The sequence below is a fragment of the Lithobates pipiens genome, unplaced genomic scaffold, assembly GCF_037356315.1.
Source record: "Lithobates pipiens isolate NorthernLeopardFrog02 unplaced genomic scaffold, aLitPip1_a1.2 Scaffold_16, whole genome shotgun sequence".
Classification (NCBI taxonomy): Eukaryota; Metazoa; Chordata; class Amphibia; order Anura; family Ranidae; genus Lithobates; species Lithobates pipiens.
In genome coordinates this window covers 555,711,026-555,783,114 of record NW_027507748.1, presented here as the reverse complement: position 1 = coordinate 555,783,114, position 72,089 = coordinate 555,711,026, and the positions used below count along the sequence as shown (strand labels likewise).

At 46.4% G+C, this 72,089-nt stretch overlaps 1 protein-coding gene across 1 annotated transcript; it reads right to left on the bottom strand.

Annotated features, from left to right (window-relative positions):
* Positions 1–14,975: 14,975 nt before the first annotated feature.
* On the bottom strand, positions 14,976–43,418 carry CCDC89 (coiled-coil domain containing 89). Its single transcript, XM_077483558.1, has 2 exons — positions 42,815–43,418; positions 14,976–17,196 (listed from the first exon to the last, which is right to left on the bottom strand). The coding sequence occupies exons 1-2, from the start codon at positions 43,343–43,345 to the stop codon at positions 16,774–16,776; spliced, it is 954 nt and encodes a 317-aa protein (XP_077339684.1). The 5' UTR covers positions 43,346–43,418; the 3' UTR covers positions 14,976–16,773.
* Positions 43,419–72,089: the final 28,671 nt, after the last annotated feature.

Genomic DNA, 72,089 nt, shown 5'->3' with positions numbered 1-72,089 from the left:
TGGGCACTGGCACTGCACTGGTGAGGCTGCATTGATGAGCACTGATGCCTGGGCACTGTCTGCACTGGTGAGGCTGCACTGATTAGGCTACACTGGTGCCTGGGCATTGTCTGCACTGGTGAGGTAGCACTGATGCTCACTGTCTGCACTGGTGAGGCTGCATTGATGGCCACTGATCACGCTGCACTGATGCCTGGGCACTGATAGGCTGCACACTGCACTACGCTGCATTGATCGGCACTGATAGGCTGCATTGATGCCTGGGCGCTGTCTGCACTGGTGAGGCTGCACTGATGGGCACTGTCTGCACTTGCGAGGCTGCACTGATGGGCACTGATCAGGCTATACTAGTGAGGCTGCATTGATGGGCACTGGTGAGGCTGCATTAATGGGTACTGGTGATGGTGAGCGGATTCAGTGGTTTATTCACTTCAGCCCTGGAAGGATGTACTAACTTCCTGACCAGGCCATTTTTTGCGATATGGCACTGCGTCGCTTTAACTGACAATTGCACATTCGTGTGACACTGTACCCAAATAAAATGTATGTCCTTTTTTACCACAAATAGAGATTTCTTTTGGAGCTATAAACAAAAAAAGAGAGACAATTTTGAAAAATATTTTTAACTTTTTACAATAATAAATATCCAAAATAAATAAATAAATTGTCTTCATTAGTTTAGGCCAGTGGTCCTCAAACTGTAGCCTGGGGGCCAGATGCGGCCCTTTGCTTGCCTCTACTTTGCCCTTGGGACATTATTCCTCCAACTGGCACCAATGATGGGGCATACTTCCTCCCACTGACACCATGGATGGGGCACTATTCCTCCTGCAAAGACCAATGGTGGGGCACTATTCCTCCCACTGACACCATTAATGGGGCACCCTTCCTCCCTCTGACACCATTGATGGGGCACTATTCCTCTCATTGATACCAATCATGGGCCACTGTTCCTCCTGCTAAGACCAATAATGGGGCGCCATTCCTTCCACTGACAGCATTACTAGGGCACCCTTTCTCCCACTGACACCATCGATGGGGTTCCTCCTGCTAAGACCAATGAGGCACTATTCCTCCTGCTAAGGGGCACCATTCTTCCCATTGACACCATTGTTAGGGCACCCTTCCTCCCACTGACACCATAGATGGGGTTCCTCCTGCTAAGACCAATGATGGGGCACTATTCTTCCTGCTAAGGGGCACCATTCTTCCCACTCACACCATTAACAGGGTGCCCTTCCTCCCACTGACACCATAGATGGGGTTCTTCCTGCTAAGACCAATGAGGCACTATTCTTTCTCCTAAGGGGCACCATTCTTCCCAGCGATACCATTATTAGGGCACCCTTCCTCCCACTGACACCAAAGGTAGGGCACTGTTTCTCCTGCTAAGACCAATGATGGGGCACTATTTCTCCCATGAGAGGAGGGCTGGCAATCCTGGGACGGGTGATCTGTCTATCAAAGTTCCCCGGACAAGGGGGAGGGGCTGTATATGACGGCGCGCGATGGGGAACACACAGCTATTGAAATTAAAGCTGTGATGTTTCCGGCACTCTATTCAACCAGGCGGCAGAGGCGACTCTGCTGCGCTATACACCCCCCATGATGGACGGCACCGGGGACGGTGCTCCGCCCCCACCCAGGCCCATTTTTGGCTCCATTATTGTCAGTTTTTGGCAAATTGCCAAAAAGGGCATTTTCGCCCGATATGTTTCGGCAGCCGAAATTTTGGTGCATCCCTATCTGCTCCTAGTGATCAGGACAGGAGCAGCGATCTCTCTGTACTCCCTGTCAGTCCCCTCCCCCACACAGTTAGAAACACCTCCCTAGGTAACAGTTAACATTTAACCCCTTGATCCCCCCCTAGTTAACCCCTTCATTGCCAGTGACATTTATACAGTAATCAGTGGCTATTTTTAGCTCTGATCGCTGTATAAATGTCAATGGTCCCAAACAATTGTCAAAAGTGTCCAATCTGTCCGCCGCAATGTTGCAGTACTGCTAAATATCGATGATCACTGCCATTATTAGAAAAAAATTAAAAATAAAAATGCCATTAACATATCCCTATTTTGTAGATGCTATAACTTTTGCGCAAAGCAATCAATTTATGCTTATTGCGATTTTTTTTTTACCAAAAATATGTAGAAGAATACATATTGGCCTAAACCAGGGGTCTCCAAATTTTTGGAACAAAGGGCCAGTTTATTGACACAGGCTTTAGGGGGCCTGGACCGTGGTCAGTGTGAGTAGAAAATGTCCCCACATCACTGGGAGTAAACAATGCCCCATCATTGGTTTTCACAGGAGTAACAGTGCCCCATGATTGGTATCAGTGGGAGGAATAGTGCCCCATTATTGGTCTTAGCACGAGGAATAGTGCCCTATCGTTGGTGCCAGTGGGAGGTAGGGTGCCCTAATAGTGGTGTCAGTGGGAGGAATGGTACCCCATCATTGGTATTAGCAGGAGGAACCCCATCAATGGTGTCAGTGGGAAGAATGGTGCACCTTAGCAGGAGAAATAGTGCCCCATTATTGGTCTTAGCAGGAGGAACCCATCTATGGTGTCAGTGGGAGGAAGGGTGCCCTATTAATGGTGTCAGTGGGAAGAATGGTGCCCCTTAGCAGGAGGAATAGTGCCCCATCATTAGTCTTAGCAGGAGGAATAGTGCCCCATAATTGGTCTTAGCAGGAGGAATAGTGCCCCATCGATGGTGTCAGTGGGAGGAAGGGTGCCCTATTAATGTTGTCAGTGAGAAGAATGGTGCCCCTTAGCAGGGGGAATAGTGCCCCATCACTGGTCTTAGTAGGAGGAACCCCATAGATGGTGTCAGTGGGGGGAAGGGTGCCCTATGAATGGTGTCAGTGGGAAGAATGGTGCCCCTTAGCATGAAGAATAGTGCCCCATCATTGGTCTTAGCAGGAGGAATAGTGCCCCATCATTGGTCTTAGCAGGAGAAATAGTGCCCCATCATTGGTGGTGCCAGTGGGAGGAAGGGTGCTTTATTAATGGTGTCAGTGGGAGATAATATTCCAAGAAACACTCCCCACCAAAGGAGGGTAGTGTTGAGAAATAAATTACATTTACATGGAGATAAACAACCAATTGTGTCTAATTTGTGATAGAATGTATTCGTAATGCAGTTTAGTAAAAGTTAAATTATAAGATATGAGCAGAAAGAAAATGACTGGTCTGGGCTGTGACATCCAGAACTGCATAAATGACAGCAAAACAAAAAGGTATATACAGTCCAAGATGTTTAACTAAAATGAGATTAAAAGCATATTCTACATATGCATGAAGCCAAAAGCAGAGCTAGCCCAGGATAAAGGATTTTAATTGTGCCCCAGATTGGTCATAAGATGTTCCATTCCTTAAAGAGGGATTTCACTGTAAAAAAAAATTATTAAAAGCCAACAGCTACAAATACTGCAGCTGCTGACTTTTAATAAATGGACACTCACCTGTCCCAGGATCCAGCGATGCCGGCAGCCGAGGCCGATCGATTGCTCGGCTCTCGGCTGCTGCCGCCGCCATTCTAGGTGAGGGAATCAGGAAGTGAAACATTGCGGCTTCACTTCCTGGTTCCCTACTGCGCATGTGCGAGTCGCGCAGTGCAATAGGAATGGTCCGCGCTGTCTCTGGGACCCGTGTGTGTCCCAGCAGACAGTGCGCCAGGACAGGAAGAGGCATAGACTTGGGAGTCTATGCCCGGAAGTGGGTGCAAATACCTGTCTTAGACAGGTATCTGCATCCCCCTCCCCCCTGAAAGGTGCCAACTTCGACACCGGAGGGGGGGGAGGGTTCCGATGAGCGGAAGTTCCAAATTAGGGTACATTTTGCAGCATGTATGCATTCCTTTATTATCTGATTGAGGGCGAATAATTCTGTGCAAAAGGTAAGCAAATTGTTTCCCTGGAAGCCCAGGTTCTGAATCTAGGGAAGCAACTGTCAGCACTGAGAAGACCCTCCATACTAAAGGAGAGCTGGGAATGTTTCCGGCAGAGGCCAGCACAGAGGCAGGTGGAGACAAAGAGGTGCAGGCAACAGAAAAGAGTAGATGGGTGACAGTCAGGAGGGATAGAGGGGGAAGTGCCAGGGATGCCAATCCTGGGCAGGAGCATCCCAATAAGTACTCTCCATTGAGTGACATTGGTGAAACCAGTCAAGGACCAGCACTGCTGGAGCTGAGGGACTCTCCTAGCTGCCGGGGGAAGAACTCCTCCAGTGAGAGTGGGGGGGAAGCGAAGGGAAAGGATAGACAGTTTCTGGTGGTAGGGGACTCAATTCTTAGAAGGACAGAGAGGGAAATCTGATACAAAGACCTAAAGCGCCGAACTGTATGCGGTCTACCGGGCGCTCAGGTTCAGAACATCATGGATCTGGTGGACAGATTACTGGAAGGAGCTGGGGAAGACCCGGCTGTCATGGTGCACATTGGCACCAATGACAAAGTCAGAGGCAAGTGGAGTGTCCTAAAGAACAATTTTAGGGACTTGGGAGCTAATTTGAGGAAAAGAACCTCCAAGGTAGTATTCTCAGGAATAGTACCAGTATTTCGAGCCACACCAGAAAGGCAGAGGGAAATTAGAGTAAACAAGTGGCTGAGGAGCTGGTGTAGTAAGGAGGGGTTTGGGTTCCTGGAGGAATGGGCCAACTTCTCAGTCCGTCACCAGTACTATAGGGACGGACTGCACCTAAATGAGAAGGGTGCAGATGTGCTGGGAGTAAAGACGGCCAAAAAGTTAGAGAGGTTTTTAAACTAGGCGAAGGGGGGAGGGTCCAGAGGTTTAGATAGTCAGCGCGGAACATAGTCCAGAGGGTAGTATTGGGGTCATTAGTTGACTAAAGCACATAAACCCAAGGCAAGTATAGTAACAAGTCCTAGTTGCAATCTCAGAATACCCAATAAGAGGATAGTATGCGACTGGTCTAAACTACGTGGCATGTTCACCAATGCCAGGAGCCTGGCGGACAAGATGGGTTAACTAGAGATACTGTTGTACGAGGAGGATTTGCATTTTGTGGGAATTTCAGAGACTTGGTTCAACAGCTCTCATGATTGGCTGGCAACCATTCAAGGGTATACCCTTTATCGCAGGGATAGAGGGGGTAAAAAAGGGGGAGGAGTATGTCTGTATATCAAGAATAATGTACAAGTGAATGTGAGAGATGACATCACTAAGGAAGCTAGGGAGGAGGTGGTATCCTTATCCAAAGAGAAGAAGCCAAGGGGAAAATAATACTGGGAGTAGGCTATAGTCCCCCTAAGCTGAGGGAAGAGGGGGAGGCAGACCTCCTATCACAATTTGGATTACCATCAAGAATGGGAAGTGTTTTTATAATGGGGGATTTTAATTATCTAGACATAGACTGGGTGGAGGGAACCACACATTCGTCTAAGGCTCGCCAGTTCCTAAATGTCTTGCAGGACAATTTCATGAGTTAAGATGGTAGACACACCAACTAGAAATAAAGTGTTACTAGATCTGCTGATTTCCAACAATACAGACCTTATAAAGTCAATTTAAGAAACAGCGATCACAGGTCAATTGGCTTCAGTATAAATCACACAAATAGGAAACATAAGGGAAATGCAAAGACACTGAATTTCAAAAGCCAACTTCCCTAAACTATGAACCTTGCTAGAAGATATAAATTGTAATAAAATCTTAGGAACAAAGAACACAGAGGAGAGATGGGTTCGCTTTAAGAGCATATTAAATAAGGGCATTAGCCAGTGCATCTCATTGCGTAATAAATTTAAAAGAGCGAACAAAAGTCCTGGATGGCTTTACGCCAATGTAAAAATGCATATAAAAGCGAAAGAGAAGGCCTTCAAAAAATACATGGTTGAGGGATCATCATCAGCATTCAAACATTATAAAGAATGCAACAAAAAATGTAAGGGTGCAATCAGGGCGGCTAAGATAGAACACGAAAGACATATAGCGGAGGAGAGCAAAAAAAAAACCTCAAGAAATTCTTAAAGTATATAAACAGTAAAAAAGGGAAGACAGACCATATTGGCCCCATAAAGAATGAGGGAGGACATCTGGTTACAAAGGATGGGAAGATGGTGAAGGTTTTGAATTTATTCTTCTCCTCAGTCTTCACGAGGGAATCGGGGGGGTGGTTCAGTAACCAAAACTGCAGTGTTTATCCTGGTGACACATCATAGGAAGCACCCTGATGGCTAAACAAGGGACAGAATTAGACTTGGGAAACTTAACATTAATAAATCACCGGGACGGGATGGCTTGCACCTGAGGGTACTTAGGGAACTTGGTCAAGTTTTTTTTACTGACAGTCTACTGAGTGGAATGGTACCAGCAGATTGGAGAAAAGCCAGTGTAGCACCGTGATGTTGGATGTTCCTCTTCCTTTGCTCCGTAGGTTAATGTACCACTTGTGCATGTTGTATATCTCACCCGTTGCCGCATTGGTCTATTTTTATGGTTATCTGTTCACTGTACCATTTACATGTTTTGCTCCATGTTTCTCTGCCCTTTGAATAAAGTATAAATTTGAAAAAAAAAGAGCCCAAAATACATCCCTGGGAATTACAGACCAGTTAGCCTAACATCAATAGTATGCAAGCTCTAAGCCCTTGTACACACGGTACCGGTCCGACAACCAAATCTGTCGGAGTAATTCTGACGGATTAATTCGGGAAGAGGTCTGGAAGTGATGTTGCATACACACGGTCGGACTAAGTTGTCGGAAAATCCGATTGTACATAACGTGATGACGTTATTTCGTTACGACGGGACTACGTTCAAGCTAGTAACCAATAGCTCTGGTCTAGGAATTTGATCTGAACATGCGTGGCACTTTGTCCGTCGGGGTAGGCTACACATGATCGAAGTATGTTCGATCGGAGCATTTTCTCTGAAAATTTTACCGGCAAGTTGGAAAAGTTGGTCCATCGGATATTCTGACGGAAACAGTCCGATGGAGACCATACACAGTCGGAATATCCGACAAAATGGTCCGATGGGACACATTCCATCGGAATCTCCGACCGTGTGTACAAGGGCTTAGAGGGGATGATAAGGGACTATATACAAGATTTTAGTAATGAAAATTGTATCATTAGCAGTAATCAGCATGGATTCATGAAGAATCGTTCTTACCAAACCAATCTATTAACCTTCTATGAGGAGGTGAAAAGGAAAACCTAGTGCTGTGAAGGCACGGTAATACCCCTCTTTATAGACAGACCAGGTAATGTAGTAAAAAAAAGTATTTTATTATAAACATGCAAGAAAATGCAAGTAACAAAAAGAGATACAGTTACATGAAAAATGCGTGTGACACATATACTCTGGTTAACATTAGTATGAAACTCAGCTGTCCTGTAGACAAAGTTGTGCTAGCAAGAGCACATACTGCAAATGACGCCTGACGTGTTTTGGACCTTGTAGTCCTTCTTCGGAGGCTTATGTTTTGTATAGAAAATAATGAGTATTCTAAAATGTAGATACAATAATACATTAGTAATAGGGATGAGCCGAACACCCCCCGGTTCGGTTCGCACCAGAACTTGCGAACGACCCCCGCGTTCGGTACGAACGTTAGAACCCCATTGAAGTCTATGGGACTCGAAAGTTCGAATTGGAAAGTGCTAATTTTAACGGCTAATATGCAAGATAGTGTCCTAAAAAGGGTTTGGGGACCTGCCTCCTGCCTCAGGGGACATGGGTCACTGCAAAAAAAAGTTTTAAAAACTGCCGTTTTGGCGGGAGCACTGATTTTAATGACGATTAAAGTGAAAAAAAAAAAGTGAAATATTCCTTTAAATATGGTGCCTGGGGGGTGTCTGTAGTATGCCTGTGAAGTGCCACGTGTTTCCCGTGTTTAGAACAGTCCCTGCACAAAATGACATTAAACGGAAATAACACCATTTAAAACTGCTTGCAGTTTTAATGTTATATCTGGTTCCTGCAATATGGTTGAAAATCATTGAGAAACATGGCATGGGTAGCCCTCCCTGCCCATTACCAGCCTATTTGGGTCTTGTACGCATATTAAGGGGAACCCCGTACCCATATTAAAAAAAGGAAATGCGTGTGGCCCCCAGGCCCTGTATATTAAGAACAGCAGTATACAGGCGGTGCAAACAAGACAGGGACTGTGTAGGTTTGTTGTGTTAAGTTGAATCTGTTTGTCATTTTCAACCGGTACATTTTTAAAGTGTAGCTCCAGTCAAAAAAACTATCTTTAAGCTTTTTGGAAAACATAGGGAAGGGTTATCACCCCTGTATAATTTGTTTTGTCGTCCATCTTTTTTCATCTCACTTGCTGCTGTCTCCTTGCGCAAGTAGGAGATGTTTGTAAGTTGGATGTTTGAAAGTAGGGGCCTGCCCTATATTATAGCGGTATGTACTGGGTACAGAGCACGCAGACAGCACGCATCTCCTAACACTACTGACTGCAAGCTCTATTATTAACCACTTGTTAGCCCAATGTTTGCATAAAGTGAAAGATGAAGTTATGCTGAGTAAATAGATATCAAACATGTCACTCTTCAAAATTGCACATGCCCGTGGAATGGCGCCAAACGTCGCTACTTAAAAAATCCCCATAGGCGACGCTTTAATTTTTTTTTTACTGGTTACATGTTTTGAGTTGCAGAGGAGGTCTAGGACTAGAATTATTGCTCTCGCTCTAACATTCTCGGCGATACCTCACATGTGTGGCACATGCGAGCACATGGGGACATGGGCGCTTTAATTTTTATTTTATTTTTTTATTGTTCATTTTACTTTATTTATGTTAGTTTGACATTTTTTTCCCCAAAAATATATTTTTGATCACTTTTATTCCTATTACAAGAAATGTAAACATCCCTTGTAATAGGAATATGGGGTGACAGGTCCTCTTTACAGTGAAATCTGGGGGGTCAATATGACCCCACATCTCACCTCTAGGCTGGGAAGCCTGAAATAAAAAATAAAAAAAAGATTCTGGCTTTGATCGTACTGGCGAGTTGGTAGAAGCACCGGAGGGCGGTGAGGGGTGGGGGGCGTCTATGGCTGGGTATTTCAGGGTATCACCGAGTATGGCTGGGTATCTCTGAGTATGGCTGGGTATGGCAATTTATGGCAGGGTATTACAGAGTATTGGCGGGGTACTACAGAGTAATAGCAGGGTACTGCAGAGTATTGGGGGGTACTACAGAGTAAAGGCAGGGTACTGCAGAGTATTGGGGGGTACTACAGAGTAATGGCAGGGTACTGCAGAGTATTGGGGGGTACTACAGAGTAATGGCAGGGTACTGCAGAGTATTGGGGGTACTGCAGAGTAATGGCGGGTACTGCAGAGTAATGGCGGGTACTGCAGAGTATTGGGGTACTGCAGAGTAATGGCGGGTACTGCAGAGTAATGGCGGGTACTGCAGAGTATTGGGGGGTACTGCAGAGTAATGGGGGTTACTGCAGAGTAATGGGGGGTACTGCAGAGTAATGGCAGGGTACTGCACTGCAGAGTAATGGCAGGGTACTGCAGAGTATTGGGGGTACTGCAGAGTAATGGCGGGTACTGCATAGTATTGGGGGGTACTGCAGAGTAATGGGGGTTACTGCAGAGTAATGGGGGTTACTGCAGAGTAATGGGGGGTACTGCAGAGTAATGGCAGGGTACTGCACTGCAGAGTAATGGCAGGGTACTGCAGAGTATTGGGGGTACTGCAGAGTAATGGCGGGTACTGCAGAGTAATGGCGGGTACTGCAGAGTATTGGGGGGTACTGCAGAGTAATGGGGGTTACTGCAGAGTAATGGGGGGTACTGCAGAGTAATGGCAGGGTACTGCACTGCAGAGTAATGGCAGGGTACTGCACTGCAGAGTAATGGCGGGGTACTGCAGAGTAATGGCAGGGTACTGCAGAGTATGCACTGGTATTGCAGAGTATTGGCAGGGAATTGAGGGGTTAAATTCGGTGAGCAGCGATGTGGGCACTGCAGATGCAGCCCACATCGCTGCTGACACCGATCTCTTTCCCCTCTGCTGTACCGATCGGTACAGAGAGGGGAGGGAGGAACAGGCGTCATAACATGACGCCGGTTTGTTTCCAAGTGATCACTCCGTCATTTGACGGAGCAATCACGTGGTAAACGGCCGCTATGAGCGGCCGTTTACCGTGATCCGTGATGCGACCCGGCGGTCACGGATGCTCTCGAGTGCGCACACCTCGGGGCACGCGAGAGCAGAATTCTGGGAGGCCGTTAATTAACGGCCTCTCAGAGTTAAACAACCCCCCTGAAGCCGTTAATCGGCAATGAGCAGTTGTTAAGTGGTTAAAGCTAGATCACTAGCTATATAGGTGAGGTGAATATAGTGGTGTATACTGCAGTCAGGGCACAGACAACAACCACTACACAGCAGCAAGATATGTGTTGAAGGTACACAGAACACCCACTGCTTCAGATGCTAAGTAACACACTACACGAGGCCGCCTCAAAGGCGGCCTTATATAGTGTGGGGCGTGCACTACACATCCTGAGCTATGATTGGCCACAGGCAGGATGCCTGTGGCCAATCATGGCTCTCCTCGCTGCCGGCGCTGCGATTGGCCAAGCATGCGGGGTCACAGTGCATGCTTGGCCAATCATGGGGCAGCAATGCACTGCGCCACCGCAGTGCATTGTGGTCCGCGCGCACGTCACTAGAATTTTGACGCGAACGGCCCAAACGTTCGGAATTCGCCGAACGGCCGAACAGCCAATGTTCGAGTCAAACGTACGTTCGACTCGAACACGAAGCTCATCCCTAATTAGTAAGATAATAAGTTGGTATAACAATTCTATCTATGATAGTTGAACAAGGGGAGAGAGTGCTTTTTAGTCAAAACAAAAATGCACCTCCAATCCTATTTGATATCAATATAACAGCAAAAGAGACTATACATACAAAGATGAGCAATTCGCTGATAAAAGCAACCGGGGGGCCTAGACTGGATTCCCACGGGGTTAAAAAAAATGGGTGTGTACAAGAAGGGCGAGGGGGCAGAGAGTGAAAACTCCTGCCAGGATCCTGACCAAAAACAGATGAAGTCTGGATATACACTGCGATGATTGCTGTATATAGTTCTCTGTATGTGTGTAAGAGAAAAAAAAGAAACAGACAAAAACGAAGTCTCAGAAGGAAAGATACCTATAGAATGTTCTAAGAATGCAAATTCATAGAGATATGGATGCCATACACATGCTTGTAGTGGGACCTTCGCCCCAAGCATGGATATGCGGAGTCAAGTAAAGCAGTAAAATAGTAATGAAGTCTGTTTCATTGAAGATTAAGAACTTATATATGCTGTTCACATACCTCTGCCTTGCATCCCATACAATGTGTTGTCCTGTCACCTCCACGGCATTACTATGGATGTCTGGGGTGTGTATTAATATACCCCAAGTAGGGCCAGCTGAGATCAATTGCACATTAGTGCAAGCAAAATCAGCTGGTGGTCAGTGGACATGTCGAGGCGCCTGACCAATGGCAGGCTCGATCTGTCACACGGTTCCTTGGTGCAATGACGTGCGGTGCAAGCCCGCCTCAGGGGGGCGGGGTCGCATCCCAGGTCATCACAGCACCAATGCTCACAGTAACCCTCCATTCTGCGCCTCACAGTGAAGCGCAAGCCGGTAGGAACCTGTCATGGAGACAGGCTCCAATGGGCAGGGATGTCCCAAGCACGGACACAGACATCAGGCACAATACAATGCAAATTAAGATAGTTTGCATATAAAGATAGAACAGATGGAATATGTTCCTAAGTATCACACATGCCACAATGCATATCAGTGAACATGATGGCATGTGCTAACAGAGGACACAGAAGCCACATCTATAGGTCCGGTATGTAGACACCTTACTGGAATCCCTCCAAATATGGTTTAAAATCAAAAGTCTCATTGAGGCCAGGAAGTGAAGTGGCCTTGAGGTGGAAAATCCACCTCAATTCACTTTGTAGAAGTAATTTATTTGAATCGCCACCCCTTGGATTATCGGGGATGTGATCCAATGCAAGAAAACACACTTTAGGAGTGGAGACTCCATGTACCGCATGACTATGTCTTCCAAGGGGTAGGCCGGAATCTTTTTTGTTTATACTAATAATATGTCTATATATTCTTCGCTATAGTGCAAGTTTGGTTTTCCCAACATAGTAACAGCCACATTCACACAGCAGTAAGTACACCACACCTGCAGTGCGACAAGTTACACAATGTTTGGATTAGAATTTTTCTCCGTTAACTTCTTTCCTAGTATCCATATACTGACAATAATCACAATTTCCACATATAAACGTCCCTGTTGGTTTAATATAATTGGGTTACCTTGTTTTGTATTGACTGTGAACAAGTTTTTCCCGCAGGGAAGGAGCTCTTCTGAATGTAATTTGTGGTTGATCTGAAACTAAAGGTGTTAGTGTGGTACTCATACTCAATAAGTGCTGATATTTGTGTAGAATTTGATTAATTTGTCTGTGTTGTTGACAGAAGAAAATGAGGAGGTGAGCTGCCATCTAGATAAAGGAAGGCCCGAAGACGTGGTGTATCTGGATTTTGCAAAAGCATTTGACACAGTTTCCAATAAACGTTTACTGTACAAAATAAGGTACATAGGGTGAGTACATGGATTGAAAACTGGCTACAAGGGTGAGTTCAGAGGGTGGTGATAAATGGGGAGTACTCGGAATGGTCAGAGGTGGGTAGTGGGGTCCCCCAGGGTTCTGTGCTGGGACCAATTCTGTTTAATTTCTTCATAAACGACCTGGAGGATGGGGTAAACAGTTCAATCTCTGTATTTGCAGGCGACACTAAGCAGGGCATTGACTCCTCCACAGGATGTGGAAACCTTGCAAGAAGATCTGAACAAATTAATGGGGTGGGCACAGGGCCGTCTTTAATATTGATTGGGTCCTGGGCAAAATTTTTCTTAGGGCCCTCCTCCCCCCCATGCAATTTCGCTCTACACCTTCTCTGAGACATACAATAAATAGCAGCTAGACTTAAAATCAGTTTACTGTATCAGATCAGGCAGCGATTGGTTGCCAGAGGTTACAGCATATCATTACTGCTTACTGTCTGGTTGCTAGAGGTTACAGCACTCCTTAAGGCTCACTGATTAGTTGCTAGAGGTTACAGCACATGATTTCTGCTTGTTGATTGGTTGCTAGAGAATGCTGTACAGTAATACTGCTCACTGGTTGCTATAGGTTACAGAACATCATCTCCTCACTGTAGGGGGGCATGATATACATATGAATGCTGCCTTATATTTACATATCAATGATGTTGGCCTCAGCTATTTACATATGCATGTCACTGATATTTACATATGAATGCCGGTTATTTACATGTAAACACAGGGTCTGCAGGTGAGTCATATGTACACAATAAGTCAGAGCTGGGCAGCATTAGTAGCAGCACTTCACACAGATATTGGGACACAGCACAAGACTAAAACCTCAATGGACAAGGGAATGTAAACTGGGATAATTGGCAAGTATGAGGCAGCTGCTTTGGGCCCCACAACAATGACAGGGCCCAGGGCAGCTGCCCCTTTTGCCCTGCCTTAAAGACGGCCCTGGGTGGGCAACTACATGAGGTTTGACAGGTATCCTGTTATCACTTCCAGATGCCCCGGCCGCGGCCCATGACATCACTCCCTCCTCCTCTCCCTGTCGCTGGGCCAGTAGAAGAGAGGAGTGGGGCCTCGCACATGCGCAGTAGGGTTCCCGGAGTGAAGCCGTAAGGCTACACTGCCGGGTACCCTTACCCGCATCGGCGGCGGCAGCACCCAACAGCTGATGGAAACATCAGCTGTGGTGCCGACTCCAGGACAGGTAAGTGTCCTATTGTTAAAAGCCAGCAGCTGCAGTATGTGTAGTTGCTGGCTTTATAACTGCTTCCCGACCGCCTCACGCCGATATACGTCGGCAGATGGACACGTACAGGCAAATCACGTACCTGTACGTTGCCCTTTAAGAGGCGGTGGGGCGCACGTGGGAAGCTCCGTGAGTCAGGTCGCGGGTCCCGCGGACTCGTGCGCCGCGGGTATACTCGTGATCGTCTCACGGAGAGGAAGAACGGGGAGATGCTATAGTAAACAAGCATCTCCACGTTCTGCCTAGCAACAAGTGACACTGATCTCTGCTCCCTGTGATTGGAGCAGAGATCAGTGATGTGCACAACACAGCCATACCCCCCACAGTTAGCAACACACCCCTAGGACACACTTAACCCCTACACTGCCATCTCCTGGTTAACCCCTTCACTGCCAGTGTCATTTACACAAGAATCAATGTATTTGTATAGCACTGATTGCTGTATAAATGTCAATGGTCCCAAAAATGTGTCAAAAATGTCCAATGTGTCCGCCATAATGTCAGCCATGATAAAAATCGCTGATCGCCACCATTTAAAAAGAAATAAAAATTATTAATAAAAATGCCATAAACTATCCCCTATTTTGTAAACACTATAACTTTTGCGTAAACCAATCAATAATCGCTTATTGTGATTTTTTTTACCAAAATATGTAGAAGAATACGTATCGGCCTAAACTGAGGAAAAAAAAAGTTTTTTTTCAAAATTGTCACACTTTTTTGTTTATAGCGCAAAAAATAAAAACCGCAGGGGTGATCAAATACCACCAAAAAAAAGCTCTATTTGTGGGGAAAAAAGGAAGTCAAATTTTTTGGGAGCCACGTCGCACGACTGCGCAATTGTCAGATCGACGCAGTGCCGAATCACAAAAAGTGCTCTGGTCAGGAAGAGGGCAAATTCTTACGGGGCTGCCGTGGTTAATTTTTTGGGGGCAGAACACCGCTTTAATAAAACATGTGGCCAATAATTAAAATTAGAAGAAAAGAGGTTTAACCTTAAACTATGTAGAGGGTTCTTTACTGTAAAAGTGGCAAGGATGTGGAATTCCCTTCCACAGGCGGTGGTCTCAGCGGGGGGGGGGGGGGGGGGCATCGATAGTTTAAAAAAAATATTAGATAAGCACCTGAACGACCACAACATACAGGGAGATACAATGCAATACTGACATATAATCACACACATTGGTTGGACTTGATGGACTTGTGTCTTTTTTCAGCCTCACCCACTATGTAACTGCTATGTAATGTTTGGTTGTGAATTCTGGAGTGAGCCTGCCCTGCATTAATAGCCCCAAGAAGTGTATGTTTGAGCTTAGCCAAAGATAGAATGGTTGGATCATTCCGATTCATCTGACATCTGAGCCTCATACTTAAAGCAAGTGGCCTTCCTTCGTTATACAAAGGGGTTAATTTACTAAAACTGTAGAGTGAAAGATCTGGTGCAGCTCTGCATAGAAACCAATTGGCTTCCAGGTTTTTCTGTCAAAGCTTTATTGCACAAGCTGAAGTTAGAAGCTGATTGGTTACTGTACCCAGCTGCACCAGATTTTGCCCCACCCCCAGTTTTAGTAAATCAACCACAAAATGTCTCCATTAAAACATTATTATTATGTAAAAGTTGTCAGATCAACTAAGGCTGGGGTCTCAAACTGGTGGCCCTCCAGCTGTTGCGAAACTACAAGTCCCATGAGGCATTGCAAGGCTGATAGTTACAGCCACAGGCAGAGGCATGATGGGACTTGTAGTTTTGCAACAGCTGGAGGGCAGTTTGAGACCCCCGAACTAAGGCCTTGTTCACAATGGCTGTAAAAAATACTGCTTATACAGGCATTTGGTGTTTTTTTCTTTCAGCCTGTAGAACAGGGATATGCAATTAGCGGACCTCCAGTTGTTGCAAAACTACAAGTCCCATCATGCCTCTGACGCTGTCAGTCATGCTATGCCTCATGGGACTTGCAGTTCTGCAACAGCTGGAGGTCCGCTAATTGCATATCTCTGCTGTACAAGAACCTTGATGTTAGCCTACGTGTCTATGCACATTTCGGAGTTTACAGGCATATTTAAAAGAAGCGTTTACAGGCTAAAAATAGGCTTTCGAGCATAAAAAACACTTCACAAGCATAAATCCACGTAAATGCGTTGTTTAGGCGCAGTCGGCTATTTCAAGTATAAATTGATTATAATGAAAAAAGAGGCAGAGGGGAGTGTTTTGGAAAAAATGCACATAAGCGCATGTGCAGTACAAGCTGTTATGAGCGTTTTTTATGCCTCTTTTTCTTACAGAGGTTCTGGCATGTTTTCAGTTGCCTAATGTGCATGAACCCTAAAATAGCAAAAGTATAAAAAGTACTAGTCATTGACAAACAAAAATATGTAAATACAAATTCTGGAATACCTTTTATATTGAAAATCTAAATGTTTATTTTAGAAAATCTTGGCACAATTCTGTAGATATAAAAAGATTCAATTCATGTAAAACATGTGTACAAAAATATTGTTTTACAGTTCTAATGATTGTGTACTTGTAGTAGAGCTGGGAGATTTTCACAAAAAAAAAAAATCTGCGATTTAAAAAAAAAACTTGATTCGCGATTTGAATTGAGTTTTTTTTTTTGATGGACACCACGCCGGTCCTGAGGAGCTGTGGGCAGGAGTTTTTTTTAAAGCGAGGCCGCGGCTTCGGCCTAGTCCGTGGTGTCTGGCCTTGGCCTTGACTAGGCCAAAGCCACGGAGAGAGGACGCGCTGGTCGTGGTGAAAAAAAAATAAAAAATTCTAAAAAAAAAAAATCGATTTTGCTGAAATTTTGAATCGATTTGACCTCTCAACTCGATTCAAGATTTAAATAGATTTTTTCCCCAGCCCTAACCTGTAGTATCCTCTTAGCCAATCAAGTGTCGTAGTTTGCCATTCAGCTCTCTCTCCTTTGCTAACAAGTCTCCACTGTGCTTTTTGTAGGCTTCAAACTCTCTCTTCAACTGCTCGACCTGCTTCTCACTGTCGCCAAGTCTTGAATTCAGTTCCTGCACTCTGGAATCGGCATCCACAGCAGTTACATCTCTCTCATAGCGTTCTTCTGCTTTGCGTCGTGCCTTCGCTGCCACTTGTAGATGATTACTTAGATCTGATAGGTCTTTCTGGCGCTCCTGTAAAGTACGTCCTCTCTCCATGCACAATTGTAGAAGCTCTGTCTTCTCCTTATTCAGCTCCTCCATTTTTCTTTCAGCTTCCATTTGTTCAGTTTTCCTCATCTCTATTGAACTGGACAATTCCTTTTGTACTTGTCGACACATTTCTTCAGATTCCTACAAGAAAGATGCATCAGATATGATATTACTTTTTCTGTGTATCACATTGTGGATTTGATACAAAACTACAGTATATGTCATAGATCAGGGGTAGGCAACCACTGGCACTGGTGCCACAAGTGGCACACGAAGCCTCTTTTGCCGGCACTTGACTCCCTCCCCCCATCAGCAGAGCAGTGCAGGGAAGTGTCAGTGAGACACAAATGCATTTTCAGAATTCCCCATTCAGCACCTGCACTGAGGTGGAGGCACTGTGCCCCCACACATTGTAAAAGATGGGAAACAATGTTTGGTCCTCTAACTTTTCTGTAGCTGCGATTGTCAGCTTTTGTGATGGGGAAGAGATTGGGTGCAGTTCTGGTGGGGGGGTCCCAGTTTCCAGGAGGAGGAGGACTGTCTTTGCCACTGCTAAAGCCAATCACAGTCCTGCTAGCCTCGCCCACCATCTGGAGGCAGATGATGGTTGCCACTACCAATCTGAAAGAAGTGATTTCACTGTGATTGAGAAACCCACAATCAGATGACAGTTTGTGGAATTACTGTTGAGCTTCTGGGAACTTTGTTGAAATTTTTCCTGAACCTTTTCATCACTTACTACTTACCCCTGCACTCTGTGTCCCCTTAAGCCACAGCCAGTATTCAGCACGATGAAAATCACACCCAACCACTTTTTCTCAACTTATGATCCTGCACACAGGTCCACTGCTTTCAGAAAATACGCCTATACCCCTGACCTAAGCTCATCATTGCGCATCCATTCCAGATGCTTTGATGTGAGATTACATACAAGCACGTGGGCTGGATGCGAGAGTTGGATCAGCAGGATGAGTGTGCCAGGACAGGTAGATATTTCTCATCTCTGCTTCCTTTCACCACTCTGCATATCATAGATGAGAAGAGGGTACAGCGGTGGGGAAAATGAGCAGGAATGTTTCAGAGGTGGGACAGATGTGCAGGGAGGTACAGTGGTGGAAGAGATGATAAGGGGGTTCAGCAGTAGGACAGATGAGCAAGGGGGTTCAGTGGTGGGACAGAAGTACATGGGGATACAGTGGTGGAGCAGATGTGCAGAGAGGTACAGTGGTGGTGCAGATGAGAAAATGGGTACATTGATGGGGCAGATGAGCAGGGGGTTTACAGTGGTGGGACAGAAGAGCAAGGGGTACAGTGGTGGGGCAGATGTGCAGGAGGTACAGTGGTGGGAGGGATGAGAAGGAGGTTCAGCATTGGGACAGAAAAGCAGGGGGTACAGTGAAGGGGCAGGTGAGCAGGGGGTTACAGTGGTGGGACAGATGAGTGGGGGTGTTGAGTGTTGGCCCAGATGAGAAGGGGGTTACAGTGGTGGGAAAGATGTGTAGGTGGGTTCAGTGTTGGGGCAGATGATAAGGGGGTTCAGTGGTGGGACAGAAGTGCATGGGGATACAGTGGTGGAACAGATGTGCAGAGAGGTACAGTGGTGGTGCAGATGAGAAAATGGGTACATTGATGGGGCAGATGAGCAGGGGGGTTACAGTGGTGGGACAGAAGAGCAAGGGGTACAGTGGTGGGGCAGATGTGCAGGAGGTACAGTGGTGGGAGGGATGAGAAGGAGGTTCAGCGTTGGGACAGAAAAGCAGGGGGGTACAGTGAAGGGGCAGGTGAGCAGGGGGTTACAGTGGTGGGACAGATGAGTGTGGGGGTTGAGTGTTGGGCCAGATGAGAAGGGGGTTACAGTGGTGGGAAAGATGAGTAGGTGGGTTCAGTGTTGGGGCAGATGATAAGGGGGTTCAGTGGTGGGACAGAAGAGCAGGGGGTCACAGCAGTGGGGCATATGTGAAAGGAGGTGCGTTGGTGGGACAGATTAGCAGGGGGTTACAGTGGTTTGGCAGAAGAGCAGAGGGGTACGGAGGTGGGGCTCATGTGCAGAGGGCTGCAGAGGAGAAAGGAGGTAAATCTGTGGTACACATGAGAAGAGGGTTACAGTGGTGGGGCAGATGAGCATAGGGGTAGGGCGGTGGAGCAGATGTGCAGGGAGGTACAGTGGTGGACAGATGAGAAAGTGGGAACATTGGCGGGGAAGATGAGCAGGGTGGTACAGTAGTGGGGCAGATGTACAGGGGGTTACATTGGTGGGGCAGATGAGCAGGGGGTTACATTGGTAGGACAGAAGAGCAGGGTGGTACAGTGGTGGGGCAGATGAGAAATATAGCCCCAGACCACACCTTGAAAAACAAGTCAACAATGGCAGCTCCTATTTTAACTACCACCCACCTGTGCTTTAGCCAAAAGACGGCTACAGCGCGGGCTCATAATGCTGGGAGGGCATCTATGGATGTCCACCTGTAATCGCACTTCCTGTTCATCCCCTGCAGCACACATCGGCAGGGATTTGTGATCGCTGTGTCCTTGTCCCTAGTCTGCTTGTCTTCAGCAAACTGTTTGTGGGCTTTTTTGTACATCATCTTTTAGAAGAGGCTTCCTTCTGGGATGACAGCCATGCAGACCAATTTGATGCAGTGTGCGGCGTATGGTCTGAACACTGACAGGCTGACCCCACACCCCTTCAATCTCTGCAGCAATGCTGGCAACACTCTTACGTCTATTTCCCAAAGACAACCTCTGAATATGACGCTGAGCATGTGTACTCAACTTCTTTGATCAACCTCAGCTCAGTTTCAGGGTCTTGGCAAACTTCTTATTGCCTAGGCCATCTTTATGTAGAGCAACAATTCTTTTTTTCAGATCCTCAGAGAGTTCTTTGCCATGAGGTGCCATGTTGAAATTCCAGTGACCAGTATGAGAGAGTGAGAGTGGTAACAACAAATTTAACACACCTGCTCCCCATTCACACCTGAGACCTTGTAACACTAATGAGTCACATGACACCGGGGAAGGAAAATGGCTAATTGGGCCCAATTTGGACATGTTCACTCACACACATTAGACATTAAAGTGGTTGTATGGTCAATTTTTTAACTTTTACCTACAGGAAAGCCTATAATAAGGCTTACCTGTAGGTAAAAAAAATATCTCCCAAACCTGTACGGTTTAGGAGATATTCCCCTCGGTATGCGCCGCTGACTGCAGCGGCGCATGCGCACAAGGGGGTTCTCGGCGTGAAAATCCGGCAGTGCTTGTCCGGCCGGACTGAAATCATGCGCGCGGGAGTGACGATATCGCGGCTCCGGCCACTCACAGCGCCGGAGCCGCGATACCCGGAAGAGACGCCGAGGGAGCATGTCAGCTCCCTCGGCGTGGATCGGGCCAGATGTCGGGGCCTCGTTCTAAGGTAAGTATTTCATAATGAGCTAGTATGCGGTGCATACTAGCTCATTATGCCTTTTGCTTTGCAGGTTTAAAAAAAATAAAAAATAATTTGCGGGTTTACTACCGCTTTAATGGCTGTGTGTTGAGTTATTTTGAGGGGACAGCAAATTTACACTGTTATTACTCATTACTTTACATTGTAGCGAAGTGTCATTTCTTCAGTGTTGTCACATGAAAAGATAGAATAAAATATTTACAAAAATGTGAGGGGTGTACTCAATACTGTGTGTATATATATATATATATATATATGAGGTGTTTTTAGAAAAGAGTAAATAGGAGCTGATATTTTATTTCTTCCTCAAAACATCTATTATGGTAATTATTTGAACGTTACATAAAAAGTGACAACCTGTCAATCTTTCCATTATATTCCGAGGGCTTAGACTCTAAGGGACCTCAGTTGTATCTCTGGTGAATAGGGAACAGGAAACAACTGAAAACACATATGAGCACTAATTGCAGCTGACAGAATATGGAAAATCTAATGAGCTTATATATCATGGAGTGCACTGCAGGCATGGCAACTAAGTCATATCTAGACTTATATCACCATATCAGTTCGTCTGCATTTCCAGATTTTAATAATTTATTTGCTTTAAGTACAAGGCATTTACGAGGCAAACACATAATAGATGTCCATGTAATAAATCTGATAAAAATAAAATAAAACAAGATAAGATTCTTATTCTTTCCAAATGCGGACAGTGGCCACCCTGGAGGTGTGTGAACTGGCTCCATTGTGAGCTAGGCACACTTTCCTGTCATGCAAATTGGATGCGGAGGAAACCCACGTGCAATTTGCATAAGTATGAACCCAGCCTAAAAAGCCCAGCTAAATCACTTGCAGTATCATTGGGGTATGATTGTGTGTCTGGATGCAGGGATGAGAAACTGACAGATCGCTTCCTCTGTACAGAGCTCTGTGTTGTTTACCAACACAGAGCTCTTTGCTCTGATTGCACACAGCTGATCAGCAGGTCCTGTCTGTGAATCATTAGCTGGGACTTGCTGACAGGCTCCCATTGTGTACATTCATAGCAGGAGCTGGGCAGGGGGGGGGTGAGCCTGCATGTGCGCACCCTAAACCCAGAAGTAAGCAGCAACATACGGGTACGCTGCTTTGCTACAGAAGCTGCTCGCCCGCAGTACACAGTGGATGGGCTGTTGCCAAATGGTTCAAAATGAATGGGCTGCTTTAACGCAACCTGCATTAATGCATGTAGCCAGGTGCTGAGGCACAGCAATATGGGGAAGGGAACATTGCCTTTTATTTTTCTTTCCCTTTACTGAGATTCTGATGTTAAGCTGCACCAGTCTCCTATGGTCAGCGGGGGGGGAGCTAAAGCCAAGCAAGTCAATAAACTTCTATGCAGATTGCTGAGAACCCTGTGAGTCATAGTTTGGGACGGCAGCGATACCACGGGACTTTGTTAAACTGCCTGGGACAGTTCTTCCGTGTGCCGCCGAGAAGAGAGAGAGCAGAGCAACTCTATCCAAGTATTCCCCTGCCAGCGGGGATGCGAGCCTGAGAAGTGAGGACACCTGGGTTCAGCGCAACACTGCACACACCACAGATCCTGCACTGATACACCAGCGAGGCTGAAGTGTCCACTCACCCTCTGCCTCACACCACTGATCAGTGGAGGCTTTTAGGGAGAGACTGAGGGGGCTCCTTTCTTCAGCAATTGTCCACAACAGCATCCTGGGAACTGGTGAGAGGGCTATCCATACATTATTGACACTGCTAGTAGAGACTGAGCCACTGAGAGCAGGGCACCAAGTGCATCCAACCCATACCACATCCAATACCACACTTCTACCAAACCTATACTGCACCCATACCAACCTTATACTGCAGTCATACTTAACTGTCACTGCATCTAAACCACATCTACTTTGCATCTGTGGTGACTATACGATACCTATATAGCATACAGGTTAACTGGGACTGTAATTAAGTGCAAAGACTTTCCTAAAAGGGCCCCAACAATAGCTGGCAGAAGAACATCTCAAAGGACTACCCCTCCCATAATAATTATTCTGCAAGCCCCCTTTGCTCCCCTGCCCATTCCACTACCAACCTCAATTTCTTTTGAACAGTGCATACCCAGGTGGTCTGGTACTAGCATTGCTGCCATAAATGTGCTCTGGCACTATAGTTCCAGCACTCGGTAGATTAAATTTTACTACTGCTCACTGCTGCACTTGAGGTGGCCTTTAGTGATGGCCGAACGGTTCGCCCGGCGGTCGTTTCGCGGCGAATTTCCGACTTTCGCCGTCCGCGGGTTCGAACGCCTTTTTCCGTCGTTCGCCCCGGCGGACTTACGTGTTTAATGTATACAAGAACTTTAACCTTTCGTGACACGTTTATCATGTGTTACAGGACAACCAATTGAGACATGACAGCTCATGGACACTTGGACATTCCCCCTAACCTATAAATACACCCGATCCGGTGGCCATTTTACATTCTTTCTTCTGTCACTGTAGGGAAAGGATCCTGTGTGGAGTAGGGACAGAGAAAACGCTAGCTATTTGGTACACAAAAGTTCTTTTCAGGACTGGTATAGGTGTTAGGTCAGCAGCCTGAGTTTCTTTTGTCAGTTTAGATAAAGGGACAGAGCGCTGTATGCTGCTATTTTAGGGACAGCTCAGCCAGATTAGTCTTTCTTCTTCATCATCATCATCATCATCATTAGCTGTTACTATCAGGTCCACAAAAGAGCTGTTCCAGCTAATCGTTCCAGCCTACTCTTTTTTGCCAATTTGTATAGGGACAGGCAGGAAGCAGTGTGTCAGGCAGTGAGGATAATTTTAAAGACTTGCTGTTACTATTAGTTCCACAAAGGTTCTTTTCAGGACTGGTATCAGTGGTACGGTAATAGGCTTGTACACGTATAATATTCTTTCTTCCAAATATAGAAAGAATATTATACTTGACTGCTGCCCTTCTGCTGCAGTCTGCTAATCATTCACAACTCACTTGTTCCACAAAGCTCTTTATCAGGACTGGTAACTTGGTCTGTCTAGGGTGCTACGGTACATAGGCTTGGGTGCGGTACAGTCTGCTGTTCTGTAAGGACCGCTATCGGTCCACAATACATAGGGTTGCCGTGCACTACTGCTGACCGCTGCCCTATACTGCAGCAGTCCTTCAGCGGTATAGGGACTGACGCACAGTCTGCTAAACACTAATACACAACCTGCTTGGTCCACAAAAGTTCTTATAAGGACTGGTAACTTGGTATAGGGTGCTACGGTACATAGGCCTGAGTGCAGTACAGTCTGCTGTTCTGTAAGGACCGCTATCGGTCCACAATACATAGGGTTGCCGTGCACTACTGCTGACCGCTGCCCTATACTGCAGCAGTCCTTCATTGGTATAGGGACTGACGTACAGTCTGCTAATCACTAACACACAACCTGCTTGGTCCACAAAAGTTCTTATAAGGACTGGTAACTTGGTATAGGGTGCTACGGTACATAGGCCTGAGTGCAGTACAGTCTGCTGTTCTGTAAGGACCGCTATCGGTCCACAATACATAGGGTTGCCGTGCACTACTGCTGACCGCTGCCCTATACTGCAGCAGTCCTTCATTGGTATAGGGACTGACGTACAGTCTGCTAATCACTAACACACAACCTGCTTGGTCCACAAAAGTTCTTATAAGGACTGGTAACTTGGTATAGGGTGCTACGGTACATAGGCCTGAGTGCGTTACAGTCTGCTGTTCTGTAAGGACCGCTATCGGTCCACAATACATAGGGTTGCCGTGCACTACTGCTGACCGCTGCCCTATACTGCAGCAGTCCTTCAGCGGTATAGGGACTGACGCACAGTCTGCTAAACACTAACACACAACCTGCTTGGTCCACAAAAGTTTTTATAAGGACTGGTAACTTGGTATAGGGTGCTACGGTACATAGGCCTGAGTGCAGTACAGTCTGCTGTTCTGTAAGGACCGCTATCGGTCCACAATACATAGGGTTGCCGTGCACTACTGCTGACCGCTGCCCTATACTGCAGCAGTCCTTCATTGGTATAGGGACTGACGTACAGTCTGCTAATCACTAACACACAACCTGCTTGGTCCACAAAAGTTCTTATAAGGACTGGTAACTTGGTATAGGGTGCTACGGTACATAGGCCTGAGTGCGTTACAGTCTGCTGTTCTGTAAGGACCGCTATCGGTCCACAATACATAGGGTTGCCGTGCACTACTGCTGACCGCTGCCCTATACTGCAGCAGTCCTTCATTGGTATAGGGACTGACGTACAGTCTGCTAATCACTAACACACAACCTGCTTGGTCCACAAAAGTTCTTATAAGGACTGGTAACTTGGTATAGGGTGCTACGGTACATAGGCCTGAGTGCGTTACAGTCTGCTGTTCTGTAAGGACCGCTATCGGTCCACAATACATAGGGTTGCCGTGCACTACTGCTGACCGCTGCCCTATACTGCAGCAGTCCTTCATTGGTATAGGGACTGACGTACAGTCTGCTAATCACTAACACACAACCTGCTTGGTCCACAAAAGTTCTTATAAGGACTGGTAACTTGGTATAGGGTGCTACGGTACATAGGCCTGAGTGCGTTACAGTCTGCTGTTCTGTAAGGACCGCTATCGGTCCACAATACATAGGGTTGCCGTGCACTACTGCTGACCGCTGCCCTATACTGCAGCAGTCCTTCAGCGGTATAGGGACTGACGCACAGTCTGCTAAACACTAACACACAACCTGCTTGGTCCACAAAAGTTTTTATAAGGACTGGTAACTTGGTATAGGGTGCTACGGTACATAGGCCTGAGTGCGTTACAGTCTGCTGTTCTGTAAGGACCGCTATCGGTCCACAATACATAGGGTTGCCGTGCACTACTGCTGACCGCTGCCCTATACTGCAGCAGTCCTTCATTGGTATAGGGACTGACGTACAGTCTGCTAATCACTAACACACAACCTGCTTGGTCCACAAAAGTTCTTATAAGGACTGGTAACTTGGTATAGGGTGCTACGGTACATAGGCCTGAGTGCGTTACAGTCTGCTGTTCTGTAAGGACCGCTATCGGTCCACAATACATAGGGTTGCCGTGCACTACTGCTGACCGCTGCCCTATACTGCAGCAGTCCTTCAGCGGTATAGGGACTGACGCACAGTCTGCTAAACACTAACACACAACCTGCTTGGTCCACAAAAGTTTTTATAAGGACTGGTAACTTGGTATAGGGTGCTACGGTACATAGGCCTGAGTGCAGTACAGTCTGCTGTTCTGTAAGGACCGCTATCGGTCCACAATACATAGGGTTGCCGTGCACTACTGCTGACCGCTGCCCTATACTGCAGCAGTCCTTCATTGGTATAGGGACTGACGTACAGTCTGCTAATCACTAACACACAACCTGCTTGGTCCACAAAAGTTCTTATAAGGACTGGTAACTTGGTATAGGGTGCTACGGTACATAGGCCTGAGTGCGTTACAGTCTGCTGTTCTGTAAGGACCGCTATCGGTCCACAATACATAGGGTTGCCGTGCACTACTGCTGACCGCTGCCCTATACTGCAGCAGTCCTTCATTGGTATAGGGACTGACGTACAGTCTGCTAATCACTAACACACAACCTGCTTGGTCCACAAAAGTTCTTATAAGGACTGGTAACTTGGTATAGGGTGCTACGGTACATAGGCCTGAGTGCGTTACAGTCTGCTGTTCTGTAAGGACCGCTATCGGTCCACAATACATAGGGTTGCCGTGCACTACTGCTGACCGCTGCCCTATACTGCAGCAGTCCTTCATTGGTATAGGGACTGACGTACAGTCTGCTAATCACTAACACACAACCTGCTTGTTCCACAAAAGTTCTTATAAGGACTGGTAACTTGGTATAGGGTGCTACGGTACATAGGCTTGAGTGCGGTACAGTCTGCTGTTCTGTAAGGACCGCTATCGGTCCACAATAGATAGGGTTGACGTGCACCACTGCTGACCGCTGCCCTATACTGCAGCAGTCCTTCAGCGGTATAGGGACTGACGTACAGTCTGCTAAACACTAATACACAACCTGCTTGGTCCACAAAAGTTCTTATAAGGACTGGTAACTTGGTATAGGGTGCTACGGTACATAGGCCTGAGTGCAGTACAGTCTGCTGTTCTGTAAGGACCGCTATCGGTCCACAATACATAGGGTTGCCGTGCACTACTGCTGACCGCTGCCCTATACTGCAGCAGTCCTTCATTGGTATAGGGACTGACGTACAGTCTGCTAATCACTAACACACAACCTGCTTGGTCCACAAAAGTTCTTATAAGGACTGGTAACTTGGTATAGGGTGCTACGGTACATAGGCCTGAGTGCGTTACAGTCTGCTGTTCTGTAAGGACCGCTATCGGTCCACAATACATAGGGTTGCCGTGCACTACTGCTGACCGCTGCCCTATACTGCAGCAGTCCTTCATTGGTATAGGGACTGACGTACAGTCTGCTAATCACTAACACACAACCTGCTTGGTCCACAAAAGTTCTTATAAGGACTGGTAACTTGGTATAGGGTGCTACGGTACATAGGCCTGAGTGCGTTACAGTCTGCTGTTCTGTAAGGACCGCTATCGGTCCACAATACATAGGGTTGCCGTGCACTACTGCTGACCGCTGCCCTATACTGCAGCAGTCCTTCATTGGTATAGGGACTGACGTACAGTCTGCTAATCACTAACACACAACCTGCTTGTTCCACAAAAGTTCTTATAAGGACTGGTAACTTGGTATAGGGTGCTACGGTACATAGGCTTGAGTGCGGTACAGTCTGCTGTTCTGTAAGGACCGCTATCGGTCCACAATAGATAGGGTTGACGTGCACCACTGCTGACCGCTGCCCTATACTGCAGCAGTCCTTCAGCGGTATAGGGACTGACGTACAGTCTGCTAAACACTAATACACAACCTGCTTGGTCCACAAAAGTTCTTATAAGGACTGGTAACTTGGTATAGGGTGCTACGGTACATAGGCCTGAGTGCAGTACAGTCTGCTGTTCTGTAAGGACCGCTATCGGTCCACAATACATAGGGTTGCCGTGCACTACTGCTGACCGCTGCCCTATACTGCAGCAGTCCTTCATTGGTATAGGGACTGACGTACAGTCTGCTAATCACTAACACACAACCTGCTTGGTCCACAAAAGTTCTTATAAGGACTGGTAACTTGGTATAGGGTGCTACGGTACATAGGCCTGAGTGCGTTACAGTCTGCTGTTCTGTAAGGACCGCTATCGGTCCACAATACATAGGGTTGCCGTGCACTACTGCTGACCGCTGCCCTATACTGCAGCAGTCCTTCAGCGGTATAGGGACTGACGCACAGTCTGCTAAACACTAACACACAACCTGCTTGGTCCACAAAAGTTTTTATAAGGACTGGTAACTTGGTATAGGGTGCTACGGTACATAGGCCTGAGTGCGTTACAGTCTGCTGTTCTGTAAGGACCGCTATCGGTCCACAATACATAGGGTTGCCGTGCACTACTGCTGACCGCTGCCCTATACTGCAGCAGTCCTTCATTGGTATAGGGACTGACGTACAGTCTGCTAATCACTAACACACAACCTGCTTGGTCCACAAAAGTTCTTATAAGGACTGGTAACTTGGTATAGGGTGCTACGGTACATAGGCCTGAGTGCGTTACAGTCTGCTGTTCTGTAAGGACCGCTATCGGTCCACAATACATAGGGTTGCCGTGCACTACTGCTGACCGCTGCCCTATACTGCAGCAGTCCTTCAGCGGTATAGGGACTGACGCACAGTCTGCTAAACACTAACACACAACCTGCTTGGTCCACAAAAGTTTTTATAAGGACTGGTAACTTGGTATAGGGTGCTACGGTACATAGGCTTGAGTGCGGTACAGTCTGCTGTTCTGTAAGGACCGCTATCGGTCCACAATAGATAGGGTTGACGTGCACCACTGCTGACCGCTGCCCTATACTGCAGCAGTCCTTCAGCGGTATAGGGACTGACGTACAGTCTGCTAATCACTAACACACAACCTGCTTGTTCCACAAAAGTTCTTATAAGGACTGGTAACTTGGTATAGGGTGCTACGGTACATAGGCTTGAGTGCGGTACAGTCTGCTGTTCTGTAAGGACCGCTATCGGTCCACAATAGATAGGGTTGACGTGCACCACTGCTGACCGCTGCCCTATACTGCAGCAGTCCTTCAGCGGTATAGGGACTGACGTACAGTCTGCTAAACACTAATACACAACCTGCTTGGTCCACAAAAGTTCTTATAAGGACTGGTAACTTGGTATAGGGTGCTACGGTACATAGGCCTGAGTGCGTTACAGTCTGCTGTTCTGTAAGGACCGCTATCGGTCCACAATACATAGGGTTGCCGTGCACTACTGCTGACCGCTGCCCTATACTGCAGCAGTCCTTCATTGGTATAGGGACTGACGTACAGTCTGCTAATCACTAACACACAACCTGCTTGGTCCACAAAAGTTCTTATAAGGACTGGTAACTTGGTATAGGGTGCTACGGTACATAGGCCTGAGTGCGTTACAGTCTGCTGTTCTGTAAGGACCGCTATCGGTCCACAATACATAGGGTTGCCGTGCACTACTGCTGACCGCTGCCCTATACTGCAGCAGTCCTTCATTGGTATAGGGACTGACGTACAGTCTGCTAATCACTAACACACAACCTGCTTGTTCCACAAAAGTTCTTATAAGGACTGGTAACTTGGTATAGGGTGCTACGGTACATAGGCTTGAGTGCGGTACAGTCTGCTGTTCTGTAAGGACCGCTATCGGTCCACAATAGATAGGGTTGACGTGCACCACTGCTGACCGCTGCCCTATACTGCAGCAGTCCTTCAGCGGTATAGGGACTGACGTACAGTCTGCTAAACACTAATACACAACCTGCTTGGTCCACAAAAGTTCTTATAAGGACTGGTAACTTGGTATAGGGTGCTACGGTACATAGGCTTGAGTGCGGTACAGTCTGCTGTTCTGTAAGGACCGCTATCGGTCCACAATAGATAGGGTTGACGTGCACCACTGCTGACCGCTGCCCTATACTGCAGCAGTCCTTCAGCGGTATAGGGACTGACGTACAGTCTGCTAAACACTAATACACAACCTGCTTGGTCCACAAAAGTTCTTATAAGGACTGGTAACTTGGTATAGGGTGCTACGGTACATAGGCTTGAGTGCGGTACAGTCTGCTGTTCTGTAAGGACCGCTATCGGTCCACAATAGATAGGGTTGACGTGCACCACTGCTGACCGCTCACCTATACTGCAGCAGTCCTTCAGCGGTATAGGGACTGACGTACAGTCTGCTAATCACTAACACACAACCTGCTTGTTCCACAAAAGTTCTTATAAGGACTGGTAACTTGGTATAGGGTGCTACGGTACATAGGCTTGAGTGCGGTACAGTCTGCTGTTCTGTAAGGACCGCTATCGGTCCACAATAGATAGGGTTGACGTGCACCACTGCTGACCGCTGCCCTATACTGCAGCAGTCCTTCAGCGGTATAGGGACTGACGTACAGTCTGCTAAACACTAATACACAACCTGCTTGGTCCACAAAAGTTCTTATAAGGACTGGTAACTTGGTATAGGGTGCTACGGTACATAGGCTTGAGTGCGGTACAGTCTGCTGTTCTGTAAGGACCGCTATCGGTCCACAATAGATAGGGTTGACGTGCACCACTGCTGACCGCTGCCCTATACTGCAGCAGTCCTTCAGCGGTATAGGGACTGACGTACAGTCTGCTAAACACTAATACACAACCTGCTTGGTCCACAAAAGTTCTTATAAGGACTGGTAACTTGGTATAGGGTGCTACGGTACATAGGCTTGAGTGCGGTACAGTCTGCTGTTCTGTAAGGACCGCTATAGGTCCACAATAGATAGGGTTGACGTGCACCACTGCTGACCGCTCACCTATACTGCAGCAGTCCTTCAGCGGTATAGGGACTAAGAGTTTTGTCACAGGGTCATTTAAAAAATGACATGCAGAGGAAGAGGCAGGCCCTTCCGCAGGGGTGGTAGGGGTAGGGCAGGAGCAACAGGCTTGAGCCAAAGTGGGAAGTTGCAGAAGGTGCGTTCAATTACTTTAAAGGATGCACCAGACTTGGTTGAGTGGCTCGCTCAGCCTTACTCTTCTGCACCCTCCTCATCCTCTCGATCTGCACCCTCTTCTTCACTCTCTGCTATGTGCACCCCCAAAGACACTACCACCAACAACACGACCACCACCACCACCACCACATACCTTCCGCTTGAGTCACTGGAATTATTTTCCGATCCATATCAAGAGGACATTTCTGATGCGCAGCCACTCTTGGTATTGGATCAGGAAGAGGAGGTAGCAACAAGCGCTACTCAGCAGTCTGACGCCAGTACCCAGATCAGCCCAAGGAGGAGGTTGGTCCCCGGTGTTGCTGCCTACTCTACTTATAGCGGTGGGGAAGGTGACGTTGATGATGACGTGTCTAGTGATGTCACGTGGGTGCCCACAAGAGAGGAAGAGGAGGGGAGTTCAGAGGGAGATATGGACCAGCAGATAGGGAGGAGAAGCAGCAATGACTTACATTGCACAGCAGGGACAAAGCAGACTGCAAATGTATCAGGAGCGAGTCATCGACCATGTACGGTCACATCTGGCGCTCCCAGGACACCGGCACATGGCTCCGCAGTGTGGGCTTTTTTTAACGTGTCCGCTGCTGACAATAGCGTTGCCATCTGCAATCTTTGCAGTCAACGCGTTAGTCGCGGTAAGCCCAATACTCACCTAGGGACGACCGCCTTAAGAAGGCACATGAGCAGCCATCACCGAGCCCAGTGGGAGCAACGGAACACACAAAGCCACACTGCAGGCTCTCACCGTCCAGCCTCGTCTTCTACTTCTCCTTCTCCTCTCTCCTCACAATTGTCCTCCACTCCACCTTCCATCACGCCAAGCTCACATTTTTCTGCAAAAAGGCAGGCTTCCGTGGGCCTAATGTTTGAGCGTAAAAAAATGATGACGCCGGATAACCCTCTTGCCCAACGGTTGGCGGCTGGCTTGTCAGAACTCATAGCCCGCCAACTACTGCCATATAAACTGGTGGACTCGGAGGCCTTTCGCAAATTTGTGGCCATTGGAACACCACAATGGAAGGTCCCAGGAAGGAAGTATTTCTCAGAGAAGGGCATCCCAGAGCTATATGGCCATGTTCAGCGGCAAGTGAATGTATCTCTGGCACACAGTGTCGGTGCCAAGATACATCTGACCACAGACACGTGGTCTAGCAAACACGGGCAGGGAAGGTATATCAGTTTTACTGCCCACTGGGTGAACCTTCTGACGGCCGTCAAGCATGTAACCCGTGGCACCCGTGTAGATTTGGTTTTACCGCCACGGATTGCATGCAGGCCTGACTCTTCTTCTCCTCCTCCTACTCCATCCTCCTCCCTCTCCTCCTCAGCTGCCTCCTCCTTTTCCGCTGCTAGCGTCTCTTCCACTGCACCGCCCAAGCTCCCCAGAACCTATTCCACATGCCAGGTGAGACGTTGCCATGCCGTGCTGCGTCTGTTGTGCCTGGAAGCAAAGAGCCACACTGGCCCGGCACTCCTTTCAGCTTTGCGTTCACAGGCAGATGAGTGGCTAACACCGCTCAATTTGACAGTTGGTAAAGTGGTGTGTGACAACGGTGCCAATCTGCTTAGCGCATTGAAACAGGGCAAAATCACGCACGTGCCGTGCATGGCACACGTCTTAAACTTGGTCGTGCAGCGATTCCTTGTCAAATACCCTGGGGTCCAGGACATCTTGCGGCAGGCAAGGAAAATCTCGGCCCATTTCAGAAGATCTTACACGGCCATGGCTCGCCTTGCTGACATTCAGCGGCGACACCATCTGCCGGTCAGACGTCTTATTTGCGATTGCCCGACGCGATGGAACTCAACCTTCTATATGCTTGATAGGCTGCTCCAGCAGAAACGTGCAGTTAACGTCTACCTGTATGAACTCTGCGAAAGAAACGGTTCTGGGGAGCTGGGTTTTTTTTCACCGCGCCAGTGGCTGCTCATGCGCGACACATGCAGACTTCTGCGGCCATTTGAGGAGATCACCAAACTGGTCAGTCGCAGCCATGGCGCCATCAGTGACATGGTACCTTATGCCTTCTTTCTGGAGCGTGCATTGCGTCGTGTCATTGATCAGGCTGTGGAGGAGCAGGAGCGGGAAGATGAGGAAGTCGCAATGCTGGATGAATTCCCAGGGGGGGCTACTCTATCTGAGACAAGTCAACAACAGGAGTCTGATGAGGAGTCAGAGGAGGATGGTGCCGGGGCGGATGAGCAGGAGCAAGAAGAGCATGCTTTAAACCTTTCTGGGATCCCTGTTGTGCGAGGATGGGGAGAGGAGAATGAAGAGGACGACATTATCCTGGATGATGAGCAGGAGCCAGGCCACCACACCGCTTCCACTTTAGTGCAAATGGGGGCCTTCATGCTCCAGTGTTTTAATAGGGACCCCCGTATAAAAAGCATGAGGGTCAAGGACCAGTACTGGGTGGCAACGTACTTAGACCCCCGGTACAAACACAAAATGGCGGAAATGTTACCGCCGTCGCAGAGGGCTGTCAGAATGCAGCACTTCCAGGCCTTGCTTCGAGAAATGCTGCATTCTGCTTTTGCGTGCGCTGGCAGAGGAGCAATTCCCACTCCCAGAGAAGGATTTGCGGGTACCAATCCAACAGCGCCTGCAAGAAGAGGCCGGTTTGAAGATGTGTTGGTGACTTCGGATATGAGGTCATTCTTTCAGCCGACCCATCGACAGGTGTCATCCGGATCCAGCATCAGGGAACGCCTAGACCGTCAGGTGTCCGACTACATTGGGTTAACGGCCGATGTGGACGCTCTGAGGAGTGATGAACCCCTAGACTACTGGGTGGGCAGGCTTGACCTCTGGCCAGAGCTTGCCCAATTTGCAATCGAACTGTTGGCTTGCCCCTCATCCAGTGTCCTGTCCGAAAGGACGTTCAGCGCAGCAGGGGGGATTGTGACCGATAAGCGTACTCGCCTAGCTCACCACAGTGTTAACTACCTCACATTTCTAAAAATGAATGAGGCATGGATCTCGGAGGAATTCAACACATGTGATCAGTAGACCATGTATATGTCTATAAACAATTTTTGGAATCAAGCACACAGACCTTCTTAATTCATTTGGCTCACTTCCCTGACCCAAAAAAGCACACCGTACTATATGCCCCTACCCTCCTCTTTGAAGAGGTTGAGCGGTGTCATATTTCTACTGGGGCTGCTTATTATGAGGGGTTCCCACCATCCCTGTGCTGTGCTGACTTCCTCCTGGGTGTTCTTATTATGAGGGGCTCCCACCATCCCTGTGCTGTGCTGACTTCCTCCTGGGGGTTCTTATTATGAGGGGATCACACCATCCCTGTGCTGTGCTGACTTCCTCCTGGGGCTGCTTACGGTGCTGCTGTCAGCGCTGTATGTCACGGAGCTGCTGTCAGCGCTGTATGTCACGGAGCTGCTGTCAGCGCTGTATGTCACGGAGCTGCTGTCAGCGCTGTATGTCACGGAGCTGCTGTCAGCGCTGTATGTCACGGAGCTGCTGTCAGCGCTGTATGTCACGGAGCTGCTGTCAGCGCTGTATGTCACGGAGCTGCTGTCAGCGCTGTATGTCACGGAGCTGCTGTCAGCGCTGTATGTCACGGAGCTGCTGTCAGCGCTGTATGTCACGGAGCTGCTGTCAGCGCTGTATGTCACGGTGCTGCTGTCAGCGCTGTATGTCACGGAGCTGCTGTCAGCGCTGTATGTCACGGAGCTGCTGTCAGTGCTGTATGTCACGGAGCTGCTGTCAGCGCTGTATGTCACGGAGCTGCTGTCAGCGCTGTATGTCACGGAGCTGCTGTCAGCGCTGTATGTCACGGTGCTGCTGTCAGCGCTGTATGTCACGGAGCTGCTGTCAGCGCTGTATGTCACGGAGCTGCTGTCAGCGCTGTATGTCACGGAGCTGCTGTCAGCGCTGTATGTCACGGAGCTGCTGTCAGCGCTGTATGTCACGGAGCTGCTGTCAGCGCTGTATGTCACGGTGCTGATGTCAGTGCTCTGTATTACGGTGCTGCTGTCAGTGCTCTGTATCTCCTGCACCCTCTTGTTTGCCTACCCTGGTCCCTGACCTTCCCTCTCCTCCATTGCCTTCATTAGCTCCATAGTCCTGAATTGTCAGAACAATTTCCCAAATAAAAAAAAAATGCTTGTAGTTATCGATCCCAAATTCACCTCATACATGTATTATGCTATTGTCCAGGTGGTGGGACTACGTGCTACCCCCTAATAATTACCCCGTGGCCGCAAATTCGACCTAAAGGTTTGCGAAATTCGCCTCCCTTTGAAGTCAATGGAGCCCGCGGCGAACGGTCGTTTTCGCGAACGTTTGTGTCCGTTCGCGTTTCGCGTTCGCGAAACGTCCCGTCGGAAGTTCGTCCATCACTAGTGGCCTTGCTAATTTTTATGCTGATCTGGACCCCGAATGTCATCTTACACCTAGTCCTTACTGTTAATCATGTTGTATGCGATATTGTGCTGTTACCATTGTTAATCTATGTTATGCTTGCCTAGTTACAATATATTAAGTTTGCCTTTACTAACTGGTTTGGTGTCTTATTTCTTTGACATAGCTACTAATTACTACTATTGAATTACTTTCAATAATTTCCTGTGATATTATATGTTTATACACTCAACCTGGTTTGTTAGAAGGGCTGAGGTTCTTGAGTAGGTCGAGGCATTCTATCCTGCGGCTCTTGCGAAGGTAGCACTACATGCACAAAATACCAGACGTTATAGGCAGATTCAGGCAGTTGGGGTGCATTGCCAATGTGAACTAATGTGCATTGAATTACAGCAATTTTTTTATTTTGAGTGGGCTGTTATGCCCTACAACATGGGGTGTCACACTCATCTGTGCCTCATTCCAGTATTGGCTCTTTCCCTCTGTATTAGGATGCTGGCATGCAGCCAATCAGAAGCCAGGAACCACCTTAAAAGGTTAGCACATGTGTCTTCTAGACCGTTTCTGCGTCCCTCTGTGATCCCCATTTCTGCTTCCAAGCATACTCTCTGCATATCTGTGACTCCATGTGTTTCCAGCATTCCAAGTTCCTAGTATCCCTTGTGTTCCTTGTTCACATGTGACTCCTAGAGTATTCTGTGACTCTAGTACCCTGTGTTACTGTGTGCCCAGCACCCAAGTGCTTTCAGGGATTCTCCTGTGATTCCAGAACCCCAGAGATTCCCTGTGCTCCTGTGATCCCAGTACTTCCATAGACCTACTGCATTTCTGTGATCCCAGCACCTCAATGACACTCCATGTGTTCCTGTGATCCCAAACCCCTGGTTCTCCTAGAGAATCTCCTGTGCCCCTAAAATCCCAGCACCTCAAGTGCTCCCTGTCTTCCTGTGATCCCAGCACCCCTGTGACTCTCCATGTGTTCCTGTGATCCCAGCACCACGGTGCTCCCAGAGATTCACTTGTTTTTTTGTGATCCCAACAACTCAGTGGTTTTATAGACTCATTTGTGTTTCTGTGACTCTAGTACCCCTGTGCTCCTTCAGATTCTCTGAGTACCTGCTTCTTGCTCTGTCGCTGCATGTTCAGGTGGGTCAGAGGGCCGCAACCTGGGAGCCATCCTGCAACAAAGCCCATCACATCTTGCAGGGTGCTCTACCAAAAAATGGCTTCAGCCCTTCACTTTAGCCCTTCTTAGAGCTAAACATACAGGCACCTAAAATCGAGTTTCTACCAAGTCCTTGGAGTATTCTGTCTTTCCTGTATCTGATGTCATCCTGCATCACGTCAGCCTCTAGCATCATTCTGTATCACTGTTGTCTTCTTCCACTCTGTAAACCAAGCTTCCAGTGTCTTCTTGGTGACCCGTGGGGAATCGATACTTCTCAGATATATTCCCCATTTTTCTGGTTAGCCTGTTCCTAGTGGTTATGGACTCCTGGCTGCAACATGGACCTGCACCATCTTCTTGCCATAGTGAACCACAATAAACAGAGAATTCACATCTGTGTGTTGTGGTGCAGTAAAACGCATCACACCCTATTGCATGTGAGATAATTCATAGCAATAGTCTTCCCCAGCCATCCTTAGAAGGGATTTATCTTTATTTTGGAGAGACTTCCTCTTATGCCGCGTATGTGACCGCGTGAATGCTCCATCTGACTTTTGCTGGCGGAATTTCGGCCAGCAAAATATTGAGAGCATATACTCAATTTTTCCAACGGAAAAAGTTTCGATCGGAAATTCCTATCGTCTGTAGCAATTTTGACACGCAAAATTGCTATGCATGCTCGGAAACAATTCAACGCATGCTCGGAAGCATTGGACTTCATTTTCTCGGCTTGTCGTAGTGTTGTACGTCACCATGTTCTTGACTGTCGGAATTTGGTGTGACTGTGTGTAGGCAACACAAGCTTGAGCGGAATTCCGGCGCCTCCAGCACTAAATGTATGTAAGGGGTGTGGGGTGTACTGGAGGGTCTATTGATGTTGGTGGGGATATGTTTTTGTGTGAGGGCCTATTGTTGCTGGTGGTGGGATATATTGTTGCTGGGGTCTTATGTCGCTGGTAGGAATCTATTATTGAGGGAGAGGTCTATTGTTGCTGTATGCTGATTGGTCTATTGATGTTGGCAGCTGGGAGATCTGTTGTTGCTGCTGGGGGGTCTAATGTTGCTGGGGGTGGTATTTTGTTGTGGGTGGTCCATTGATGCTGTGTGTGTGTGTGTGTGTGTGTGGAGGGGGGTCTATTGTTGCTAGGGTGGGGGTCTATTGTTGCTGGGGTGGGGTTCATTGTTACTGTGGGATCTATTATTGCTGGGGTGGAGTCCATTTTTCTAGGGGAGTCTATTGTTGTGTTAGTGATCTATTGTTGCTAGAGATCTTATTGTTGCTGAGGGGACCTATTGTTGCTGGGGGTGGGGTCCATTGTTGCCAGGGTTGGGTCCATTGTTGCTGGGGAGAGTCTATTGTTGTGTGAAGGATCTATTGTTGTTGGGATGGGTTCTATTGTTACTGGGGGATATATTGTTGCTGGCTCCAGGGGATCTATTTGACTGCTTTTCTTGTTATTAGAAAAGAGCAAATTCCATACAAATTATTTAGCACCACAAAATGATACTTGGGGCAGTACTAGGAGGTGGGTAGGGAGTGGGGCCAAGGGATGGTGCTGAGAGGAGCGCAGGGTGTGTAGACAAGGGGGAACTCAGAAGAGGGGAGTTCCTGCACCTATTCTCTGAGAAAAAAAAGCCCTGCCTATAGGTAAGCCTTTAATAAGGCTTACCTGTAGGTACAGTAAATATCTGGTAAACGTGCACTGTTTAGGAGATATTTACTTTAGCAGCGCCAGTGATGTCACTAGCATAAGCACACTGCGTTCTCAATGGACAGTGTGCCATCCATAGCAAGACCCGCGTATGCGTGGGAGTGACATAATCGTGGCTCGCCCAGTCAAATGGACACAGCCCAAAAACCCGGAAGGGAGAAGATAGAAGCCTCAGGGGAGCCATGACAGCACTCTGCTAGAGGGCTATGTTTTCAGGTAAGTCTTTTATAATGTGCTTGTATGGGATGCATACAAGCACAGTATGCTAAGAATATTTTGGGCGATTAGCTGTGTAAGGCCCCTTTTATGCAGCTGTTACGATCAGGTATGCCTGCTAGTTTTTCAGGCGGACAAGATCGGAAGTTCTATGCAGTCCTATAGAGAGGTGGGTGTAAATGGACTTGGGTCCGTTTACACTTGCCTACTTCCAGGTCCGAACTAGGAAAAGGAAAATGGAAGAGGACTGTGTCCTTTTCTGTTGTAGTGGCCCTAATCAGAGGTAGCTGGATGTAAATGGACAGCAGAATCCATTTAAACTGAGCCACCCATAGAGCAGAATGGGGTCTGTCCATGTCTGCTCTAAAGAAACTGAGCAGAGAGATTGGCGATCATCAGGGGCGTTGCTAGGTGGCAAAAGGACCAGGGACTTCAGCCCAGAGTCCAAGCCGGAAACGGGGGGGGGGGGGGGGAGGTTGTATGGGACGCAGGTTGTTTTTGGCTGGGCCGTGACACTGACAGTAGTGACTTACATACACTAACCTACCTACACTGATGGAAGTGACCTACCTACCTGACCTACCTACACTGACGATAGTGACCTACCTACACTCACCTGCCTGGCCTGACCTACATACACTGCACATATGCATACACTAACGGTAATGACCTACCTACACTGACTTGCCTGACCTACCTACGCTGACATTTACATACACTGACATTTACATACACTGACCTACCTACACTGACATTAACACACACTGACCTACCTACACTAACATTAGCACACACTGACCTACCTACAACTGACATTAACATACACTGACCTGTCTGAGCCGTGGTGTCACAGCAGCCAGTCCTCAGAGGAGGACCTAAGGAGGAGAGGCGACAAGCCTGCCCGAGCGCCAAGCGGGGATGTGGCGCGGCAGCCTCTTTGTAATTCCCGCCTTCTGGAGCCAACAGTGCCTATGATAGACGTCACACGTCCCACGGTCCCAGTATTGGACCAGTGGGACGTCCATCATAGACGTGCAGGCTCCAGAAGGCGGGACCTTCTCTGGCACTCGGCCACGCTCGGCGGCACTTGGAATCAGATTGGTCCCGGCGCTCTCGCCTATCTTGCAGAGCTGACACTCGGGGTCATAGGGGGACACATTCGGGGGTTCAGCCCCCCCAGCCACCCCCTCCCGACGCCCCTGCCGGCAATGCCTTCACATGCGCTTCTCAGTCTTCTAAAGGTCCACCAGTCAGTAGAGGAGTTGGTTTGTCAGTAGGCCAGTGAGGAGCAAGTATGCACATAAGGTGGCCCTAAAATGTTTACTTTCAGGAGGCAAAAGACTGGAGAGGTGTTGGCACTCATATTACAGTAAATGCACCTATCTTTCACCATGCTGGGATCCGTGGAATGGCAGTGTGGGTTGTATTTTGCCAGAGGACCTAGAGAAAAAGGATAACTGTACATTGAATTATTTAAGACTAAAACTCTAGTTTATGTGTGGGGCTTTTATATTGTGCAAATGAAAAAAGTTAAGATTTAATTTTATGGTCTAATGGAATCATGGGCACTAATCTGTTTCACTGCTTGTACCTATGGAAATGCAGATTGTGCAAACAAAAAAGGTTTCAGAAGGGGAGCTATAATTCAGTGTAGGCCTTTTGATTCATTTAGTCCCCTTTCACCATAACCTTCAAGTTTTGGGCTTTTATTGATCCTTGATTAACGTTGGATCGGATTCAGAGCTAATCCTCCAGGCTCCAGCTTAGTTATTAATTATGCTTACCAAGCCAATTTGGATGAGGATCTGAGTCAGTCTGCTGCAGGTTCTGAGTGCAACCGTCCTGCCGCCTTTCGCGCTCCTTCTCTCACTATTTTATAATTACTAACCCCCACCATTCCCCACGGCACCACACTGCGCATGAGCGTGAAGGAGTGTCAGCGGCGCCGCAGAGCGCATAAGCGAGAAGGAGCGTAGGCGGTGCCGCACTGTGCATGAGCGATAAGCGTTCGCGGCGCCGCGCATGAGTGAGACGGAGCGTCGGCGACGACGCACTGCGCATGAGCGAGAAGGAGCGAGCGTCGGCCGGTGGGACGTGTGATGTCGATACAGTCACATGTGGTCACACGTCCCGCCGGCCAACGCCGCAAGGGCGAACGTGTGCGTCGGCCCCGCATGCAAGCAAACAGCAATCGTCTTACACATGTGAGGTATCGCCGTGAACGTCAGATCATGGGCAGTAATTCTAGCACTAGACCTCCTCTGTAGAGATAAAGTGGTAACCTGTAAAGGCCTTGTTTGTTTGATGACACTGCATGTGCAATTTTAAAGAGTGACATGTTTGGTATCGATTTACTTGGCATTACATCATCTTTTATATTTAACAAAAAAAATTGGGTTATGTATTGTGTGTTTTTTTTTTTTTTGCATCAAAATTAGAGCTGCGTGATTCTGTATAAAATGAGAATCACAATTTTTTTGCTTAGAATAAAGATCACGATTCTCTCAGAGTAACATCATCTTTCACATTATTCAAAGAAATTGGGCTAACTTTACTGTTTATTGTATTTTTTTATTCTTTGAAGTGTGTGTTTCGCAAAAAAATGCGTTTGAAAGACCGCTGCACAAATACAGTGTAACATAAAATATATCAACAACCGCCATTTTATTCTCTAGGGTCTCTACTAAAAAAAAAATGATATATATATATATATATATATATATATATATATATATATATATATATATATATAATGTTTGGGGGTTCTTAGCAAAAAGTAACTGTTAACTTGCTAGCAACAAATGTCAGGAAAAGGTTTGGTCTTTTAAGTGGTTAAACTGCCCTCATCTACCGACCGAAGTTCATTACTTTCATCTAAAATAACTGAGAGATACAATCTATGTCTTCTCTTCATAAACCCTCAGCTCAGTTTTTTTTTTTTTGGACAGCTCGTCTCTGCACTGTTTACATAGAATCATGGAAACAACTGATTAGCAATATGACATGTCAATGGTCCCAAAATATTGTCAAAAGTGTCTGAACTGTCCGTCTGCAATGTTGCAGTCACAATAGAAAAATAAAAAAAAATAAAAAAAATTGCAGATCACCGCCATTACTAATTAAAAAAAATAATAATAAAAATGCCATAAATCTATCCTATTTTGTAGACACTTTTGTGCAAACCAATCAATAAACGCTTGTGATTTTTTTTTTACCAAAAATATGTAGAATAATTTTTATTATAGCAAAATGTAAACAATATTTCTTTTTTTTTTTGTCAGTATTTTTTTGTTTATAGCGCAAAAAATAAAAACCACAGAGGTGATCAGATACCACCAAAAGAAAGCTCTATTTGTGGGAAAAAAAGGACGTAAATTTTGTTTGGGTGCCACATCGCACGACCACGCAATTGTCAGTTAACCACTTCCCATTCAGGCCAATTCTGACATTTCTCTCCTACATGTAAAATTCATCATTTTTTTGCTAGAAAATTACATAGAACCCCCAAACAAAGACCCTAGAGAATAGAATGGCGGTTGTTGCAACTTTTTATCTCGCACGGTATTTGTGCAGCACTTTTGTGAACGCGTTTTTTTCAGAAAAAAAAAAGTTTCATGCTTAAAAAAAAAAAACAGTAAAGTTAGCCCAATTTTTGCATAATGTGATAGCTGAAGATACGCTGAGTAAATAGATACCTAACATGTCACGCTTCAAAATTGCACGCGCTCGTGGAATGGCGCTAAACTTTGGTATTTAAAAATCCCCATAGGTGACACTTTAAAAAATTTTACTGGTTACACGTTTTGCGTTACAGAGGAGGTCTAGGGCTAGAATTATTGCTCTCGCTCTAACGTTAGCGGCGATACCTCACATGTGTGGTTTGCACACCGTTTTCATATGTGGGCGGGACTTACGTATGCGTTCGCTTCTGCGTACGAGCTCACGGGGACAGGGGCACTTTAATTTTTTTTTTATTGTTAATTTTACTTTTATTTTTTTAGTTTGACAATTAAAAAAAAAATAAAAAATGTATTACTTTTATTCCTATTACAAGGAATGTAACCATCCCTTGTAATAGAAATATGGCATGATCGGACCTATTTACAGTGAGATATGGGGTCAATAAGCCTAAAATAAAAAAAAATAAAAAACGATCCTGGCTTCCTAGCCAAATTGGCGCCCTTATTTTGAATGCAGAGGCCAGGCGTGACGTCATAACATCACGCCCGGCCTCCGAACGATCATAGAGACTCCGGGGATGATCTGGTCCGCCGGAAATCTCTATGGTATTATCCGGGGGCCGGCGGATCCTGTTACTGACTCACCGATGGAAGCGGTAAGTCGGTAGAAGCACCGGAGGGCGGCGGGAGGGGGGGCGTCCCCTCCTGCCTCCCATAATAACGATCATGCGGCGGAACAGCCGCTATGATGGTTGTTATGGTGCAGGGAATCGCCGGCTGAAAGCGCCGATATCTGAATGATGTCTGTGGCCTCAGGCATCATTCAGATATAACCACCGAAATCCGAGGCCGTCCCTGAAGTGGTTAAAGCGACGCAGTGCCGAATCGCAAAAAGTGCTCTGCTCAGGAAGGGGGTAAATCCTTCCCGGGGCTGAAGTGGTTAATAAGAATCTCCTGCTCTAACTACCCCTGTCAGTACACAGATGTACCTTCACCCTCCCGGCCAGTAGGTGGAGGTGTTGGCTCTTGTCTTGGATTTCTTCTTGCAGTGCAGCGAGTCTCTGATACAGAGAGTCCACTTCCTGTCTGTGGCGCTCCCCCTGCTGGTCGACGTGTGCATTGGCCGCCTGCAGCTGTTCCCGCAGCTCGTGTACGATGCGCTCTCTCTCCAGCAGCTCGGGGTGGCGCTGTTCTCTCAGCCGCTCGCACTCGGCCCGCAGCTCCTCGTTCTGCCGCTTGTAGGTGTCTTTGTAGCGGATGATCTCCTGGTGGTTGTCGGCGAGGAGGTTGAAGCGTTCCTCCAGCTGGTCGGCTCTCTTCCTCTCCGCCGCCAGCAGTGTGTGCGCCTCGGCACTCTTCTTCTCCAGCTCCTCGTTCGTTGTCTCCAGGCCCCGACACCGGAGCGCTGTGTCATCGGCTCTCCGCTTCAGCAGGCAGATGAGTTGGGACTGCTCGTCCAGCCGGGACCTCAGCAGGCCGTTCTCGGCCTTCTCGTCCCAGCTCTCTTTCTCCCCCGGCATGTTTCTGCTCTGTGGTGATTACAGTAGGCCGCTAACGTTTCCATGGAGACGGTGGATGCTGTTGGCGGTGGAAGTTTGCACATGCGCAGTGCAGACTCATAGGCTAGGCAGGAGAAAACACTGTTGATGGCAATTTTCACTTACAAGAGGCAGACCACTCTGTGCCTTCCCTCATCTATGGTATTCACAAACCCCGATAAGAGAACCTGTCATAGGAGTTGCTGCCATCAAACACCGAAGGCTGCCATTGCCTGACACCCGGGGGGTGGTTTTGGGGCACAATACTGTAGGTGATGCAAAAACACAATAAATTGCCCAATTTTTATTTAAAAATAAAAGCCAAGGTTGCATTGAGTAAATGGACATCCAACATGTCAAACCTTAACCACTTCTATACTGGGCCCTTTAACCCCTTCCTGTCCAGGGCAATTTTCAGCTTTCAGCGCTGTCGCACTTTGAATGACAATTACGCGGTCATGTGACACGGTACACAAACACATTTTTATCATTTTCTTCCCACAAACAGAGCTTTCTTTTGGTGGTATTTGATCACCTCTGGGGGCTTTATTTTTTTGATAAATGAAAAAAGACCGAAATATTTTGAAAAAAAAATTTTTTTTTTCTTTGTCTCTGTTATACAATTTATTTTTCTCCTTCACTGACAGGCACTGATATGCAGCACTGATAGGTGGCACTAATGAGCATTGACAGGCAGCACTGATGGACACTAATAGATGGCACTGATGGGCAACACTGATGATGAGGTATTGACAGGTTTTATTGCTGGGCACTGATTGGCACTGTGATAGGCACTCATTGGCACTTTGGGCACTGACAGGCATTTCTGATGGGGCACTGATTGGCATGTTTTGTGGCACATCTGATGGGGCTGTGCTGTTTTAAAAGCCCCCTATGGGTCATCAGTTTAGTGTTACGAAGGAGGTCTGGTGATAGAACTGTTGATTTCATTACGGCGTGCATGGCGATGTGTATCGCAGTCAACATTTTCAGCCGTAGGCGCCCCGCCCGTTTCCGTTCATATGTGGGGGTAGGGGCCTCAATTTTATTTATTTTTTTGTGCTTGGGTGCAACTCATTTTTTACAAGTACATTTTTTATTTGATTTTTTCTATCACATAGGGGACAAAAGATGATTTTTTTTGGTGACAGGTTCTCTTTAATGAGACATCCAGGGTCTGAAAGAATTGTATGATTGCACTGCATTGTATTTTTTCCCCAGCCTTGATGGCTGGGGAAACTGTCAACAGGGACCCGGAAGTGATGTGTGACAACAACTAGAAGGGGAGGAGAGCACATGTGTGTCCTCTCTCCTCCCTTCCCCCTGCCCCCTCTACCCGGCAACAACCACTATACAGGTCTTGGGCCCGCAGATGGATAAGCAAAGCCCGGGATCCATAGCGGGGGAGGGGGGCATTTGGGCGGGAGGTTGGCTCCCCTGGGCGAACTAACATAACTGCACGTCAGTTTGCCTTTTGACCACTAGGAGGCGCTCGCCTGTGATGCTGGAGCCTATGCGTTTGCCCGGCGGTTGTGATGCCCGCCGGGCACCCGCGATTGCTTCACACAGAGACAGATCGGAGATCTGTCAATGTAAACAGATCTCTGTGTTGTCAGAAAATGATCGGTTTCCTCACCCAGTCAGTCCCCTCCACCCACAGTTAGAATCACTTGCTAGGGAACACAGTTAACCTCTTGCTCGCCCCCTAATGTTAACCCCTTCCCTGCCAGTGACATTTACACAGTAATCAGTGCATTTTTATATCACTGATCGCTGTATAAATGCCAATGGTCCCAAAAAATGTATCAAGTGTCCGATTTGCCTCTCGTAATGTCGCAGTCCTGATAAAAATCGCAGAACACCATTACTAGTAAAAATAAATGCCATAAATCTTTCCCCTATTTTGTAGATGCTATAACTTGCACAAACCAATAATTATACGCTATTGCCATTGTTATTACCAAAAATATGTAGAAGAATACATATCGGTCTAAACTGAGGGAAAAAAATTCACTTGTTAAAAAAAAAAAATTGGCGATATTTATTATAGCAAAAAGTACAAAATATTGTGTTTTGTTTTTTTTCAAAATTGACGCATTTTTTTTGTTTATAGCGCAAAAAAAAAAAAAACGCAGGGATGATCAAATACCACCAAAAGAAAGCTCTATTTGTGGGGAAAAAAAAGGACAATTTTGGGTACAGCATTGCACGACCGTGCAATTGTCAGTTAAAGCATCGCAGTGCCGTATCCCAAAAAATGGCCTGGCCAAATGAGCAAATCTTCCAGGGCTGAAGTGGTTAAATGATAATATATTGCTCACACATGTTGTGGATATATGTGGAATTACTGCAAAATACTCACCATGCCTCTTATCAAATTCCTTCAGGTGTCTACTTTCTGAAAAAGGGTCATTGGGGGGGAGGGGGGGGGGGTTTGCATTGTACTATCTTGCCATTTCAGGGCCTCCAAAACTGATAAGTAGTGAGAAAGTTAAATGAGCAATTTACACTCTTTAAAAGCCTGGAGGTGCTTATTGGATTTTGAGGTCCTGTACGCAGCTAGACTGCCAAAAAGTTTCTGACATGGTATCCCCATACTCGGGAGAAGTAGCTGAATGTTTTTTGGGGTGTAATTCCACATATACCCATGCCATGTGTGAGTAATAAATAATTTAAGTGACAACTAAAAAAAAACTAAAAAAATTTGTAATTTTCCATAAACTTTTGGCAAAAAATAAAATATTCCATGGACCCAGCATGTCTCTCAGCAAATACCTTGGGGTATCTACTTTCCAAAAAGGGGTAATTTAGTGGGTATTTGAACTGTCCTGGCATTTTACACCCAACATCAGAGGCTTATGCCACACATCACCCACTCTTCTAACCACTTGAAGACCAAGCCTTTTCTGACACTTTGTTCACATAAAAAAATTATAATACATTTTTTTTGCTAGAAAATTACTTTGAAACCTCGAACTATATATGTATGTGTGTGTGTATGTATGTATATGTGTATATATATAGAGAGAGAGAGAGAGAGAGTTTGGGGCCCTACAGAATAAAATGGTGGGTGTTGCAATTTTTTTGTCACGCAGTATTTTGCCACGAATAAGTCTTTTTATGACGAAATGTACATCGGGTGGCAGACGTGCTGTCGTCATCGTGATACAGAGTTGGTTGGACGGGCGATTGCATGCCGGCTGGCATTTTTTATGGCTGTTTTTACTGCTTTCTATGTAAGTGTATTTCTTTACTTTTATTAAATTTGTTATACGGAATTTTGCTATGGTGAGTCTTCTTTCCATTTCCCTGGGATCCCGAGTACTGCCTCTCTGCTTCATGTGCTGCTGTTGATTGTCCCGGCCTGTCTTATTCAATAAGGGAGCCTACTGTGATCATGGTCTGAGGAGGTGCTGTGGAGATTGATTATGGGCATGAAATCGCTTGTTTTTTGGTAAGCGCATAACTTGTGTGGTGGTGGTCGCGATCCTTGGTGTTTTTTGGTTGCACAGAAGTTTGAACACTTTATTTTTTATTTATTTTTTTTTTATTTTTTTTTTCATTATTACCATTTTTTATTATTATCATTAATATATATTTTTTCAAATTTTATTTTTATTGCTATTCTTTAATATTTTTTTTTTTCATGAATTCTTATGAATTTTTACTTTTTATCAATTTTAGGTATTAAGTTCTCACTGGACTATTTTTCATTTATTGGACTTTTATCACTTCACTGGGATTTTTCAAATTTCATTATTAACACTTGTTATTTATTATTCTTTTTATAAAGTATGGTATGTTTGATTTAATAGAGGGTTAGATCAACTTTTCTCACTACTGTTGCAATCAATAATTTACTCCTCAGGTGTTTATATTTATTTTATTTATAGTATTTATGTATGTGAGCAGGTTTTTCCTTTTGTTATCACACAGTATTTGCGCAGCGATTTTCCAAACACAATTTTTGTGGAAAAAATACACTTTTTGAATTTTAATGCACAAAAACACAATATATTGCATTCAACTTGAACATCAAGTTTATAGTGTGTGTGTGTGTTACTGCCATTTAAAGGGTTAAATGTAATCATGAATATGTGGCAGGCAATCTGATGCTATCTCTGATTGACGCAAATGCTATCTGGCATCACCTGTGACACTAATACTGTGATCAGAAAAAAAATCCGTACACTGTACGAATGATACTGTGACAGAGTGACCTGGTTAACTAGGGGGTGATCAGGGGTTAAATGTGCCTATCGAAGTGCTTGTGTAACTGTGTGCTGCTTTTACTCACTGTGTGCCGTTATCTTTTCTCATGCCGGTGTCCGCTGTGTACTGCGCATGCGCAATACACAGGATAAGCAGATTCCGAAAATAGCCAAAGATGAACAGCGCCTGCGCCGTAAGTCCAGGTTCTAGCCCCACCATCCAAGTGGACATATAGTTATAATAAAAAGAGCCGTGCGAAGTGTGGCGAGCGGCCCTCTAATATGTGCAGCCCTATGTCCACATGGATGGTGGGGCTTGCACCTGGACTCCTGGTGCAGGTGCAGTTCATCTTTGGAGATTTTCCACATCTCCTCCTACTCTGTACTGCGCAAGCGCAGTTAAGAGGAGACCGTTTTCGATGGCTGGACTGTATATACATAGTAAGGTTGAATAAAGACACCAGTCCACCCTGAGTGAGTGTCTACAATTGTTCCTATCCCTGTACCTTGCACACTCACATCGGTCCCTGCCCTCAAGGAGCCCATTCATATACTAGGGTAAATTTTGGACAGAAGCCAATTAACCTACCTGCGTGTCTTTGGAGTGTGGGAGGAAACCGGAGTACCCGGAGGAAGCCCATGCAGACACAGGGAGAACATGCAAACTCCAGGCAGGTAGTGTCGTGGTTGGGATTTGAACCAGCGACTCTTCTTACTGCTAGGTGAGTGTGCTAACCACTACACCACTGTGCCGCCCACATACAGCACATATGTCACAACACCGGAACCGAAAAAGGGCTCCGGGAGAGAAGAGACCATTTCCAAAACACAGGCACATACTAATCTGTGATTTATCAGAACCAATCAGCAGGTCAAGGCCAAAAATCATTTACTTTATATACTTTAGAGCATATTTGGTAGACATGTGCAGAGTAAAATATTTCGTTTTGGAATTTCGTTTTCGTCCGAAAACTTAATTTATTTAGTTACTCCCGAAATTCGTTTTTATTTATTTCGTTTTTCGTTCAAAAATTGCATTCGTCCGAAAATCCACATGAATTACAGTCGAATCTGTCTTTGAAGGCTTATGGTGTCTGTCGAATGTATAAAGAAGATTCGACGGAGCTAGTATATAGTATACTTTAGAACCCCTGTTAAAGTCTATGGGACTCCAGCATTCAAAATCTAAAGTTCTAATTGTAAAGACTAATTTGCAAGTTACTGTCCTAAAAAGTGTTTGGGGACCCGTGTCCTGCCCCAGGGGACATGTATCAATGCAAAAAAAAGTTTTAAAAACGGCCGTTTTTTCAGGAGCAGTGATTTTAATAATGATTAAAGTGAAACAATAAAAGTGTAATATTCCTTTAAATTTCGTAGGGGGGAGGTTGTCTATAGTATGCCTGTGAAGGGGCGCATGTTTCCCGTGCTTAGAACAGTCCCTGCACAAAGTGTCATTTATGCAGGAAAAAAAAGTCCTTTAAAATCACTCGCAGCTATTATGAATTGTCGGCTCCCGTAATACAGAGAACACTCATTGAAAGTCATTGATAAAAAAATAAAAAAATAAATAAATAAAAAAGCGTGGGGGTCCCCTAAATTCAATTACCAGGCCCTTCAGGTCTGGTATGGATATTAAGGGGAACCCTGCCTCAAATTTAAGAAAAAAATTGACGTGGGGTTCCCCCTAAATATCCATAACCAGACCCTTCAGGTCTGGTATGGATATTAAGGGGAACCCCGCGTCAAATTAAAAAAAAAATTGACGTGGGGTTCCCCCTAAAAATCCATACCAGACCCTTTATCCGAGCACGCAACCTGGCAGGCCGCAGGAAAAGAGGGGGGGACGAGAGAGCGGCCCCCCCCTCCCTCCTGAACCGTACCAGGCCACATGCCCTCAACATTGGGAGGATGCTTTGGGGGTCTGTGACCCCTCAAAGCACCTTGTCCCCATGTTGATGAGGACAAGGGCCTCATCTCCACAACCCTGGCCGGTGGTTGTGGAGGTCTGCGGGCGGGGGGCTTATCAGAATCTGGAAGCCCCCTTTAACAAGGGGACCCCCAGATCCCGGCCCCCCCCCGTTTGAAATGGTAAGGGGGTACAAAAGTACCCCTACCATTTCACAAAGAAAGTGTAAAAAATGGTTAAATAAAACAAACACACTTTTGAAAAATATCTTTATTAAAAATAAAAAAAAGATTCCAGCGGCGGTAATCCACTCTTGCTATCCAGCGACGGACGGTCATCTCTCCAGCGATGTCTCATGTCATCCAGCGCAGCGAATCCTCCGTCCTTCTTCTGTCTCCGTGGAGGAGACACTACAGACATTCCGGCGGCTTGACGTTTCTTATATACGGTGGGCGGGGCCACCCGTCACCTGACCCCGCCCCCCTCTGACGCAAGGGGAAACCCGGGGTTCCCCGTGACGTATGGGTGACCCCGCCCCCCTCTGATGTAACACAGGCAGGTTTCCGTTACATCAGAGGGGGGCGGGGTCACCCATACGTCACAGGGAACCCCGGGTTTCCCCTTGCGTCAGAGGGGGGCGGGGTCAGGTGACGGGTGGCCCCGCCCACCGTATATAAGAAACGTCAAGCCGCCGGAATGTCTGTAGTGTCTCCTCCACGGAGACAGAAGAAGGACGGAGGATTCGCTGCGCTGGATGACAGGAGACATCGCTGGAGAGATGACCGTCCGTCGCTGGATAGCAAGAATGGATTACCGCCGCTGGAATCTTTTTTTAATTTTTTTATTTTTAATAAAGATATTTTTCAAAAGTGTGTTTGTTTTATTTAACCATTTTTTACACTTTCTTTGTGAAATGGTAGGGGTACTTTTGTACCCCCTTACCATTTCAAACAGGGGGGGGGCCGGGATCTGGGGGTCCCCTTGTTAAAGGGGGCTTCCAGATTCTGATAAGCCCCCCGCCCGCAGACCTCCACAACCACCGGCCAGGGTTGTGGAGATGAGGCCCTTGTCCTCATCAACATGGGGACAAGGTGCTTTGAGGGGTCACAGACCCCCAAAGCATCCTCCCAATGTTGAGGGCATGTGGCCTGGTACGGTTCAGGAGGGAGGGGGGGCCGCTCTCTCGTCCCCCCCTCTTTTCCTGCGGCCTGCCAGGTTGCGTGCTCGGATAAAGGGTCTGGTATGGATTTTTAGGGGGAACCCCACGTCAATTTTTTTTTAAATTTGACGCGGGGTTCCCCTTAATATCCATACCAGACCTGAAGGGTCTGGTTATGGATATTTAGGGGGAACCCCACGTCAAATTTTTTCTTAAATTTGAGGCAGGGTTCCCCTTAATATCCATACCAGACCTGAAGGGCCTGGTAATTGAATTTGGGGGACCCTCACGCTTTTTTATTTATTTATTTATTTATTTTTTTATCAATGACTTTCAATGAGTGTTCTCTGTATTACGGGAGCCGACAATTCATTATAGCTGCGAGTGATTTTAAAGGACTTTTTTTCCTGCATAAATGACACTTTGTGCAGGGACTGTTCTAAGCACGGGAAACATGCGCCCCTTCACAGGCATACTATAGACAACCCTCCCCTACGAAATTTAAAGGAATATTACACTTTTATTGTTTCACTTTAATCATTATTAAAATCACTGCTCCCGAAAAAACGGCCGTTTTTAAAACTTTTTTTTGCATTGATACATGTCCCCTGGGGCAGGACCCGGGTCCCCAAACACTTTTTAGGACAGTAACTTGCAGAATCTTTTCTCTCTGTCAAATCTTTTTTCTCTGTCGAATATTTTCTCTATATAATCTTGGACTAATAGAGGTAAGGTTAGGCACATTCGACCACAGGTTCTATAGTCACAGACTGTTGTCAGAGTCATGTCGAATCTCCTATTCTATATCGAACTGTTGTAACAATGAAAACGAAAATAAAGCATTTATTTATGTCGGATCTTTCGTTTTTCGGATTTTGTGCTTTCGTTATCGTTTGTCAAAACGAAAACGAAAATAGCTGAAATTCGGACGAAAATGCATTCGGACGAAAACGAATGCACATGTCTAATATTTGGTACAGTTGTTGGAAGATAAAAATATTTTGGGGTAAGATAATAGAATTATATCAGAAGATGACAGGTATAAGAATAAATCTTGATATAAAGACAGTATTATTCTCCCATACATCTGAAAAATTAAAACAAAAAGAGATTGAATTTTTGTACCAAATGACTACAGTAGCTAAAACCGTAATAGCACGGAAATGGAAAAAGGAAGAAGCTCCAACAATAATAGAGTGGATATGGAAAAGAGGACAGAGAGGTAAATGGGACTGTTGCGGTGCTAATAGTAGTGAGAAAAATGATATATTTGTAAAAAAGAATATTTTATTAAATATACTAAAAACAGCATAAGGAGTACAGTAAGTTCAAAATTTTGAAACTACAGATATTGATGTCTATACAGACAGTGTTCACAATCCATCAGTTAATTTAAATGACAAATTTCTTGGCTATTCAGATGAAAAATCCCGACATGTTTCGCCTGCACCGAGGCTTCTTCAGGGGAGCCAATAATTGATGAAAGAATATTTTTTTTAAAAAACAACAGGTGAAAAAAAGGAATTTTTTTTTTTCCACTGTAAATAAAGTACAACAAAGTTAGTGGATCCGGTCATAATAAGAAAACAGCCTAAACCCTTAACGATGCCCCATTGTCTCCAAAGATTTAAAGGAAAGCCAATAATCTATGTCATTAGGTGATAAACATATCATAATACCTACCAGTCTAAAAGGAATAGCCCCGTCTATATACTATAGTGAAGACACCATCAAAATTGGAGAGCAAGCCGGTCCCCGAAACCCCCAAAGCAAGGAAGGTGACTGCAGGAGACAAATGGAACATACAAAAGGTCCAATTGCATACAAATCATCATCATGGGGCCAAAGAAGGCTCCCATAAATGTATTCATAAAAAAATGAAAAACTTCATTTCGGTGAAATGTAAATTTAAAATTAAGGGAAACCTACCTGAATTTTAACATGAGATATGTCAAGTGAGGGGAACTGAAGCTTACAAATAGAGAGGTCCTTAGGATTTTTTGGATCCAATATAGTAACCTAGGTTGTAATAGGGTAATTAGAGAATTTCTTAGAATGAAGCAGATAGATAATATCAGAATGAATGGAAAAGGCATAGAAAAAAGCAAAGAAAGAAAAATTCACTTAATGTAAAATGGCCATATGCTCAAGAAAATTAACTTTAGTCATTAAGAGATGCTTACCATAAGCATAAAGAAAAAGCAGATTCAATTGTTGCTACGCTTAACAAATAGCGGCATAGGATCACCATATGGCAAACGACTGCAGAGATGAACCAATCAAACAACAGGTGCAGCAGCTAAGAGAATTGATCTAAAATGTAAAGAACAAACCAGGACAATTCCTGAAGGATGATGAAGGTAAAAGTAAATAAAGCTAGAGGTTGGAGAAGCAGCATGAGCTGTGTGGACAGATCATGTGTTTCTCAGAGAACTAACCTTAACGGCGGTATCGTTATAGTCACACTCTGCAGGGCCGACACACCTGCACTGTGGGTGTGCCTTTTATCTCCCTCAACATCCGGCGTCACGTAGGTGACGCCGGGTGTGAGCGGACAATAAATGCGGGACTGCGCATGCGTCCCGAACATGTGAGCCTACAATCCCCACAATGCATTGCGGCGGCTTCTCCGTAACCACGGAGACTAAAGCGCCGTTTCAAGCAGTGGCGGGGATCGTTGGAGAGACAGTTGCAGGGTTCAAAGGAGCCCTCCACAACACTGTCAATCAAGGGACACAGCGGGTGCATGTGCTGGTGATACAGCCCGCATATTAATAGGTCTAGCTTCCACATAGCTTGACCCGTGCGTCCGTACAGGCACCAATGCGGAGATAAAGGGAACAGGCAAGCTCTTCAAAAAGGGTTCTCCACTGCAGAAGCGGATACGAAAGTAGCATTGGAGGAATAGCAATGATAATGTAACAGAGCCATTTGTAGCTGAACTGCAGTTCAGATAGCTCTTCACTGAGATTTTAGGTATATTAGTTAATTTTTGAGACAAGTGGGCAAAATGAAAAGAGAAAGGCTGTGCTTATCGGCCGACTTCACGGAGGTACACAAACTAGTAAAGGAAACAGAATAAAAATAAAAAAATGTGCCTGGACATCCTTAACAATAGGGATTGGTATCGTCCAATATCTAAACTCATTATTGAAAATTCCACCACAAAGTACTATCAACTTATCTTTCGAGCTTATCGACATGGCATCATTGATCTTAACAGGTGGAAGTATTTAAACATAAAAAATCCACAAATCCCTACATTCTATTCATTACCCAAATTGCACAAATCTTTGGTTAATCCCCCAGGTCGACCCATTGTATCAGGGTGTCAGTGTTTAACTGAAAACGCTAGTGCTCTAGTCGACAAACATTTATTTCCGCATGTACTATCCTTGCCATCCTACGTAAAGGATACCATTGATCTATTACGAATCCTTGACGGCAAGCAACTTCCCCCAGAGACATGGTTGGTTGCCCTGGATGTCGAGTGTCTTTACAACTCCATTCCGCATTCCATGGGCATCCAAGTCATGCATTCTTTTCTTAAGGAACGGGGATCCACCTCTGAGATAACTACGATAATTTTGTGCTCCAACTATTGGAATTCATCCTTACACATAACAATTTTATGTTTGATCGTTCCCACTACCTCCAGGTGCAGGGCGTAGCTATGGGCACCAAGTGTGCCCCTACCTACGCCAATCTGTACCTGGGGGGGTGGGAACGACAAATCTTTTCAAGTGACCACTCCCGGGACTGGAGTCAGTTCATTTTAGGTTGGCATCGATATATTGATGACATTTTGATTTTATGGACAGGCACCCATCTCTTAATGACTAAAGTTAATTTTCTTGAGCATATGGCCATTTTACATTAAGTGAATTTTTCTTTCTTTGCTTTTTTCTATGCCTTTTCCATTCATTCTGATATTATCTATCTGCTTCATTCTAAGAAATTCTCTAATTACCCTATTACAACCTAGGTTACTATATTGGATCCAAAAAATCCTAAGGACCTCTCTATTTGTAAGCTTCAGTTCCCCTCACTTGACATATCTCATGTTAAAATTCAGGTAGGTTTCCCTTAATTTTAAATTTACATTTCACCGAAATGAAGTTTTTCATTTTTTTATGAATACATTTATGGGAGCCTTCTTTGGCCCCATGATGATGATTTGTATGCAATTGGACCTTTTGTATGTTCCATTTGTCTCCTGCAGTCACCTTCCTTGCTTTGGGGGTTTCGGGGACCGGCTTGCTCTCCAATTTTGATGGTGTCTTCACTATAGTATATAGACGGGGCTATTCCTTTTAGACTGGTAGGTATTATGATATGTTTATCACCTAATGACATAGATTATTGGCTTTCCTTTAAATCTTTGGAGACAATGGGGCATCGTTAAGGGTCGTTATGACCGGATCCACTAACTTTGTTGTACTTTATTTACAGTGGAAAAAAAAAAATTCCTTTTTTTCACCTGTTGTTTTGAAAAAAAAATATTCTTCCATCAATTATTGGCTCCCCTGAAGAAGCCTCGGTGCAGGCGAAACATGTCGGGATTTTTCATCTGAATAGCCAAGAAATTTGTCATTTAAATTAACTGATGGATTGTGAACACTGTCTTTATAGACATCAATATCTGTAGTTTCAAAATTTTGAACTTACTGTACTCCTTATGCTGTTTTTAGTATATTTAATAAAATATTATTTTTTACAAATATATCATTTTTCTCACTACTATTAGCACCGCAACAGTCCCTTTTACCTCTCTGTCCTCTTTTCCATATCTGTTACAATTGGGATGAGGTGCGCTGTTGGATCCTTGCCTGACCTAGTTCTCTTTATCTCTCCAATAATAGAGTGGAATTATGAGATGTGCGAAGTGTGCTTCATGGAGAAATAAATTAGACAAGAGGGATATGTAGAGAAACAGATTTCAAGCTATTGGAAAAAATGGGAGGAATTGAGTACCTCGGGAAAAATGTGGGAATTCATGTAAGAGAGGGGTAGGGGGATTGAATGGGGTAGTATTGATAAGATTTATTTTTTTTTTTCTTCTGTAGTGTATGGGAAATGTTTTATATTTAATGAGGTGAAATCTGAATGGAAAATGTTGAATGTATGTTTTATAATACAAAATAAAGAGAAATTTGAAACAAAAATCATTGGCCTGGACCTGAAGACTGATTGGTGCTGAATCAAATTACAGCACTGCCCAGTAGGCAAGTGGTTAAAGCGGAGCTCCACCCTAAAGTGGACCTTCCGCTCATTGGAAGCCTCCCCTCCTCCGGCGCCACAATTGGCACCTTTCAGGGGGGGAGGGGGGTGCAGGTACCTGTACAGTACAGGTATTTGCACCCACTTCCGGCATAGATATCTGCAGAATCTACGCCCCTTTCCGCAGAATCTACGCCCCTTTCTGCAGGTCCCCCGCTGTCTGCTGGGAAACACACGGATCCCAGAGACAGCGGGGACCATCCTTATTGCGCAGCGTGACTCGCGCATGCGCAGTAGGGAACCGGGAAATGAAGCCGCAAGGCTCCACTTCCTGATTCCCATACCCAAGATGGCGACGGCAGCACCCGAGAGAAGATCGAGAGATCGGCTTCGGGTGCCGACATCGCGGAAGCGCTGGACAGGTAAGTGTCATTATTTTAAAAGTCAGCAGCTGCAGTATTTGTAGCTGCTGGCTTTTTAAAAAAAACAAAAACACATATGGTGGTCCTGTCCAAAAGTCAATAGATTCTGGATAAGAATTTTTAATTTGGTGTATTCGGTGACCGGAGTGAATATACCTAAAAATGTTAAAACAGCGCTATTTTCTGACCTCTCAAGTAACCTGTCTAAACACCTCAGATCCCTAATTTCTTACATTTTTTGGCAGCTAGGATTGCCATAGCGCGTGCATGGAAAACCCCTCAAATAAACCTGGCGCTTGTCAAAAATAAAATTTCCTGGATCATGATTAATGAAAAATTGACTAGTATTCTCCGAGACCAACAAAACCGATTTGAAAAGACATGGAATCCCTGGGTTAGATATCTTCAGTCACCGTGAGGGGGGGGGGGGGGGGGGTTAGTGGGCTGGAGCGTGGGGATCGTCTATACACTCTCTCTTTTTCCCCCTTTTACTCCTTTTTCTTTTCCCTTCTTCTTCCGCTCTACTTTTTTTCTTTTCTTTTCTCCTTTGTTTCTTTTCTTCTTTTACTCTTTCTTTTACGAAAAGGGCCACTTTGCTCCCATAGTTTGGATCTCAAATGTGTGAAAGTGGACTTTATGGAGCGTCTAAAACAGCAAGCGCTCACTATTACATGACTACTACAACTCAGATCTGGCTTACAGATCTCCAACTCACGACAATTTTCTATGGTAAACCACAAAGGCTTTTGTTAATATTGTCTGATATTCATTGAATAGTCCTGGCAGGAGAAGGTTGGTTGTTCTATAATTTACCAGTTTGTTGATATGTGTTTTAATATGAATACTTATGGCTTCTCTCGTACGGATCTGAGATTCACAACTGTACTATGAAAGTGAACTAAATATGTATAGAAGTGAACCCTTGTTATTGATGGAAAAAATATAGCTTCAATAAAAATTATTGGAAAGAAAAAAAAACAAAAAAACGGCGGAAATCCCGCTTTAAACAGACTTTCCAATCAGGTTCACCTGTTTGTTTTTTAGGTGGACCTAATCAAAATTTCCCTTTGGGTCTATGGACAGATGTGTCTGTTTACACTGGCCTACCTCAGAGTCTGTCCAGATCCAGAAAAAAAATAAAAATGGCATTTTTCCAGACCTAAACACGATGCATTAGAGGTAAATTGATCTAAAGGAACACACATTTTTATATATCTGGTCACTAATAAAGCCTTCCCAGATCTGCCCCTGCCCGCTGTGTAAATGCAGACACAATTTTAAAAACAAATGAGGTTCTGGGGGATGAAACATAAAACTGACAGGTGTGAGGTATAAAACATATCGAAAACAACTTCAGGAACTTAATATGTGCAGCCTGGAGCAGTGGTCTCCAAACTGCAGCCCAGGGGCTGGATGTGGCCCTTTACTTGCTTTTATCCAGCTCTTGGGGCATCATTTCATTCTTTAACACCAACAGTGGGGCATAATTCTCCCCACTGACACCAAAAAATGGGCGCAATTCCTCCCAATGATGGGGCACAGTTCCTGCCAATGACACCAGTGATGGTGCACAATTCCTCCCAGTGACACCAACCATGGGGAATAATTCTTCCCACCCAGTGATACCAACAATGGAGCACAATTCCTCTCACTGAAACCAAAGATGGGGTATTATTTACTCTCACTGTCGCCGGAATATTTTCTACCTCCAATGGCCACAGTCTGGCCCCCCTAAGGTCTGAAGGACAGTAAATTGGCCCTTTGTTTAGAAAGTTTGGTGACCCCTGGTCTGGAGGAAAGAAGGGAAAGGGGAGACATGAATGAAACCTTTAAATACATTAAAGAGGGGAATAAGGTTCAGGAGGGTCCTTTTTTTTAAATATGGAACCAAAATCAAGAACACGGACAATATATTAACCTATACAAACAGGCTACCAAGTATAAATGTGAACAGGTAAACAGTAGCGCTAAAGGTGAAAAATTATCAGCAAAGATATTTAAATAACTCACCAAAAAAGTTATAATGTGCATAGTATATTAAAGTCCATAAATCGCACTTGATAGGGTCACATCTATGGCTCAACACTTGATAATTTCATCCAACAGCACACCATGTGACCAAAACGTGTCCCCACTCTGGCTGTAAACTCACAAGATTTGCCTCATGTTTTGGCAATCAAGCAGTTAACCACCATAGGGTTCAGATGAGTTATATCAGTACACATTCCACAGCGGGTAATATAGGAGAAATAAGACTCCAAATAGTGTGATATCGCCAAATTATATACAGCATTTATTTAAAAAAACACATAGCCCGATGGCAGTATACTCACAAACAGGCAAGATAAAATCATGTTCATGTGATGGAGATGCCAGAGATACCCCGTCACGGCGGACATAAGGTATAAGTCATTCTTCCCCGATCTGATAATTAAAAATATTTGGACCGTCACTTCCGGTGGTGCATGAACGTCACTTCTGGTTGCTGTACAGCCACGGCCATCATCATACCGACTTCTTCCTGGGATCTAGTGTCCATTTAGATCACCGATCACGGGCACTGGTAAGCTGCACTGATAGGGGGCACTGATGAGACTGCACTGATAGGAGGTACTAATGGGCACTGATAGGTGCCACTGATGAGGCTGCACTGATAGGTGGGCATGCTGGGATGTTTAGTTCCCGAGCAGACACAGGGAGATGGGAAAGTGACAGGCAGGACCCACCTTTTTTTCCTGTCTGCAATGTGCGGGCTATGTGTAGGATTGCATCATCCAGATGGGTTCTTCACACATGGCAGGAGACAGGCGTATCATGAAATGAGTGGGCCATTGTGCAAGATAAAAAGCGGGCCCTGGGGACTGACATAAAAAAATGCGGCAGTGAATGGTGTCAGTAGTTTTTTTTTTTTTTATAAATTAAATTAATTTTTTTACAATTTCATTTGTTTTTAATTTCTTTCACAATGCTTTTTTTTGGGGGGGGGGGGGGCAGTGGACAGTGTCTGTAGGGCAAGGGGGAGTGGTGTTAGTAGTGTTTTATATATTTTTTTTACAATTTTATTTTGTATACTTTTTCAGCTCTGTTGGTGGGCTTTGGATGACATATCGGGTCTAAATAGACCCCTGGCATCTCCCCTTTAAAACAGAGAAAGGGACTGAGGACAGAGATTCTCCAGTCCCTTTCTCAGCATTGAAGATGAATGAACAGGAGACAGAGGCATTCATAAACTGGAGTAGAGTTTACTCTGCTCAGTTATCAAAGGACACAGGAGCGACTGCTCACTGTGTCCAATTGAAAAAAGCAAGGGGTTGATAAATGACATATTTACTGACCCCTTCTTTAACTCTGTATCCTGACATATCTCCCCAGCAGCCGGCATGGGGGCAGAAAATCCGGCTGAGGGGTACGGGGGGGGGGGGGGGGGGCGGAGGAGGAGGACAGGGAACCGGAGGAGTGGCTGGAGCACACGGGGGTGGAGGAGGACACGGAACAGCCAGGTATCGGTGCAGTGAGAGGAACAGCTGTGAGCACAGATCTCCCTGTGTGGCTTTTCAGCTGGCAGTCACAGGAGGGAGAAGAGGAGAAGTGGCTGTCGGCTAAAAAGATATGTAGAGAGATCGTTGCTTACAGCTGTTCCTACCGCCACACCGATCAACAACTGCTCCACTGGTTACAGAGGAGCTGCAAAGAACTACATTTATTGAACATCCTAGCAACTTAACTAGGAGGGTGCTATATGAGCTAAACTGATGCCAAGGCATGGATGCCTGAGCACTAACTGCCATTTAAATTTCCATTACTTGCCAGAATCATCAATACCTGATGTCACACATTCACCACCACTCCAGCCAGTGGCACTTCCTAATTCCTAATATCAGTGCAGCCCCCCCCCCCCCACCCTCGGATGCCCACTCAGGATGTCGCCAGATCACCAGGGATGGCCACCACACTGGACTACAAGGTATATCACCCTAGGCCACCAGGGAAATGCCAATCAGTGCCCAGGCAGCTGCTAATCAGTGACCATCCCCAATGCCTGCCAGCGTAAGCATCATCAGTGATGCCTAACAATGTCATCTATCAGTGCCACAAATCAGTGCCATTTATCAGTGCCACCCATAAGTACCCATGCGTGCAGCCTTTCAGTGCCCATCAGTGTCGTCTATCAGTGCCACCCATGAGTGCCCATCAATGCTGCATATCAGTGCCACCTCATTGGTGCCACCTTATCAGTGCCCATCAGTGAAGGAGAAAACTTATTTACAAAATTTTATAACAGAAACAAAGGAATTTTTTTTTTCAAAATTTTAGGTCTTTTTTTATCTGTTCAGCAAAAAATAACCGCAGAGGTGATCAAATACCACCAAAAGAAAGCTCTATTTGTGGGAACAAAATGATAAAAATGATGCTTGGGTACAGTGTAGCATGACCGCGCAATTGTCATTAAGACAGCGCTGAAAGCTGAAAATTGGCCTGGGCAGGAAGTACCCAGTATTGAAGTAGTTAAGGACCTTAGACCTAGGAACTGTTTGATAGGGTCTGTTAGGCAGGACTTTTATTTGACAAAAGGACACTTATCTATTCCTACTGATAACAACCAAATTAGAAACCATGAACCCAAACCTCCTAGATCAGGCATGTCCAAAGTCCGGCCCGCGGGCCAGTTGCGGCCCGCGGTCCGGTTTTGAACGGCCCGCCTGCTCTTTCTCAATTTATTGTGCTGCGGGATCAGGGCTGTCAGATCAGCCGATCCCCGGCACTCCGTGAGCTTCAAAAGTGAAAGTAAAGTGCAGAGGATTGTGCTGTGCTCTCTGCTTCCCCCTACAGTGCAGTACCCGGCTGAATGAGGAAGCTGCAAAAGGCACTGTACTATAAGCTAGATTCGTGTTAAAAATGCCTTTATTCATGTGTGTGTATGTATGTATGTGTATGCATGTGTCTGTATTTGTGTGCATGTATGTCTGTATGTGTGTGTGTGTGTGTGCACATGTGTCTGTATGTGTGTGTGCACATGTGTCTGTATGTGTGTGTGCACATGTGTCTGTATGTGTGTGTGTGTGCACATGTGTCTGTATGTGTGTGTGTGTGCACATGTGTCTGTATGTGTGTGTGTGCACGTGTCTGTATGTGTGTGTGCACATGTGCCTGTATGTGTGTGTGCGCGCACATGTGTCTGTATGTGTGTGTGCGCGCTAATGTGCCTGTATGTGTGTGAGCGCGCACATGTGCCTGTATGTGTGTGCGCGCGCACATGTGCCTGTATGTGCGTGCGCGCGCACATGTGCCTGTATGTGCGTGCGCGCGCACATGTGCCTGTATGTGCGTGCGCGCGCACATGTGCCTGTATGTGCGTGCGCGCGCACATGTGCCTGTATGTGCGTGCGCGCGCACATGTGCCTGTATGTGTGTGTGCGTGTGCGCACATGTGTCTGTGTGTGGTTTTTTTTATTGCACTGCACCAAAAGCACCCTACATTTTCCAATGTGTGGGGTACCATTAAGAATTAACGGTGCCCCCTAAAGTGCAGAGCATTCGCCTGTGTGTTGGGAACGAGTGCGACAAAGGCAAGAGAATTCTTGTTGGGCAGTGTATTAGTGCTCGGATGGACACACTTAGACCGAATTTTCAATGGTTCAAAGAATGTCGGGCAAAATGGTCGGCCCTCACGCATGTTCACTTCATCAAATCCGGCCCACTTTGAAAAAAGTTTGGACACCCCTGTCCTAGATATAGCATGGGAAAGACACATATAAGGAGAGGTAGTAGTGCTGTATGCTATTCATTTTTAATAAAGAATGTATTTTCCAATTACATGTGTCTGTATGTGTGTGTGTGTGCACATGTGTCTGTATGTGTGTGTGTGTGCACATGTGTCTGTATGTGTGTGTGTGCACATGTGTCTGTATGTGTGTGTGCACATGTGCCTGTATGTGTGTGTGCGCGCACATGTGTCTGTATGTGTGTGTGCGCGCTAATGTGCCTGTATGTGTGTGAGCGCGCACATGTGCCTGTATGTGCGTGCGCGCGCACATGTGCCTGTATGTGCGTGCGCGCGCACATGTGCCTGTATGTGCGTGCGCGCGCACATGTGCCTGTATGTGCGTGCGCGCGCACATGTGCCTGTATGTGCGTGCGCGCGCACATGTGCCTGTATGTGCGTGCGCGCGCACATGTGTCTGTATGTGTGTGTGCGTGTGCGCACATGTGTCTGTGTGTGGTTTTTTTTTTATTGCACTGCACCAAAAGCACCCTACATTTTCCAATGTGTGGGGTACCATTAAGAATTAACGGTGCCCCCTAAAGTGCAGAGCATTCGCCTGTGTGTTGGGAACGAGTGCGACAAAGGCAAGAGAATTCTTGTTGGGCAGTGTATTAGTGCTCGGATGGACACACTTAGACCGAATTTTCAATGGTTCAAAGAATGTCGGGCAAAATGGTCGGCCCTCACGCATGTTCACTTCATCAAATCCGGCCCACTTTGAAAAAAGTTTGGACACCCCTGTCCTAGATATAGCATGGGAAAGACACATATAAGGAGAGGTAGTAGTGCTGTATGCTATTCATTTTTAATAAAGAATGTATTTTCCAATTACATCTCCTATTTACTGCTAAAAACTCCTCTGGGGGAACTTTCCCATAACAATCTCCTAATTGTTGTTGCATATTTGCATTTTTTTATGTTGAGGAAAATATAATTTCCTGGTGCCTCCATGGCAGCATACCTGTGACAAGCTCCGCCTTGGCTCCTCCCTCAGGACTAGTGAATATTATAAAAGAAATGGTTAGCGCAGCCCCAGCATTCTCCTTTTTTTCCTCATACATCATGGCAGTGAATTCTGGTTGGCGTCCTTACCTTCTGCATTCGGCAGCCTCCGTCTGGGTTCAAGCCTCTCCCAGACGCAGTTCCTTCTCTTGGGCAGCTAAATGCGCTTATAAGGTTGGAAGTCCCTTCTGTAGGATCTTTTGGGACAAGCAGTTTGTCTCTTAAGTAAGAGCTTTATCTGCAAGTTGATCAGGCACCAGCTCATTCATGGTAACGGAGGCAGCAGCTATTTCTACATTTCTTTTTTTTTTCCCCTTCTCTCTTTTCTTCCTTCCTTTCCTTTCCCTTTTAGGTTTTATATCTTTTATCTTTTCCCTTTTCTCTTCCCTCTCTCTTTTGCTCTCTTTCCCTCCCCAACCTTCCATTTCTTTATTTTTCTTTTCTTTTTGACCTCCCATTTGTTTGTTGTTTCTCTTAGAGAAAAAATCTCCCTCTTAGCCCCTGCCGCCACTTCCGGCTCCATAGGAGCTGCGCGCGCTCAGCGCCGGCGTTTTATTTAACTCTCGGCGTTCCCCGCCGTGCTCTGCGCATGCGCCGGCGGTGCGAGGCTTCCAGCTTACTGTTCCGCTGATCGGCGCATGCGCAGTGGATTCAGAGGCCGCTGCGGCCATTTTTGATGAGGGCACAGTGACGTTTATGCCCTCAAAATGTCAAAGACAGGATAGAGGCGTGCCCTGCCTCTCCTGTTCTACTGTTTATCTCTCTGATAGCCTCAGTGGGACGCCTGTGGCTGCAGGGAGAACTGCTACTCTGAGCTTTAATATAATAAAAAAAAAAAAAAGAGAGAGAAGACGGATTAATTAATTAATTAAATAGTATAAAATTAAATAAACATATTAAATTATTAAATAAAATTAATAAAAATTAATTAAATAAATTATATTTTATTTACAAAAAAATAAAAATAAAAAGCAATTAATAATAATAAAAAAAAAAAATATATATATATATATATATATATATATATATATAAATAATTTAACCCCCCCCCCCCCCCAAAAAAAAAGGGACAAGAAGACAAAATGTAGATTTAGATGTATTTTAGATGTATTTATAGAAGTAAAGGACACGGTTGGTTGATTTTTCTCCTCTAAAACTCTTTTCTTAGCTGCTGCTTCTGCTAATCCGTCTAGTATGAGCCATTCGCCACCCGCACAAGATCCTACTCTACACCTGAGGTAAGGACCTACGTCCAGGTAAGTTGATACACTTTTAAAAAAACAAAAGAGTGCACTGAGGCTGGTACTTTATGTATTTCAGTCCTGTACGCCAGAAGATGTCTAAGAGGACCTCAAGGCGACATGAAGACGATGACGACTCTAGTCACAGCAGAGACAGGTCGTCCTGGCATGGGGATTATAGAAGTGGCAGAAAGCATCGGCCAAAAAGGCGCCATCACTCATGCTCCCCGAGACCTAGATCTCCAAGATGTCAGGCCTGTGGAGCTGCCCCACTTTCAGACAAACTGATCTGTTCGAGATTGCCTCAGGGACTATGCAGCAGACAGAGAATCTGAAGGTCTGCAAATGGCAGACCTACTTAAGAAAGCAGTAAAGGACTCCCTTGCAGAATTGGTAGCCACATTGACGACGCAACAACCAGCGTCTCCTCCTCAGGAGCAAACGGCTGAGACTTCCATCCCGGGGCTGTCCACAAGTGGAATTTCCGTCTGACGCCGGCATCCTCCTCTAGACATCAGGAAGAGAATGCCATCTCAGAGGAATCATCTGATGACCTAGATGCCCCTGGCTTTGCTTTCGCCATGGTCCAGCCTTATGTACAGGCAGCTAAACAAGCGATCGGCTGGGAAGAGACCAACACCGAGGTTAAGAAGTTTAAATCGTACTTCCCCTTTCTCAAACGCCAGATCTCCTTTTTCCTCTCATGGACGAGATCAGGGATGTGATTGAGGAAGAGTGGGAAAAGACAGAGAAAATGTTCTCTATTAATCAGTTGGGAAAGTTATTCCCTCTCTCATAGGCTGATTCCGCAATGCTGGAGGGTTCTCCAGTGGTCGATGCAGCAGTGGTAAGGTTGGCAAAGAATGTCACGTTGCCCCTGGAAGACTCAACTTCTTTTAAGGCTCCACTGGACAGAAGGATGGATCTCGATCTCAAGAAAGTGTACCAGATGGCAGACAACGCCTGTTAACCTGTCATAGCCCTGACATCAGTGACCAATGCGCTACGCGTCTGGACAGATAATATAGAGTCGGCAATCCAACAGGACATCCCAAAGGAGGATATAATCAAGGCCTTGGATGAGCTGAAGCTCTCAGCAGACTTTATTGGTGAAGCCGCCATCGATTCAATTTGTTGCTCCGCAAGGGCAATGCTCCACACAGTTATGGCCAAACGGGCCTTGTGGCTGAAACCATGGGCAGCAGATATCGCCTCCAAACAGAACTGGTGCAAGATACCATTTGATGGTGAAGCCTTGTTTGGGGGAAAAACTGGACAAGGCCATCTCTCGAGTCACTGGTGGAAAATCAGGCCTGCTACCCCAAGACAGGTGATCTAGGCGCTCCAGAACATTCACACCCAGATTCCAATACTCCAAGAATAAGGATTACCGACAGTCCAGGCAGGGAAAAGGCTTCAGGCATAATTGGGAAAGCACACAGTCCACGTTCCTCAAAACCCGAAGACAGAGACCAGTGCCTACCCCACAGGATTCTACTAAATCCTTTTGACGCCAGGCCAGCCCAAGCGATTCCTGTGTGGGCCAAGCTAAAACACTTCTCAAAGATCTGGGAACAAAAGTGCAGGGTAGTGATGGCCGAACGGTTCGCCCGGCGGTCGTTTCGCGGCGAATTTCCGACATTCGCGGTCCGCACGTTCGAACGCCTTTTTCCGTCGTTCGCCGCGGCGGACTTACGTGTTTAATGTATACAAGAACTTTAACCTTTGGTGACACGTTTATCATGTGATACAGGACAGCCAATTGAGACATGACAGCACATGGACACTTGTACATTCCCCCTAACCTATAAATACACCCGATCCGGTGGCCATTTTACATTCTTTCTTCTGTTACGATAGGGACAGGTTCCTGTGTGGAGTAGGGAGAGATAAACCACTAGCTATTTGGTACACAAAAGTTCTTTTCAGGACTGGTATAGGTGTTAGGTGTTGATAGGTTTGCTGTGCTGCTGATTCTTGCAGCAGCCTGAGTGTCTTTTGTTAGTTTAGAGAAAGGGAAAGGACGGTGTATGCTACAGGGACAGCCAGATTAGTCTTTCATCATCATCATCATCATCATCATCATTAGCTGTTACTATCAAGGTCCACAAAAGAGCTGTTCCAGTAACCACTAATCGTTCTCTTTTTTTGCCAATTTGTATAGGGACAGGAAGGAAGCAGTGTTGTCAGGCAGTGAGGGTAATTTTAAAGACTTGCTGTTATTATTAGTTCCACAAAGGTTCTTTTCAGGACTGGTATCAGTGGTACAGTAATAGGCTTGTACATGTATAATATTCTTTCTTCCAAATATAGAAAGGATATTATACTTGACTGCTGCCCTTCTGCTGCAGTCTGCTAAACATTCACAACTCACTTGTTCCACAAAAGTTCTTATAAGGACTGGTAACTTGGTATAGGGTGCTACGGTACATAGGCTTGAGTGCGGTACAGTCTGCTGTTCTGTAAGGACCGCTATCGGTCCACAATAGATAGGGTTGACGTGCACCACTGCTGACCGCTGCCCTATACTGCAGCAGTCCTTCAGCGGTATAGGGACTGACGTACAGTCTGCTAATCACTAACACACAACCTGCTTGTTCCACAAAAGTTCTTATAAGGACTGGTAACTTGGTATAGGGTGCTACGGTACATAGGCTTGAGTGCGGTACAGTCTGCTGTTCTGTAAGGACCGCTATCGGTCCACAATAGATAGGGTTGACGTGCACCACTGCTGACCGCTGCCCTATACTGCAGCAGTCCTTCAGCGGTATAGGGACTGACGTACAGTCTGCTAAACACTAATACACAACCTGCTTGGTCCACAAAAGTTCTTATAAGGACTGGTAACTTGGTATAGGGTGCTACGGTACATAGGCTTGAGTGCGGTACAGTCTGCTGTTCTGTAAGGACCGCTATCGGTCCACAATAGATAGGGTTGACGTGCACCACTGCTGACCGCTGCCCTATACTGCAGCAGTCCTTCAGCGGTATAGGGACTGACGTACAGTCTGCTAAACACTAATACACAACCTGCTTGGTCCACAAAAGTTCTTATAAGGACTGGTAACTTGGTATAGGGTGCTACGGTACATAGGCTTGAGTGCGGTACAGTCTGCTGTTCTGTAAGGACCGCTATAGGTCCACAATAGATAGGGTTGACGTGCACCACTGCTGACCGCTCACCTATACTGCAGCAGTCCTTCAGCGGTATAGGGACTGACGTACAGTCTGCTAATCACTAACACACAACCTGCTTGTTCCACAAAAGTTCTTATAAGGACTGGTAACTTGGTATAGGGTGCTACGGTACATAGGCTTGAGTGCGGTACAGTCTGCTGTTCTGTAAGGACCGCTATCGGTCCACAATAGATAGGGTTGACGTGCACCACTGCTGACCGCTGCCCTATACTGCAGCAGTCCTTCAGCGGTATAGGGACTGACGTACAGTCTGCTAAACACTAATACACAACCTGCTTGGTCCACAAAAGTTCTTATAAGGACTGGTAACTTGGTATAGGGTGCTACGGTACATAGGCTTGAGTGCGGTACAGTCTGCTGTTCTGTAAGGACCGCTATCGGTCCACAATAGATAGGGTTGACGTGCACCACTGCTGACCGCTGCCCTATACTGCAGCAGTCCTTCATCGGTATAGGGACTAAGAGTTTTGTCACAGGGTCATTTAAAAAATGACAGGCAGAGGAAGAGGCAGGCCCTTCCGCAGGGGTGGTAGGGGTAGGGCAGGAGCAACAGGCTTGAGCCAAAGTGGGAAGTTGCAGAAGGTGCGTTCAATTACTTTAAAGGATGCACCAGACTTGGTTGAGTGGCTCGCTCAGCCTTACTCTTCTGCACCCTCCTCATCCTCTCGATCTGCACCCTCTTCTTCACTCTCTGCTATGTGCACCCCCAAAGACACTACCACCAACAACACGACCACCACCACCACATACCTTCCGCTTGAGTCACTGGAATTATTTTCCGATCCATATCAAGAGGACATTTCTGATGCGCAGCCACTCTTGGTATTGGATCAGGAAGAGGAGGTAGCAACAAGCGCTACTCAGCAGTCTGACGCCAGTACCCAGATCAGCCCAAGGAGGAGGTTGGTCCCCGGTGTTGCTGCCTACTCCGAGATCTCTACTTATAGCGGTGGGGAAGGTGACGTTGATGATGACGTGTCTAGTGATGTCACGTGGGTGCCCACAAGAGAGGAAGAGGAGGGGAGTTCAGAGGGAGATATGGACCAGCAGATAGGGAGGAGAAGCAGCAATGACTTACATTGCACAGCAGGGACAAAGCAGACTGCAAATGTATCAGGAGCGAGTCATCGACCATGTACGGTCACATCTGGCGCTCCCAGGACACCGGCACATGGCTCCGCAGTGTGGGCTTTTTTTAACGTGTCCGCTGCTGACAATAGCGTTGCCATCTGCAATCTTTGCAGTCAACGCGTTAGTCGCGGTAAGCCCAATACTCACCTAGGGACGACCGCCTTAAGAAGGCACATGAGCAGCCATCACCGAGCCCAGTGGGAGCAACGGAACACACAAAGCCACACTGCAGGCTCTCACCGTCCAGCCTCGTCTTCTACTTCTCCTTCTCCTCTCTCCTCACAATTGTCCTCCACTCCACCTTCCATCACGCCAAGCTCACATTTTTCTGCAAAAAGGCAGGCTTCCGTGGGCCTAATGTTTGAGCGTAAAAAAATGATGATGCCGGATAACCCTCTTGCCCAACGGTTGGCGGCTGGCTTGTCAGAACTCATAGCCCGCCAACTACTGCCATATAAACTGGTGGACTCGGAGGCCTTTCGCAAATTTGTGGCCATTGGAACACCACAATGGAAGGTCCCAGGAAGGAAGTATTTCTCAGAGAAGGGCATCCCAGAGCTATATGGCCATGTTCAGCGGCAAGTGAATGTATCTCTGGCACACAGTGTCGGTGCCAAGATACATCTGACCACAGACACGTGGTCTAGCAAACACGGGCAGGGAAGGTATATCAGTTTTACTGCCCACTGGGTGAACCTTCTGACGGCCGTCAAGCATGTAACCCGTGGCACCCGTGTAGATTTGGTTTTACCGCCACGGATTGCATGCAGGCCTGACTCTTCTTCTCCTCCTCCTACTCCATCCTCCTCCCTCTCCTCCTCAGCTGCCTCCTCCTTTTCCGCTGCTAGCGTCTCTTCCACTGCACCGCCCAAGCTCCCCAGAACCTATTCCACATGCCAGGTGAGACGTTGCCATGCCGTGCTGCGTCTGTTGTGCCTGGAAGCAAAGAGCCACACTGGCCCGGCACTCCTTTCAGCTTTGCGTTCACAGGCAGATGAGTGGCTAACACCGCTCAATTTGACAGTTGGTAAAGTGGTGTGTGACAACGGTGCCAATCTGCTTAGCGCATTGAAACAGGGCAAAATCACGCACGTGCCGTGCATGGCACACGTCTTAAACTTGGTCGTGCAGCGATTCCTTGTCAAATACCCTGGGGTCCAGGACATCTTGCGGCAGGCAAGGAAAATCTCGGCCCATTTCAGAAGATCTTACACGGCCATGGCTCGCCTTGCTGACATTCAGCGGCGACACCATCTGCCGGTCAGACGTCTTATTTGCGATTGCCCGACGCGATGGAACTCAACCTTCTATATGCTTGATAGGCTGCTCCAGCAGAAACGTGCAGTTAACGTCTACCTGTATGAACTCTGCGAAAGAAACGGTTCTGGGGAGCTGGGTTTTTTTTCACCGCGCCAGTGGCTGCTCATGCGCGACACATGCAGACTTCTGCGGCCATTTGAGGAGATCACCAAACTGGTCAGTCGCAGCCATGGCGCCATCAGTGACATGGTACCTTATGCCTTCTTTCTGGAGCGTGCATTGCGTCGTGTCATTGATCAGGCTGTGGAGGAGCAGGAGCGGGAAGATGAGGAAGTCGCAATGCTGGATGAATTCCCAGGGGGGGCTACTCTATCTGAGACAAGTCAACAACAGGAGTCTGATGAGGAGTCAGAGGAGGATGGTGCCGGGGCGGATGAGCAGGAGCAAGAAGAGCATGCTTTAAACCTTTCTGGGATCCCTGTTGTGCGTGGATGGGGAGAGGAGAATGAAGAGGACGACATTATCCTGGATGATGAGCAGGAGCCAGGCCACCACACCGCTTCCACTTTAGTGCAAATGGGGGCCTTCATGCTCCAGTGTTTTAATAGGGACCCCCGTATAAAAAGCATGAGGGTCAAGGACCAGTACTGGGTGGCAACGTACTTAGACCCCCGGTACAAACACAAAATGGCGGAAATGTTACCGCCGTCGCAGAGGGCTGTCAGAATGCAGCACTTCCAGGCCTTGCTTCGAGAAATGCTGCATTCTGCTTTTGCGTGCGCTGGCAGAGGAGCAATTCCCACTCCCAGAGAAGGATTTGCGGGTACCAATCCAACAGCGCCTGCAAGAAGAGGCCGGTTTGAAGATGTGTTGGTGACTTCGGATATGAGGTCATTCTTTCAGCCGACCCATCGACAGGTGTCATCCGGATCCAGCATCAGGGAACGCCTAGACCGTCAGGTGTCCGACTACATTGGGTTAACGGCCGATGTGGACGCTCTGAGGAGTGATGAACCCCTAGACTACTGGGTGGGCAGGCTTGACCTCTGGCCAGAGCTTGCCCAATTTGCAATCGAACTGTTGGCTTGCCCCTCATCCAGTGTCCTGTCCGAAAGGACGTTCAGCGCAGCAGGGGGGATTGTGACCGATAAGCGTACTCGCCTAGCTCACCACAGTGTTAACTACCTCACATTTCTAAAAATGAATGAGGCATGGATCTCGGAGGAATTCAACACATGTGACCAGTAGACCATGTATATGTCTATAAACTATTTTTTTAATCAAGCACACAGACCTTCTTAATTCATTTGGCTCACTTCCTTGACCCAAAAAAGCACACCGTACTATATGCCCCTACCCTCCTCTTTGAAGAGGTTGAGCGGTGTCATATTTCTACTGGGGCTGCTTATGATATCCCTGTGCTGTGCTGACTTCCTCCTGGGGGTTCTTATTATGAGGGGATCACACCATCCCTGTGCTGTGCTGACTTCCTCCTGGGGCTGCTTACGGTGCTGCTGTCAGTGCTGTATGTCACGGTGCTGCTGTCAGCGCTGTATGTCACGGTGCTGCTGTCAGCGCTGTATGTCACGGTGCTGCTGTCAGCGCTGTATGTCACGGTGCTGCTGTCAGCGCTGTATGTCACGGTGCTGCTGTCAGCGCTGTATGTCACGGTGCTGCTGTCAGCGCTGTATGTCACGGTGCTGCTGTCAGCGCTGTATGTCACGGTGCTGCTGTCAGCGCTGTATGTCACGGTGCTGCTGTCAGCGCTGTATGTCACGGTGCTGCTGTCAGCGCTGTATGTCACGGTGCTGCTGTCAGCGCTGTATGTCACGGTGCTGCTGTCAGCGCTGTATGTCACGGTGCTGCTGTCAGCGCTGTATGTCACGGTGCTGCTGTCAGCGCTGTATGTCACGGTGCTGCTGTCAGTGCTCTGTATTACGGTGCTGCTGTCAGATGCCTCTATCACGGTGCATGTGTCATTCCGGTATGTCACGCTGCTGGTGATCATCTCCTGCACCCTCTTCTTTGCCTACCCTGGTCCCTGACCTTCCCTCTCCTCCATTGCCTTCATTAGCTCCATAGTCCTGAATTGTTAGAACAATTTCCCAAATAAAATAAAAATGCTTGTAGTTATCGATCCCAAATTCACCTCATACATGTATTATGTCATTGTCCAGATGGTGGGACTACGTTTTACCCCCTAATAATTACC

What these genes read in the sequence shown, in the direction of transcription:
- CCDC89 (XM_077483558.1), bottom strand. Translation starts at nt 43,345, where the DNA reads ATGCCGGGGGAGAAAGAGAGCTGGGACGAGAAGGCCGAGAACGGCCTG. An exon ending in TACTGGCCGGGAGGGTGAAG is followed by an intron (nt 17,197 to 42,814) that starts GTACATCTGTGT and finishes TCTTTCTTGTAG; the next exon opens with GAATCTGAAGAAATGTGTCG.